The 63,743-nt window shown below is 45.6% G+C and overlaps 1 protein-coding gene across 9 annotated transcripts; it reads left to right on the forward strand.

Annotated features, from left to right (window-relative positions):
• Nucleotides 1–1,010: 1,010 nt before the first annotated feature.
• LPAR2 (lysophosphatidic acid receptor 2) lies at nt 1,011–51,397 on the forward strand. Of its 9 annotated transcripts, XR_014787392.1 has the most exons (7): nt 1,058–1,361; nt 2,177–2,230; nt 4,803–4,931; nt 17,767–18,000; nt 29,086–29,837; nt 47,927–48,051; nt 48,627–50,528. XR_014787392.1 is itself a non-coding variant. In XM_084832252.1 (6 exons), exons 4-6 carry the CDS (start codon nt 17,930–17,932, stop codon nt 48,926–48,928), a joined length of 1,125 nt encoding a protein of 374 aa, XP_084688378.1. In that variant the 5' UTR covers nt 1,027–1,361; nt 2,177–2,230; nt 4,803–4,931; nt 17,797–17,929; the 3' UTR covers nt 48,929–50,528. The 9 variants fall into 9 exon arrangements, 7 of the variants coding, with proteins under 7 accessions (XP_084688381.1, XP_084688382.1, XP_084688378.1 ...); XM_084832252.1 differs by lacking the exon at nt 47,927–48,051 and having other exon boundaries at nt 1,027–1,361; nt 17,797–18,000; XM_084832250.1 differs by lacking the exon at nt 47,927–48,051 and having other exon boundaries at nt 1,032–1,361; nt 48,627–50,999.
• Nucleotides 51,398–63,743: the final 12,346 nt, after the last annotated feature.

Consider the following 63,743-nt stretch of genomic DNA (forward strand, 5'->3'; position numbering starts at 1 on the left):
TAATACATAAAATTCAGCTCCCCTCATCTGCAAGCCCCTTTCCACATGTGAAAAGACTTGCAAACACGCAAATAATAAACTAGTTTAGCCCTATGGTATGGGAGACAGGGCCAGCCCAAGGTGCTTTGGTGGCTGAGGGATCAAATCTCCCCCCCACCCCCGGCACGCACACAGTAATTTACATGTGGCACAATCCAGCGGTGAAGTTCTCCTGTACAAACCTCTATTGAAATGAATGGGAACTGTGCAGGAACTGTGCTCTTGTGCAGCTCCTGTTCATGTTAATGGGGGACTGTTTGGGAGAACCAAACTGTGCCCCCCTCTGGCCAGAACTCTGTACTCCTGTCTTCCTTAATGGCCCTTAAAAACCGCTGGCTGAGGCAGCTGCTGCGAGGAAGAACCCTGCACCAGAGTGATTAACTGGCTCAGTGTGCTCTTTGGACTGGCCCAATGGACAGGAATGCAGCTCAGGCCGCGTATGGCTTTGGCTGTTATTTGAACATACACAGTCCGCAAAATTCAGGCGTGCCATTTAGAACCTGTTCCCATCTAGATCTGGAGATCGAATCCTGTCTGCTCCGCACATACCCTAAGAACACCCATCTTTCCTTAGCCTACCCAATCTTGCCCTCTTTTAAATAAAACCTAAGCTTCTTAATGCTCCACTTCCCCATTTCACCCCTCCCTGGCACCACTCCCTAAACCTTGTTTCTCTCTCAGAGCTGAGGGCAGAACCCAGGAGCCCTCCTGGTTCTCAGCCCCCTCCAGCTTTTACCCATTGAGCCCCATTTCCTCCCAGAACTAATAGGAAGGAACTCAGAAGGACGCACGAACGCACGCACACTTTCTCCTTTGCAAAGCCCAGGCAAAGCTTTTCAGATTCTGGAGGTGCTCAGAGACAAGAGGCTCTCAGCTACAACAAAACCAGATAAAGGCAGTTAAAAAGACTCAGGTTACAATTCCTGGGTGGCTCAGGTCTCCTGCTAGGCAAGGAAGGCGGGCCTAGGGGAGGCCACAAAGAGGGATGGGCTGAGACAGAAGGAGAGAGAGAGACAGCGCTTGCAACATTGCCTTGCACGAGTCAGCATTTATTTCCAAGGGTTTCCACTGTGACAAGAGTTTGAAGCTGGCTGAGCGTGGTGCTTTTTTGGTTTTGGTGGGGGGTGTGTGTGTGTGTGTGTTTGGTTGGTCTTCCAGGGTGTTCTTGGAAAGCAGAGAAAGGAGAAGAAAGGAAAGGCCTAGGCTCCCCAGGAATGACTAGGAGCTCGCCCTCAAGAAACCACCCTGGGTCCCAGTGGTGGGGAGACCAGCGTTAAAAATCAATACATCTCAGGGTGTTCGAGGTGTGCTCGTGTATTCAGGTAAGGGCTTTCTGCTTCAAAGTAAAAAGAGGGAGGGTTGCAAGGCGGAAAGTTTGCACTGGAGGCGCCTGCCTGCAGGCTGGTTGGAAACAATGAAAGTAGGATTTAAAAACTTGAGCTTGTTTCAGCCTCTCCCTGCAGTAAGTTCATCACAGTGCAAGCTGTTAGGGCAACACTGCTCCCACCCATCTCTCTCCCTTGAGAAATTATTTCCAATGAATCCGGGTGATTCAGGATGGATGCTGTCACTGTGTCCATGTGCAGCAGCCTACCTGGACCTGCATATTTCTCTTGGGGGAAGGGCCAGGGGAGGATGGTGGCAGGGAGGAGGAGGAGGGGCAAGGAAGTTCCAGTTAATTACAGATGTTCTGTTTGGAGAATAAGTCTTAACTTGTTTAAAGCAGGAAGATAAAGAGTGTAAAGAATGGTCTCAGTTTGCCCTGCCCATAAACGAGGAAGGAATTCTGATCTGATCAGGCATGTAACTGAGCTGGCCTCTTCCCACTTGGCTGGAATTCTAAGAATCTCAGCATTTCGTTGTAAAATAATTATGTTTCTAGCCCTCATGGTTGGGATAGGTCTGGTAACAGGATTTTCAACTGTCAGGTAGCAGGGGCAGTATGTCCTCAACTTGATAGAAAAACAAACTGGCAGATTCCGAATTAAAATCCTCCTTGAGCTAGGGGTCCCCCTAGGTTCCTACTAACATTCGTTAATCCTTCAGTCATAAAGCCCCAGAGATGGATCTTGGTTATCTTGTTTCTTGATTGTCTTCACAGAGGAATGAAGAGCAATTTGTTTCTCACTTTCCACAGGTAGACTGTGTTGAGAGTTACAGAAATGTGAAGCAGGATGACATGTGAACTGGGGTAGGTGGGTGAGTAGGTGTTAAAGGATATTAATGGAGCTGTAAATGGACCAATAACTGCCTGCTGTGTAGAGCATGTGGCTTATTTTTTAAAAAATATATATATTTAAAGGTGTGTGCCCATTTTATTCCCGGGTAATAATATCTAACCACTCCCGCAACCCTGCCCATGCACTTTCACACAGCTAAACTGGCCTTATATGAGGAAGTCCTTGGATTGATTAATAGTGCAGGGTACTTGAGCAACCCTGCTAGGTCAGTGTAGACAGATAATTCCTGGGTTCTGTGGAAAAACTCCCCGCCACCCCCTGGGGATGGGCATTTGGCTGCCATCCTGAAACATATGCATCCTCCCACAAGGCAAGGTGAGCTGGTAGATTTTGTTGCCTCTGAAAGCTGAGGAGCGAGAAACAGTCAACAGACAGATCTGACCCATGGGCACAATCCACCAGAAAACTCGTCTTGCACAAGCAGAGGTAAACATCAGCTGTGCAAAAGAATGGTACTGCTGCTCTCTGTCATTTCAGTGAGGTTCTCCCAGTGGGTTGTCAATTAGTGAGAGGGGAGTGTCTTTTGGATCTTCTACCTCAAGTACCACCGTATCTTGAGTTAGCCCTGTACTTGATGAACTGCTGCAGGTTATTTCATTAGCATACAGAAGCCTCCTGCTCATTCTTGGTGATATTTTGGGCCAAGGCAAGGCATATGTACCCAATCGGATGATCTCTAGATGTGTTGGATCACAACTCCCATCATTCCCAGCCAACAGTGGCCATGTATATCTGGCGGACACCTGGCTAGGGAAGGCTGGCATATGCCTTGCCTTGGCCCCAAATAACACCTAAACTGAGCAGGAGGCTTCTCTTGAGAGCACAGTGAACAGCTGTCCTCAGTTGAAGGAGGATTCAGCTGCACGCAGTCATCAACAGCAGTTATTAACAGAATCACGGCAAATGCTCCACATGGCATTGGTCCTCCATCACTCCAGTCGCTAACTGAAGACTGCGCCAGTTGGGTCATCTTGTTCTGGTAAGAGGCCCAAGGGCAGTTGATTCTCCCGAGCTTCAGTTTGATTCAAAGATACTCTGACAGAGTACAGTGCAGAAGGGATTCTGAAATAATACGAGAAGGACAGGCCCCACTAAGGACGAAAGAATCAGCTGGCAGCCCACAGATGACATCCACCAACCAGCCTGGTTTTTTACAACCCCACTCCACTACCACCACTCCACATTGTTCCCTTCTCCACCACACCCTATGTTAGAAGGTGGTTGCCCAGCCTACACTGCTCCTCAAGTGACTTTGCTTAGAGCCTAAGGCCACAGTCATATGCATTTTTAGTCAGAGGGCTGGTTCACACCACACAACAGCCCACCATGGGTTATTTAACCAACACTGAGGCTGTGGTGTGTGCAGCTGTGATTTTGCATAACTAACCTCCCTCAGGGGTTGTCATGTGCGAACCCAGTGAGCATGGGTTATGTGAGGGTTAAACAACCCTCACATAACCCTAGTACAGACCATGGGTTATGTAAGGGTTGCCTCAGAGCTGAAACAAATATTCACAAATACTGCAGACTTTCAAATTTGACTTGAATAATGTGATTTTGACTGTGAATTTTTGTGTTTGGATTCACATGACATGACAACTTCCAAGCAGGAGGTGGATATGCAAAACCTCAGCTGCATGCACCACAGCCTCAGTGTGGGTGAAATAACCCATGGTGGGCTGTCATGTCATGTGAACCAGCCTTCTGTCTAAACATGCATAAGTTTGTGCCCACAATGTTGCACCCTCAGGCACAGCAGCTCATCATGGGATAAATAACGCACGACGAGCCACACTGTGTTGTGCGAACTAAACAAGTCCTACAACTCCCAGCATTCCCCAGCCAGCCATGCTGGCTGGGAAATGCTGGGAGTTGTAGGGTCTTTTTCTGTGTAAACATGCAGAGGATAGCGCCCTACGATCACTTGCACTAGGCTTTGAAAGTTGGCAGCTTATGAGACTTCATATTCGACACCTGCCAAAATCAAAAACTGTCAAATGCCACAGCATTCCAACTATAGTGAAATAATATATACTGTTTCATGCCATCTCTCAAATACTAATACCATTCCATGTCAACTGTCAAATGCTGTCAAATATGAACTCTCAAATACTGAAATCACTTAATCAAAGATAACATCAATTCATGTCAATCATCAGTCATTCAGTGAATATTTTATATCAGCATTTGCAGAGGAGAAATTTGGAGAAATTTTTTGGGGAACAAATTTGTCTCAACCCATCAGTATTAACTAGTGATGAGAGGTTCAGCAATATCTCACTAAATGAGTTTTGACCAGATTACACAGTACATGTCAAGTTGAAAGTTTAATAACCAGAGTACCCTTCTAAATTACTGAAGTACAATTCAATAACTCAGTTTCCTGTTATTTGAATAAGGACAAGTTCTGTTTTTTCTTAATCACACTACATATATTAATTGGCTCACTGTTGCAGTGATGTCTGTGTTAACACCCAACAGTTGTTAAGATGATTATCACTGTCTGTACTTTTTGCATTTCAGTTTCCTCTAACACTGTTTACATCTCCTCCCATCCCGCACATGGGTATATAAATTTGCCAATTTGAGGCTAACACTTCATGCATCTTATGAAGCGGACGGTGTCCATGGAAGGTTATGCATTAATTCAAGGTGCCACAAGATTCTTAGTTGTTTTCAAAATATTCATGTTTTGGGTGGGAGGTGCTCTAAGAGAGGCTTAAATAACTGAAAATAACTGCCTACATTCAGGTAACACTTTCTACATCAGCATCTTCTCTGAGGAATCCTAAAACATCTTCTGTGGACTCAGTGCACGCTGCAGGGAACCCTGGTCAAGTTCTAGTGGTACACACTCAATTCACACACAGTGCTAGCAGATCTTCATGCCTCACCACGTGAGCAATGTAGACCCTTTTATGCACTGCAGGGGAAGATTAGTAGCTTGTAGGATAGCTCATCCACCATGATCAAACTTCTTCCTGGAACACATTTTTTTAAAAAATTATCGAAGCATATTCCTTCCCATTTGAGCAGTCAGTGGCTCTCAGCCTCACAGGGTTGTTGTGAGGATAAAATGGAGAGGAGAAGGACCATATAAGCCGCTTTGGTTTCCTTGCCAGAGTTAAAAAGGCAGGATATAAATGTAATAATAAATAAATAAATGATCTTAGTTATTCACAGATGTCACCTTAGCCTAGCTCCTCATTAGTTTTTACTTCATTACCCCTCCCTGATTCTATTAGGATTCAAACCAGATCACTGCAGACCGCAAAATGCTTGCTGTTTTAACCTCTCATTCATCAGGCCAACCCAGAACTGAATGCCCCAGCTTTTGAGTACTAAAAGGAGATCTTTTGTTCCTCATACTAGCTGGGAGGTTTTATTGTTGGGTTTAGTCTTGTTTGTAACCACCTCCACCCTTGGTGCTAAGCTCCAAGGTCAGTTGTTGCCTAATTGCAAAGCAAGGTCAGACAACTCTTAAAAAATCAAGGGAAGGATTTACCTGTCAGCACCCTGGCCCCACCCACGCTTCTGGTCTTTGCTTCCCTGCATTTCACAGGATCCCTCCATTTGTTCTGTCTCCTCTCAGCAGAGCTTTAGGCTTACACTGGCTCAGAGGTCCTGTCAATGAGGCAGACAAGACTAATTTTTAAGCTTTGGATACTAAACAAGAACACTATAGTCCTTTGATTTGGACGGAGGGAGAAAGAGCCCACAATGTACACATATACATCTCCTGCTACTGGCATGTTTAGTTAAAGCCATTTTGCTAGGTTTGAGAAACAATATAACTGCCTCCCCACCCTGCAAAACCTGTTTACCAGAGGCGAAAATGACATGTCTAAACACCATGAGCAGCACAAGGCCTCTTTGAGAACCACTTTCAGTCTTCTCAGGCAAAGTAAAAGAAAACATGAACTCATCTCCAGCCTGAATTGTCCTGCCAAGTTGTGAAGACTGTACCACACAGGTGTGTAGGGAAATGGCCATCTCTATATGGGCTCTAATGTGGGACCCAATATAGCACTGGGGCCTGAGGTGTCGATAGTTCCCAAATCCTCTTCTCTCCCTCCTTTGCTTATCTGCTCACCCTCTCTACGTGGGACAACTTTAACACTGCAGGCGGCATGCTGTCAGTATTATGATGGTGCTACCTCTCTTCCAGTTTAGTATCTAAACTAGTGCCTCAAGAGCTCCCTCCCTGCATCAGTAACATGAAAGGATCACACACATAGAATGTTTATTTAGGGTGCAGTCCTATCAATTGCACCCTCAGTGCTCATAAGCCTCCAAACTCGGAGGCTTATGAGTATCCAGTGCAGAGGTGGTGGCATAGCGGAAGCAATCCTTGCTTCTGCCATGCCCCCTGCTCATTTTAGCTAGACAGGCTTTTTTGCCCATCTAGCTGGGGTGTCTCAGAAGGAGAGGAAAGAGGCTGGAGAGGCTTCCGGGATAACACATAAGCTGCCCTCTCCAGTCCCCTCTCCACCCACCAGAACACCCCCTTTACCCCTTTCCGAGGTTGCTTTTGTGAGCTCAGAGAGGCGGCTGGCACGGTTCTTTCTGTGCCAGCTGGGGGGTGGGGAGCAGGGAGTGTAGATTCCTGGGTCCAAGGTTGAAGTGCTGATTCTGACCTTGGATCCAGGAATCCAAAGTACACTATGGCCCCCCAGATGCTGTTTAGGGGCCACAGGATTGCTTCCCCCACCATTATTTGATACCCCATCTTTCTGCCAAAGAATGGCACTCAAGGCAGCTAACAATATAAACCGAATTGAAACAAAATCATAACCAAAATATAGCATAAAAACAAATTAAAAACACAAAGCACAACAATTAAAGAAACAAGCAGCACCAGCCCACTAAAAAAACCTCCTCGGCAGTAAACCAGCTTATATTCCAAAGGTTTGCTTGAATAAGAACAGCTTTCCCTGCTGGCCGAAGGACAACAAGGAGGGAGCCAACCTACCCCCTCAGCAGGAGGTTCCAGAGCCTGGGAGCAGCCACTGAGAAGGACCTGTCACACATCCCCACCAAATGCACCAGCGATGGTGGCGGTATCTCCTGTGAAGTTCCTAAAATCTAGGCAGGTTCATATGGGAGAAGGTGGTCTTTCAGGTAGCCTGGTCCCAAGCCATATACAGCTTTATAGGCCATAACTGGCACTTCGAATTGGGCCCGGAAATAGACTGGTAGCCAGTGAACTTGTTATAACAAGGGAGTCATGTGCTCCATGTAGCTCAACAGTCTGGCCACAATGTTCTGGACCAGCTGAAAGAAGCGCCCCCAGCTCCACTGATGTGTGGCTCTCCTGGTCCTGCTGTTTACACATTAGTGAATATCTGAGGCTGGGAAGCTTATGTGCATAGATCTCTAATTTATGGACAGCAGTGCTGGGGGGAGCTGTTATTCTCTGGAGTGAGGCCAGAGGCACGGCCCTGCGGCCCTTTTCTACACCATTGCCCCGTCATGGGATCAACCCATGAAAGGATCGAAGGTTGCCTTTACATCAGGTCAACCTGATGTCAGTTGGGCTGTTCCTTCACCTCCTTCCTTAAACCATGTTATTGATACATAAGGGAAGTTGGGCTGACAACCAATTAAAGAATGTTACTTGATTAGTCATGTCTTTCAAGTAATTTATTGATTTGTAAATTTAAATATATTTGCATATTCCCAAACCTCAATATAAGTGGTTTTCTGAGACATTGACAGGAGTGTAAGATAACATGCACTTTAATAAACAAAAGCTAACACTCCTTGTTCAAAAGAAAGGTCGCCTTTAATATTTTCTTTTTTTATTCCCTTTTTTCTTTCAAATGAATAATGACCTCAAGAAAATGAGTGTGTGCTTAACCCATAGGTCCACAAATTAAAATCCTGTGATTAATCAACTAAAGCTTTGCCTGATTAAGCTACTAATTAGACTGATTAAAACCCTAAAGGTAAGCTTTGCAAAATCTCAGGTCCCCTGCAAATTAAATAAGAATAGAGGAAGAAATGGACATACATATACTTTTTGAATACCTTTAAAGATGGCAAATTGTTTTCCTTAAGTGTGACTTGAATCACTGTAAATTGAAAAATATCTGATCTAGTTGTATTGTTTTTACTTTAAGCATGAAGCAGTAGGTGGGAGACAGAACAGGAAGTGGGGATTTCTGAGAAAGACTGTTGTTTACACCAGTAACTGTGCATTTCTCACTTAAGATATTGCAGGGAAGTAAAAAGTATTTTATTTTCTGGCAACCTGGGGGCAAGTGCCTTTTTTTGTTGTGCTGTTGTTAATCAGTAGCTGTAGGAGTTGAAATTCAGAAACTTTCATTGCTAGTAGCGCTTCTGTTCTGTGGAAATTACACATTCTTCACATGGAGCTTTTATCCTGCTATTGAGATTGCTCACTCATGGAAGTTTGCTGGGCCGTTAGATGATGTCGTGAACCTCCAGGGCGTCTCCTGCACTAAATGACCTTTACTCCATTTTTAAATAGATGGGAGATAATGAGGTATCAAATTACCCCACTTGTGTGATCAATGAAACATATGAAAGACTCAGATAAGGGGAGGGGAAGGAAGCACGTATAAAGGGAGTCTGTTGTGATCCTGCATTTAAAATGGAAGCAGAAAGCCCTGTTTTAAATGTGGGATTTTAGGCTAGTGTGGAGATGATTTTAGTGTTCAAAACACAGATGTTGCTATGATATGTAAATGCAACTTCTCACACAGTTAACATTTCCATTGTGAGTGTTGTGGTTACCTCTCCGTATTTTGCAGCCTTTATGACAGCACAGGCCAAATCTGACTCGCCTGTGGTCCCAGTCTGGCACTATGGAGTTACCCAGATGATCACACCCCTTCTGCTGGCCCCTCCCCCTTATCCCAACCACCAATCATTTGGTGGTTTCTCAGCTTTTGCACAATTTTTCCCTTATTCTAAAAGGTTGGAATGCCTTGCCTAAGGCATAGTTACTGGCAGTAAGAACTTTAAAATGGGCTGGTATTTTTGGTGTTCTGGTGCTGTCACTTTTGCCTTCAGCCCTGCCCACCACTATAATGTGGCCACTGAGGGCTTCTCCAAAATCAAATTTGGCCCTCAGGCTGAAAGAGGTTTGAAACCCCTGCTTTATAAGACAAGACATTTGATACGGGCAGGGAAGTTCTCTACCTTGAGTAAACACAGTTCTATGAGGTCCCTCCAACGCTTGCCAAGTTCTTATACCTCCCTTGACAGAATCCAATTCAATGCCATCATGTGGTGTATATCTGAGACATTTTCAGGGTGCTTCCCAAGCTCACCAGCAAATGAAGAAGTGAAAAGTGTTTTATGTTCTGGCAACCTGGTGGTAAGGGGGAGGAAGGGTGCAATCAGTCCTGTATTGGATATTGGAGCTTTGCTTGCTATGCTCATATCGATCATCTTTCCTATAATAATGCACCCCTGTTCTCAAATCATTGTGAAAGCAAAATTGGCATTCAAATCATAGTAATACTTAGCAATAGTATTATAGCTTAGTTACACTACTGGTAATACTAAGCTAGTGGCTAGAGTGCTGGACTGGGATCGGGAGATCCGGGTTCTAGTCCCCACTCGGCCATGGAAGCTCACTGGGTGACTTTGAGCCAGTCACAGACTCTCAGCCCAACCCACCTCACAGGGTTGTTGTTGTGAGGATAAAATGGAGGAAGGAGGAGGATCATGTACGCTGCCTTGAGTTCCTTGGAGGAAAAAAGGCGGGATATAAATGCAATCAATCAATCAATCAATCAATCATATATTTATATAATGCATTTCATGTAATCCAAGTGCTTGCCATACATTATCTCTCTGTAATTTTCATAGCAGCCCTGCAAGCTCAGCAGGTATTATTATCCCCATGTCCCAGAGAGGGTGGATAAAATACTGACTTGCCTAAGGATGTCTAGTGAGTTTATGACTGAGGTGAGATCTGAGCTGGAAACTTCAGGTTTACAACTTAGATATTAGATGATACACTTGACTACACCACCTCCAAATTTTGTATTGGATAAACTGTTGCCTTCCTCAAGTAAAGCATAACATGAATGCAGACATTTCAGAACATTGTTTTACACTTCCCAAAAGTTCACAAGTCATTACAGCACACTCACACACCTTATCCTTAGATTGGTGTGCAGGGTTGCCAACTGACTCTGTACACCTGTTCTTAATGGTTTGATAGGAACCTGGAGGTAAGCATTTATCACCTGATAATAGCTGCGGGTTAAGTAGCTGTTTGAAAAGTTGGCAACCTCTGGGGAAGGGTTAGGCCCACATTTTTTTTCCTGAAATGGGATCCCCCCCCCCCCAGTTTCTGTATTCCAATGGTCTTGAGACTATCAACTCCTTCCTTACTCTAGTAAGGAGGAAAGCAAGGGATTACTCAAGTTTGGCCTTACCAGGAAGAATTTGAAGAGCCGCACTCATTTTAAACAAGACTTTGAACCAATTGTTTTTTTCTGCACTGCATTCCCCATGCTGCTTGTTTGCAGAGGGAGGAGGGTGTAGAGTCTGGTTTGCCTGAAGAGTGCAGGCTGTAGTTAGCAGAACGTCGTATGTTGTTCAGGATGTGCAGGGCGACAGCAGGCAGCATAAAATGAATCTCTTTAGCTTGGGGGGTGGCTTTCTGGCGCATTGCTGGTGGCCAGCTCGAATTACGCTCTTTCCTCATCCTTGTTCATTTGTGTTACCTTAAGCCAAACTGTTAGCCTCATGTTAAGCAACAAGGAATTAATTACAAGGCATTTTGCTTACAAATAAGCATGTGTTGTGGTGAGGGCTGGAGCCAGTAGCTAGAACAGAACAGAAATTGCCCCATTCCGTTAAAGCTCAGGGAATGCCCCTTACATACAAAGATGTTACATGTGCAGGTTATTCTCCAACATGGGTGTGTGTGTGTGTGTGTGTGTGTGTGGAAATCCTTGCTTGCATGGAATATCATATCATGTGCATGTTGGGGCCTTTACATGCACACTGACACTGCTACATGGGTGTGATTGTCTTTGAGGCAGAACAGGTTGAAGACTTTGAAGTTAAGAAATCTTATTGAGCTCCTCCTTCTCTGTATTTGGGGAACAGGAATGCCTGGTCCTCTGCCTTAGGAGAGGCATTTCAAACTTTTAAAGGAGCGGCAGGAGCCAGGAAACCACCAAACAATTGGTAGTTGAGGGAAAGGGGCAGGACCAGGGAAAGGGGGCATGGCCATCTAGGGACACTTGGAGAGTCAGATTGGGACCCCTAGGCCGGAGGGTTTGCACTCCTGCTCTATTCCCTCCTCAAAGTGGCTGGCCAGTAAACCTAGTTACCGACCAGGGAGGGATCCAGGGATGGTTCTGACTAGAAACAGGTTTTTAATCAGGATTTAATAACAGCCTGGGAGCTGATGCTCTAGTAATTATAGAGATTCTAATCTAGTTTTCAAGAGATTCACAAATGCGCCTGTGCATTAAATGCTGTTCTCAGGTCTACCCAGGGGGCAGGACTACAAGAGGTAGTAACAGATGCCATGTACTGAAAACACAACATGAAAACACCCTAACCTCTCCTTTTAAACTTGAGTGATAACACTGAATCATTTAGTAACTATTGTTATCAACTTTGGCAGAAATGCTGTGATATGGTCTCCACCTTCCTATTAAAGAAACCAACCAACCAATTCTAAATCTCTCTGAGACAGTTTCCTTTTAGTAAATATAATAAGGAACCAAATTTAATACTCCTGGGTTCACTTCCTTGTACTTGGTGATGAGTAGGCCTGGAAAGTTAAATGGGATTGTTTCACTGGAACTATTAAACTGACTCCACCTCGTTATCTTAGTGTATGGAGTGTTTCATCCTTTTTACTGGGTGGGGTTATCAAGTCAAACCCCAGGGAGGCTCAGTGACTCGTGTTGTGTGGTGTAGTGGCAAGAGTGTTGGACTAGGAGCTGGGAGATCCGGGTTCTAGTCCCCACTCAGCCATGGAAGCTCACTGGGTGACTTTGGGCCAGCCACAGACTCTCAGCCCAACCCACCTCGCAGGGTTGTTGTTGTGAGGATAAAATGGAGAGGAGGAGGATAATGTAAGCTGCCTTGGGTTCCTTGCAAGAAGAAAAAAGGCAGGGTATAAATGCAATAAATAAATAAATAAATTAATAAACAAAATAAATAAAGATCCTTAGGCAAAACAAGTACTGTCTTCAAGTTCATTCAGGCTCTTCTTTCCTCACTGTCCAGGCTGGCCTTATGGCAGGGAGAGAAACCTTGCTTTAGCTGGAGAGGATATTGTCAAGTTCAAACTGGCTTATGGGCCACCCACCCAGGCCAAGGCTTTCTGTGGCAAACATCCATTGCTGAGTGTACACCAACATTTCCCTGCAGCAAATGTGTAAAATGCAGACAATGTACGCATGTGTATATGAATATAGCAGGGGTGGGGAACCTCAGGTCAGCAATCCCAATTCTGCCCTCCAAAGTTCCCCAGATGGCCATGACCCCTTTCTCTGGTCCAGACCTCTTTTCTCCAGCCACCAATCATTTGGTGGTTCCCTAGCTCTTGTGTAGTTTTTCCCTCATTTTAAAAGGTTGAAATGCCTCTCCTAAGGCTATTTTTTGGCAATAAAAGCAATAAGCTACATTTAAAGCTATAAAAATGCTGGCATTTTTGCCCCCACCCCTTTTGCCTTCAGCCCCACCCCTTTTGACCTGCCCACCGCTGGAATGCAGGTCCTGAGAGCTTCTCTGAAATGGAATCAATGCTCGTGCTGAAAGAGGTTCCTTACTGTTGGCATACAGGAACCTTGATTGGACCAGGACTCCCAGACATGAAAATTTAAAGATGTACATCCACATACGTTGACCATACTTTACACATTCACTGTAGGAACTACTTGTGTGCACTCAGCAAATACATTTACTGCACGAAGTGTTGATCTGCCCAGATTTTGTCATGCTAGCATTTGAACATAGGACCCTATATATAAGATGATCGCTTTTTGCTCTGAATAGATATTTTCCCTCAATTCCTGATAGAGGTTCTTGTGCTTTATTTAGCTGCGTGATGGTGCAAACTCAACAGGTGTGGGTTTTTTTTGTCTTTCCCCACAGCTCAATGACTAGGGGAAAAAACCCATACCTGTTGAATTTCTCAGAGCAGACTAGATATTACCTGCAGATGTATGTACCGTTCTACTTATTTTTTAAAAAATGAAAAGCAGACACAGCTTTTTTGGCCAAGGAATTGTGGTGATAGGGAAAGCTGCACTTGTTTAATTTCTGTCATGGAGAGGAAATGCCCAGGAGCCTGTGTTAGGAAAGAAAGTAGCTGGTGACTACCACCAGCTGGTTCCAGACTTGCATACACTGATGCAGATTGAAATCCCAGCTCTTCTCATAAATAACTATGAAAAATGGACCCTTAAACCAATCCTGCTGCAAAGACAGTACAGAGATATTGACTAATTCTGAGATAACTAATTCATATCAAGTTATCTAGTAGATACCCATAGACATAAGTCCTCCTACCCTATCATTTCATGAACACCAGTTTGGTTGGGACTGATTCACAACAATTTAGGGTGGAAATTGCCAGTGTGAGATGAAGAGAGGAGTTTGTACACACCTTTTTTCTCTCTCAGTAGTTGCCAATTTTTCAACTATCCACTGTAGCTATACCTTTACCAGCAGCATGAAGTACAAACGTTAGCCCTTTTGGCTTTTGAGTTGCTATGTCCTACAACTCCCATCAGCCCTAGCCAATGGTGAGGGATCAGGGGAGTTGTAGGCCAAAACATCTGGAGTACAAGCCCCCCCTCAGTCGACTGCCATGCTGCAAGAAGCTTTACTTGTCAATTTCTGCATATTAAGCTGCTGTTAAAGGCACAAGAACAAGCAAACCAGCCATTCTGGTCAGTTGGCAACACTGTCTCCCCAGCTGGGACTGAAAGCTAGACTAAAAGAATGGTTGGGTCTAATCAACAGAGGCCATGAAATAGATGCCAAGGGACAGATGGAAAGGCTACCTAATTTTTGTCTGGAGGGCCTTCTATTTCTTCACCCCTGCTCTTATGGAAACATAACAGGGAAGGGAAGACAATTCCTAAGAGAAATCTGACTCACTCAGCTGTCCTTCCTTCCACTCGACTCAGTAGCATAGGTCCCCATTAAGAATCATTTGGATTAAGGTCATACATTGCATGGCTTATGGAAACCAAATCCCTGGCTCGTGGGTTGGTCAGAATGCTATGTTAAAAACAAACATTGCCACCTCATCCAACCCAACCCCTCTTTCTACACACCACCACCACCAGCTTCAGTCTCACTCCTCTGACAAGTATGGCTACTATGACATCATTGGGAAGTGAACAAATTGCAACCGCATTTCTCTGTTGCTAAGGGAAATAGTCTCAGGGCCTAGCACCCTGTTGGCCTTCAAAAAATAGAAGTTAACTGTCCTGTGGGAGATGGCTATATCTTAACAACCATTTGGGCCCTTCTAACTGCTTTCCCTTATGACTTACCTAACACACTGACCACATGAAGTGATCTGTTGGTGTGGTGTAGAGGCTGTTCGATTTCTGGACCTGCAAGTCCTGAATCTTTTCCACAAACAAAGCTGGCTCTCCGTTTTTGCGGGCCCTTAGCAACACGTACTGTATCTGTGGGTCCAGAGAGGATGAGGTCTCCATCTCCACTGGGGACAGTCGCTGTCCCTCCTCCGAGGAAGAATGGCAACAGTAGCTGCATCCAGAGCTCTCTGGGCTCACCTGGTGGCAGTTGTTGCTGCTCCTTCTCCACTGGTTGTGGGGAAGTGATATGGCCTTGTGTGCATTTTAGAACGTATACACAAGGCTAAGGAGAATGGCTGAATCCAACCACAACTTCAGGGGGCCCAGTTGATGGTGAGGTTCCCAGGAAATGTTTGGCCGTGCCACCCCTGATGCTGTTATTGATCACAAACTTTCTCAGCAGGTGGCTTTGGACAAGCCACTCTCCCCTCAAGCTTCACCCTCACATCTGCTATACAGGGATAAATGAGAGACGTTTCAGGGCTTGCCCTACCATTTGACAGAGTGAGGCAGCCACCTCAGGCAGCTGATTTTTGGTCTCATGAAAGGGCAGCCAACGGTTAGTTATTTAATTTATTATGTTTGTATTTTTACTCCTAAGGAGAAGTGCATGTGAGATATTCTGCCTTGGGTACTGTGGTCACTTGCCGTTCTGCTTCAGGCAGCAAAATGTCTTGGGTTGGCCCTGCATTTACTAAACTAAACTGAAGGTGCACAAAAAGGAAAGAGGCTCCCTTTTTAAGAGAGAAGACTCACCAAACCTCATTTGCAGTGGAGAAAATTGTAGAGCAAGTTCTCTGACCTGCCATGAACCGCTTTAGGCAGAACCATGAGGGGTAGGGGATAGATGAAGGCAAGAACTTTGGGCTCTTTCACAGTGAGCTTTTGTCCTGCGATTGAGATTGCTCCTTCATGGAAGTTTGCTGGCTCCATGATCATTCAAGGCATCTCCTGCACTAAATGCCCTTTGTTCCGTTTTTAAGTAGATTGCAGATAATGAGCGATCAAATTACCCCATTGTGTTCCGCTTCAGTTTCCTCCATGAAGGAGAGGGATGGGGGTGGGGGGAAAGGAAGCACATGAAAAAGGGAGTCTACTGTGAGCCTGCATATAAAACGGAAGCAGAAAGCCCCGTTTTAAATGCAGGATTTTAGGCTGGTGTAGAGATGCCCTTAGTATCTGAATGGAGTAGTAAAACTTAGAACAGGTGGGCCCTCCAGATCTTGTTGGACTGCAACTCCCAGCATCCCTCACCATTGGCTATGCTGGCTAGAACTGATAAGAGTTGCAGTCCAACAACAGCTGTGGAGAACCACAAGTTGCCCATCCCTGTTTTAGCCCCGCCCCCCAAGCAAGGGGGAGAGGAGCACCATTTCAGCTCTGTCTCGAATGTCTTCAGGGGGCACTGCATAAGCTACTGTTAATATGGAAGTCAGAAGAGAACTGAGGGATAGGCCACCCGGTGCCCTCCAGATGCTTTGGACTACAACTCCTATAATCCTTGATCATCGATCCTGCTGGCTGGGGCTGCAGGGAGTTGTAGTCCAAAAATCATCTGGAGAACAGCAAGCTGCCTATCCCTCCAAGCGTAGGAGTTTTCTCTCAAAGGGTGGGGCAGGTGAATAGTGTGTCTTTGGAGAGAGCTCAACAATGTTCCCAGAGCAGCCTCTGTGCAGGCGTAGAACCCAAATGTGTGAATGCACAGACCACAAAGAAAAGAACCACTGTTTATCTGTTTTTCATTGAGCAAGCCCTTCAGAATTATGTGGCTACACATTATGTGGGTAGAGTTGGATTTTCTGTTTTTGTTTTAACTGACCCTGCTCATGCAAGTTTAACAACTGCTCGATGTGCCAAAATTTAGCCCAGGAAGCTCGACTCACTATGGAGATAAATGTGAAAGGAAAAGCTTCTCCTGTGTATGATGTACTCTTGACTGTTGCCACTAATACAGCAATTTTTTTTTATATTTCTCTCGTAATTCATCCTTGCATGACCCCTGTGACACAGGATATCCTTATTTCTACTGTTATTGTTGTTATATTTATATCCCACCTTTTCCCAATACTGGGACTCAAGGCAGCTTTACAACATGAAAAAATTGTACAATTAAAACATAAATAGAAATATACAAAAGTTAAAAATATAACTAAATCATTAATGTTAAAACTGTATAAAATATCAGAATTTAAAAAGACAACTACAATATAAACAATAGTATCAATCTATCATATATTCACATGTCCAGACTATCTATCTCCAAAGGCCTGCTGGAACAAAAAAGTTTTAGCCTGCCTGCTGAAACATACCAAGGAGGGTGCCACTCTCACCTCCCTGGGAAGGGAGTTCCAGAGCCTTGGGGCAGCCACTGAGAAGGCCCTCTCCCACATTCCCACCAAGTGAGCCTGTGATGGTGGTGGGACTGCGAGAAGGGTCTCCCCTGAAGACCTCAGGGCATGAGCAGGCTCATGGGGGAGAATATGGTCTTTATTAAATGTTGAAACTTGTTCAAGTCCGGCCAGCAAAGCCATGACTGGAGTAAAGTAAAGTTTGAGCCAAAGCCTAACACTGACAATAATCTATGTCAGCCTTCTCCAACCTGGTGCCTCCAGTTGTGTTCGACTACAGCTCCTAGCATCCCTCAGCCAGCCATGCTGGGGGCTGTAGTCCAGCACATCTGAAGGGCATCAGGTTGGGGAAGGCTGATCTACAGATTTTGGGACAGTCCTGGAAAGTCATTTTAAATCCAAACCAGTTAGCAGTGGTATTCCAAGTCACCTTTGCTTTAAAGTAAAAACGATCTGAATACAATTTGTACATGCTCTCTCACTGGGAGCAGGAGAGGGAAAAAAGTGAACTGTTGAGTTTGGCATGTTATTTCTGATCTCCCTCTCATTTGTTTACTGTGTTGTATTATTTCACAGTTACATAATGTACTTTGCCTGCCTAATTAGTTCATCAGGAGTTCATCAGGCAACTCGGTGGGGGCAGCCAGGTGCCAAAGGAGATATTCTGCAACCAAACAAACACTGGCTTTGGGATGGCAAATTCCCTCAAGGGCCTGGCTCCAGTTAGCTGTTGCTCAGCATGAATTCGTCATCTCCCTGGGCAGAGCAGAAGAGAGGGAAGATGCAACTACATCAGGCCTTAAGGAAAAGGTTTATTTATTTATTTTATTACATTTTTATTTTACCGCATACATAGTTCTCCCCCCCCCCCCCGCCTCCATGTTATCATCAAAACAACAACCGCTATGAGTTAGGTTAGGCTTAGACACAGAGAGTGGCCTAAAGTTACTCAGGCTTACTTGGGAATAAGTCCCATTGAACCCAGCGGGTCTTACTTTGAAGTGAACATTCATAGAATTGCACTGTCCATGAGTGAAGCAGCTGAGTGGGGATTTGAACCCATGTATCTCACGTTCTAGTCTGATGCTCCGACCAGTACATCACTCTGACTGTCCCAAGATGTGACACAACTCTTGTTTTCTGTAGTATCCCGCTGTGGAAGATGAGCATCTACAGCTTACAGCAAGCGTGGGCAAGTTGTGGCCCTCAGGATGTGTTTTGGCCTAAAACTTCCATCATCCCTCACAATTGGATATGCTGGCTACAGCTGATGGGAGTGTAGGCCAAAACATCTGGAGAACCACAAGTTGCCCACCCTGGCTTACAGGTTTATTTATTGTTGCCTTCTTATTAGGATAGGATGCAATCATGCTTTTGGCAAGTGAAGAGCACTGGGCTTGTGTGTATGCTGAGAAGCAGGACAGATAAAAGGAGGTACTTCTGCACATAGCACATAGTTAAACTATGGATTTTGCTGCCACAATTTGTAATGATGGCTGCCAACTTGGATGGCTTTAAAAGGGGATTAGACAAATTAATGGAGGATAAGGCTATCAATGACTACTAGTCATGATGCCAGTATATTACCTCCAGTATTGGAGGCAGTATGCCTTGCAATACCAGTTGCTGGGGAACACGGCAGGAGTGTGCTATAACAGCACTCTTGTCCTGCTTGTCGGTTTCCTATAACTATCTGGTTGGCCATTGTGAGAACAGATTAGGGAGGAGGTTGCTCTGATCCAGCACTGCTGTTATGTTCTTAAGCACAGGAAATCCACCGAATAAAGAATATGCACTCTTTTCTCCCTTCCTATTTTTAAAACAAGTTTCTAGTGTTTATGATTATGGAGAAATGCTTATGGTTACCAACACCACTCCACACAGCTTGGCACTGTGTTGTTTTTTTAATGGAGCCCAACATTTAGTAAGCAAAACTTTTCCTGGCATGGAGATAAATGATGAGAAATGCTTCACCTGCTTAACGTCTGTGCATCAGGCTGCTATTAAAGGCACAGTAGCCCCCATACCCACACCCCGTACCTGGAAACTGCAACTGGGGGGATTCTGAGAACTAGTATTGCTGCTGACCACTGACTTCCTGTCTAAGCCCAGTGGAGTGATGCAGCCATCTACTTAATTTGAGAAAGGGCCTGCCTAGGATTATCACCTTTCTTTTTCTGAGATCCTCTATTTAACAGGTGCATGGCAAGCAGAAATTCACCTGGTGTAGTTTTCCCAGCATGGTGCACTGGTAAATGTCTACCTGTCATGCCTCTGTTAAAATCACAGAGGCTCTGTTTGACATTCAGCGTGGCACTCGTGGAAGGGAGTTCCAGGAAGCTAACTTCCCCACTCCTTCCTTCCCCAGCAGTCCCCAGATTCCCCCCCCCCCCCGTGAAGGCACCATCCATGGGCAGAGCTCCTGCTCAGATAAGGTGACCCCTTTCAATTTTGGGGTATTCAAACCTTCCCCCTCAGGTACTGCCCACCCCATTCAGGAGGACCCCTGACCCTCTGTGCAGCATTTTCAGGGGAACACTGGGGGGTTCCTGGGGAAAAGAGGGAGTAGGGAAGTTATTTTCTTGGAACTTCCTTCCACAAATGAAACATGGGTTACGATCTTATGCACACTTGCAGGCAAGTCTAATTGAACCTGGGCTTACACCCAAGTAAGCATGCATAGCATTGGGCTGCTACAGGTACGATCTGGGGATCTAGAAAGTCACATTTTACTTTTTTTTTTTAAAAAAAATGCAGTTGCTGAAACTAGAATACCCTGTATCTGTGAACAAAGCTGGCCCAGAGCATGGTCGATAAATAGGCAAGAAAAGGAAATGTGCCACTTGTTTACTCTGAAGTAAATTTCCACCTGTGTTCAATGGGACATACTCCAACTGAAAGATAGATGGCAGTGATACAGTTCCAGGAATTAGGAGTATCCAAGAGGTAGGCAACTGGCAGCTGGGGGGTTCAGTCTGGCCCCAGGTATAGCCCTGATCCCAAGGGCCTTGCTTATGATGTTCCTTATTCTTCCAGTAAGGGGCTCTCATCCTGTCTTCCCCAATAGAACAGCAGCATGTGCTTTAGAAGAGTCCTCCCCTTCTTATGAACCTCAGTAGCTCAGGCAATCACAAGAGGCTCTTTAATTTCTTTTCCTCTCTTATGTTCAGGAAGAGAGGTTCAATTGGTGTAGCAGATGTACAGGGAGAGAATGCAGGGCCAGCCCTACCATTAGGGAATGAGGCAGTTGCCTCATGTGGCAGATACTGGGTGGCGTGCAGGGGTATAGCCATGCCCCTAAGGAGAGTACAAAAAAATTCAGACAGCTGTCTTGATCCACATTACAAGCCATCTCCAGCAGTTTTCCTTTTGAAAAGCTAATGGGTCTTAACTGCTCATTCAGGACCAAGCCACTTCAAAATACTTTGCATTGTAACAGGGAACATATAGTGTTTGGGGGGAAAATCACTTCCATCTAGCTATTGTGTGGATTACAGCTAAGCTCAGAGGGAATAGAGAATTCTGAGGAGGGTGGCAGATGACCTGGGTGTCCCTGTTAATCAAAAGCTGCCTGTGCTGCATCCCTGTGAGCCCTGGTTCCACTACACCACTGGTGGTGTGGAAGAGGCAGTGGCAGCAGAGCCCTTTGCCTGTGTCGCTGCCCAGGCAGAAGTGAGTCAGTAGGTGCAGCCAATACCACCAGCCCTCTCAACCACTTCTCAGATCACAATATTTCCCCTATTAATTGCTGATCTGGTAGAATAGCTGACTGGCCAGCAAAAACAAGAGTGCCCCCACCCTGGCCTGGCTTACTCTTGTGCCTTTAAGCAGTTTGAGCTGCCAAAAACAGCAGGTGAAGCTCTTCACAGCATGGAGACAAAACATTATCACCTGCTAATGTTTACATATCACAAAGGCACAGGTACCCTAGCTGGTTGAAAAGCTGGCAACCCAGCACTCAGGTGAGTTTGGTGATTAGATGCAATATAGAGGACAAGGTTTCTGTATCTTTGAGGGAATTGCTGCAGGTATAGCTCTTCTTCCTATTATGCCATTTCCCTTCCCTTCAGAACTATTGAATGTACAGAAGAGAAGGGAGGGGCTTTATTTAACTTTTTCCACTGTTGGAGGGAGGCCTCCATTTTTCCATTCTGTTTATGAGCCTTGACTGCATGTGAAAGCAGCCTTCAGAAGCAACCACCTTTCTTTCTCTTTAAAGAGAGAAGTTAGAAGCCTCTCTCTTGCCCTTACTGCATTTGGGACATAGGGTGGAAAGGTCATTTTTATCTGTGGTAGGTGATGAATTGATGACTCTAGTATCAAAGATTAAATTATTCTTCCTGTCCCTATTGTTTGGCCTCCAGATGTTGTTAGCTGTAATGATTTTATCAACCTGGCCTTGGCTGGTCTTACTAATAAGAGCTGCAGGACTCACTCAGTGGAGCTCTTTCTCTCCATGTGTCAGACCTTGTCGGTTAAGTTGTTACTCTTTCATCTGTTTGCCAAGGATAGCCCCTCTATTCTGATTTTTAAAAAACAAATGTTATTGGTACAGTTGGCATTATTGAAGTTTCAGCCCCTCCCCCCCCCCCAATATTTTCATTAAATGCTCCAAGAAGACATACATGAGGCAGTCACCCTTGGAATGCTGGTATCCCATGTGGTTGCAGAGTTTATTTCTATGATTGGGCTGGCCCTGGATGGAATGCTAATGATACAATGACCTGGTTCACACATAACGACAACCCAGACTATGCTGTTGAATTGTGGATTGTTGTTGAACATGGGTTGTCTTTACATGCGGACCCTGCGCTATGGTTTTACTATGGGGGGTTAACCATGAACAATGCAGAGTTCACAACCCAACAACAAACATGGGTTCTCTTCCTGGGTTGTTTGTGGTTAGCAACCCATGGTTACATCATAGAATCAACAACTCACAATTCAACGGCAGTCCATATTCGACTCATACTTTGAGTTCTCGTTATGTGAATTAGAATAGGGTGTTTTGTATCACTAATTGGTAGGACTTGCAATTTTAGCATTAAGCATATGAGTTCTGAGAGGTCCTTCTTACACTCTCAGATCCTGGGGATTAGGTGCCCATCCCCCACCCCTCTTTTTTAAAAAGTGTAAATGTTTGTGGCCTCTCTGTAAATGGTTAAGCATAGAGAAAATTCCCATAAAGCAGATTTGAGGAATCTCTAAGTGGTTTGTTTCCTTAAAATGTTTTGTTTATAGTTAGGCCTGTTTTTTATCTTTGCCTGACTCATGGTGTTCAAACTCAGACACTTGGGGGGGTTTCATGACTGCAGTCCATAGGCAGCTTAGTCAGAATACTTGGATTTAAGCCAGTTGAGTTTACTGGGGGCGGGGGGGATACCATTTTGCAGTGAGCTGGACATTGCAACTTTTAGTATGTTGTTTCTTATGCTAGTCTGATTGTTCTCTCAAAAGCTCATTTCTTTGTAATTATTTTAACATTTCTGTGTATCTTTACTTGGTTACATAAGCTGCTCAGCAAGATTTAGAACTCTTACTGTATAGCAAAAGGATGAGAGAGATGGTTTCATGTCATTCTGAGCATCACTTCAAATGTCTCCTTGTACACATTATCTGATATGTGTGGAGTCAAGACTAAGTAAGGACGTGACAGCCTGGAAAAAAAGAACAGAAAAAATGGGGGCAGTGGAATGGAAACATTCAAACAAAACTGTTTATTCCCAGGGATTTGGGGAACATCAAGGGAGAAACAGGCTTTTTCCTGCATTTTTCCGTGCCCCCTGTCCCCATTTTTTCTGGCGGGGGGTTCCCCCAGGCCTTCACATCTCTAGGACCGAAGGATGTTGTGAAGGACTCAGTGGATAAAGAACAGAAGAATGTAGACTTGTCTGTGCTCCATTTGTAACACAGAAAGTCATAATAATCTTCAAAGACAATTTATGAATTCTCAGAAGTGTGAGTGTGTGTGATGGTGGGCATAAGTCTGTTAGAGAGAAATCATGTGGGCTTGTAATACAGGAACACTGTGGGGACAGTTACACCAATGGTATTTCACTACTAACTCAGAACCTATAACTTGTGAAAGGAACAAGTGTGATTTCTCCAAAGCAAAAACTGGAGTTAAGATAGGTGTTATTGTTGGACACCTATTAGATGTTGCCTGTGATGAACAATGTACATTCCACCTACACTACCCCAATGGAGACATAGGAAGATGCCTTCAACTGAGTCAGATGCATTTGTTATCTACACCAGCCTTCCCCAACCTGGTGCCTTCAGCTGTTTTGGACAACAACTGACCCTAGGCAGGTGGTCGGGGTTGATGGGAGTCGTAGTCCAACAACATCTGTAGGGTGCCACCTTGGGAAAGGCTTCTGTACATCAACTGGTGGCAGTTTGCTAGTGTTCCAGGCAGGAGATCTTTTCCAGCCCTACCTGCAGATGCAAGGGTTGAACTTGAGATCTTTTGCCTAAAAGGCATGTGCTATGGCCCTTCACTCAAATACCCAGTGCAGGTTTTTTTTTTAAGGTTTAGAAGATATTTATTTTATTTTAAAATATTTGTATGTCACCCTCCATACAACTATATTGAAGGGTGGTTCACAATATAAAACTACAAGAAAATACAATTGCATAATTAAAATAGTATTAAAATACAGTGAGAATGAAATGAATAAAGGATGAATGGTTATCCAGTTAAGCAGATAGAGCTTTTATGGCTTTCTGTTTTTTTAAGGGGGAGTGGAAAGTCGAAAGTAGATTCCATAATTCATCTCCTACATCCGTGTGGGGATTGTGGAGGGAAACACTAGCCAAAATCCTGTACCTAGTCTCTGCAATAATAGCTCCCTGTTTGCATTCTCGGAACCCTTTGGGACTCGTACAAGGCGCCTGTCTTGGAATTAGGTACTTTTAACAAGTACCGGAGAAAAGCCAGTGGCTGCAGCTGCATTGACATGGAAGTGCCCTTGGATGGCTGTTTGGCCACTGAGTGATAAACAAACCTCACACCATTACCATTTGATAATTCCTGAGGCAGAACAGCTGTGGTAACAGAAAATCTCTGGCGACAGCATCTGCTGCGCCCACAGCTTGGAGAGGAAATATTCCTGAGGAGGGGTTTCCTATCAGATCTGGGCGATTTTTCCAGGCTTGGCCTTTATCTTGTCCCAAGAGTTCTACATCTTCAGCAAAACTGAGTGGGTGAAATGAAGGCCTCAGCCCTACTTCTTGTCATTCTTCTTTCCCTATCAGCTTCTAATTTCTGCAAGTTGTATCCGTTTGTTTTTCCTCCCCCGTCCCTCACCTAATGATTTCAGCTAAAAGTGGAAAACTCTTGTCCACTTTATTTCCCATTTAGACATTGAGGAAAAAGTCAGATTTGCAGGTTAATATCAATTGCTACCTTTTTCTTTCCCGACAAAGACAGTCTGCCTTTTAAAAAGCTGCACTGTCAGTCAGGAATTAAATAAGCCCAGCTACTTGTTGAATTTCTGCCTGATCTATTTAAGCAACATGGTGCCCTCCAGTTGATTTGGATTTCAGCTCCCTCATCATTGGCCATGCTAATTGGGGTTGATGAGAGTTGTAGTTCAAAACATCTGGAGAGTACCAGGTTTCCTTCCCCTAAAATTCAAGTTAGATGCGGGTGGGAGAGGGAGAAGGGGAAGGAGAAGGAGAAGCAAAAGTAACCCTATATTGGCCTCTGTGCTACAATGACACCCACTAGAGTAGACAGAGGAAATGCAGAGAGGGACAGAAGAATGGAGACGTTCTTGGGGTGGTAAACTGCATAAATGTGCATTAGCGCAAGTGGAACAAAATTCTCATGCATCCCTAAAAAAAAATGTCAATGAGCAGATGACGGAACAAAAGACACCTGACAATTCATGAAACACAGATGGAATGGATTTAACAAAATCTGTACATCCCTAGCTAAAAGGATGCTTGACTGACAGCTACTGAATGGGTGGGGATCTGCAGCACAGTTCCTCAATCGAATTTTGAAAGAGTCTTGGACCAGTTGAAACATTTGAATGGTGCTTCTCCCCCCGTCCATACAATTCCTTCCCATGTATATGATCATGTGGAGAAACATCTGTGAAAACCATGCTGCATGTGGCAACAGCCAGGGTTTTCTGTGTATATCTGTGTTTTCACACATGTTGAAATACATGCCTGGTTGGTTCAAATTCTGCACTAAGAAAGATGAATTCTGTGACCTGTTTCTTTGCATAATTCCCCTTTTGCTATCTTGCGTAATGCTGGCTTTGCTAGTCAGAGAAGGGGCAAGGACCCTGAGACCCCACCTCCACTGCACCATATTTTGTTCAGCCACCCCTCTAGCTTCTGAGATTTCAGCAGGCATTATTTGTGTACTGTCAAGCATACCTGTACAGCCATAAATTGATTTATTTTGGGTGTATATATCCTGCACCATCAGTATAAAAAATACTCGCAGAGTGGGAATTGGTGGCTGTTTTTTAATTATTATTAAATGAAAGCTGAGATTCTCCGGAAGCCAAGTCCTGTGCTCCAACAACCTGCAATAGCCAGCAACCATGATTATGATACACAGAAACAGTTCTTGACCACTGCAGAGGCTGTATACAGCTGGGTTCACACTAACTCATGTCCGCAGGATCCTGTGACTATTAAACAGAGGGTTCCTTTTTGGGCTGGATTGTGCTTTTAGGACCACTGCAGAAAGCCCTCTTCAATTGAGAGAGGTTAGGCCCCTTTGAGAATCTGGCATCAAACTTGGCAGAGGAGGTAATGTTCATAGCTGTCAGTAAGTGCTTGGTGATGTGTAGAAATTGCCAAGTAAGCTCAGAAGCCAAAAGAGGTGTTGGGTAAGGTTTGAACTGTGTCTCTGCGCACAAAAGGCAGTGGCGTCTCCTGCTCTTCTGCTCCCTTGGCTCTTTGCCTTCACTGTGCAATGCATCTCTGCCAAAACATCTGAAATGCTTCAAAATGTCTAATTTCTGAGCTGGACTGATGCAAATTTGCACAAGTTATTCTGAGCACAGATATGGGGCTTTCCTGGCACACTTGAGTATTCTGTGCTTCCCTGTCCAAATATCATTCCCGCTTGTAACTGCTTGAGCTAATACTAAATGGAATGTAATAGACGTGCATGCATGCACCCTGGGGATCAGATGTTCCATTAGGAGTTTGTCCATAAACAGCTAATTAATCCTATTAATACGAGAGATTTATTTCCATTATTAAATATGCCGCATAACAATCTCATTCAAGCATGGCTAGGAACATAGGGACAGAACCTAATGCTAATGCACTACAAGCATACAGGCATGCCAGCTACTAAATTCAGTGGGAACTATTCCCAATCCATGCATAGGTTTGCAGCCTTAAAATAACTAGTCACAGCAGGCATGGAATCCTTTACAATATTGCATTTTTTCCTAATCTCAGTGCTGGCTACAGGTTTTGGCAGGCCCTTGGGCACGACACCCTAATTCAGTCAACCTACTCCCTCACTGCCACTGTTGCCAGCTGCTGCTTCTCCTCTTCCTCATCTTTTCTGCTTGCCTGCCAAGCAGAGAGCCCGTGAGCAAGCAGGCAGTGCCAGCTACCGCTACCCTATCTCACTTCTGTTGTTTGCTTGCTCACTCCCTCTGGGCCAGAGCGAGAGGTGAGTGAACAAGCAGGTTGCAATGCTGAAGAGGAGGAAGAGGTTGAGGGAGCTCTTGCCAGTGGGCCCCCTGATAAGGAGTGGGCCCTTGGCAGGTGTCCAACCATGCCTACCCTTGATACTGTCCCTGCCTAAACCCCTCTCATAGTAAGATTGTTTCTCTCAGGTGACTTTCTTTACACCTGCTGCCCATGTTTTAATTCAATTGGCAGCTAATTTACCACACTGGCTGCTCCAAAGATAAAAATGTTTCTTGAAGTTAAAAAAAAAAAAAGAAGCTTGGGGCAGGTGCAAGATAACTGGGTTATCAGTCCTCACATATTTCTGCGGAGCAGATTTAAAAGGGTAGATAGAAAAGGGGATTGTAGTAAATGCATGTTTTAGATATGATTGTTCCTTTTCTGTGTGCAGTAGAAATGGCCAAGTCTCAAATTGTGAACTGCCTGTGTTTAAGGTATAAAGCTGTACATAGTTTGATTTATTTAGTTAGTTAGTTTGGTCTGAGCCTCATGTGGCACAGAGTGGTAGGTGGCAGTATTCCAACCGAAACTCTCCCCACGACCTGAGTTCGATCCCAGCGGAAGCTGGGTTTCGGGTAGCCGGCTCAGGTCGACTCAGCCCTCCATCCTTCCGAGGTCGGTAAAATGAGGACCCAGCTTGCTGGGGGAAAGGTAGTCACGACTGGGGAAGGCAATGGCAAACCACCCCGCTATAGTGTGCCATGAAAATGCCAGCATAAGCAGGCGTCCCTCTAGGGGTCAGTAATGACCCGGTGCTTGCACAGGAGGAACCTTTCCTTTCCTAGTTTGGTCTGCAGGGTGTTTTCAGAACACAGAACAGGGACAGAGCTTGGGAGAGCATGTAGGCATAATTCTCCAATTTCCCTGTTTCTCATTCACCAGGTTGAGATTTAGAACACTTCTTGTGTCTGAAACAGAAGTTTAGGCTGCTGTCTGTGACAACTCCATCCCTTCCTGTGTGTTAGCAGCTTCAGTGACTAAACAGGTATCCTCAGAAACCAAGAAATAGCAGGTTTGTGTGATTTCTGCCAAAGGAGCTGGGTCAGTTAGTCATTGGTCTTCCATATTTGGGTTGTGCTCTGATTTAAGATGGGTCACACCCAGGGCCAGCCCAAGACATTTTGCTGCCCCCCCGCCCCCATTCTACATACAGAAGTTGATGAGAGTGATAGTTGAATCTTCCTTCAACAGTGGCAACAGGATAGAGTCCTCGAGCATACCTGAGGACTGCTAGCTAGCTTAAGGGGTGCAGGGTAGCCTGTGTAGCACCTGCAGCAGTGTCCTCCAACATCTGCTGCCTGAGGCAGCTGTTTTCACACTGACTAACATTAGGGCCAGCCCTTGTCACAATGATACATGCGCCTTTTTCTTTTTCTTCCTCTCAGAAAACCAAAAGCTTGGAAAGGGGAAGACAAGAAAGATGGACATGTGCATTAAATAATGATAGCAGCTGCTATGTCATAGGCTGGTGTTTTAAAGGTGTATCTCAGGCTTAAGAAGGTTGAAGCCTTTTGCTGGCTTAGTTTATACTGGTAATCAAGTTAGTAGATTCCTGCCCATATGATAGTTCTACCATCACACCAATGAGGATAAATTCTGCTCTGCTCTTTCTCTCACCCTCTACAGTTCAGCTGCTATGTTGTTGCCTGTTTCCTCGTACTCATGAGAAAAAAATCTAGTCTGGTTTGTCGCTATAGTAAGCAAGAACTATCAGTCAGGCAAAGCAGAGGAGCATCTAGATGGTGTGCATATGTGGGAAGATGTATGAGAATTATGAATGGGATGCTGGCTTTCTGTTCACCATGATGTTGTCAAAATGACCCATGATCTTTGGCAAGAGGCTGGCAGCCCTACAGCAGACTTGTTTATTTTTTAATGAGCCAGGCCATGTGGCAACGATTGTATCGGAGGAATAGTTAGCAGCTGGGACTGGTTTGTGTCTTGTGGATGAGACTGGAGAGCAATTTGTGCCTAATATTGACAGGAAAGACTTTGCCAGTGAGCCTTGTCTTCCTATCTTCTCACCAAAGCCAGCCTTCCTCATCTTTGTGCCCTCCATATGTTTTGGACTTCAAATCCCATCAGCCCCAGCTGGCATGGCCAAGGATTGCTGGGAGTTGTGGCCCAAACCAGTTGGGGAAAGCTGCTCCAAAGGTTAAAGGTAAGCTGAACAAAAGACAATACGTTCTTCCTGTTTCTCACCCCCCCCCCCCCCAGGGATCGACCATTTGAAAAGATGACCAGATGCTATTACAATGAGACGGTTGAGTTCTTCTACAACAACAGTGGGAAGAAGCTGTCCCACGAATGGAGGCCTAAGGATATTTTGGTGGTAGCTCTTGGCTTGACAGTCAGCATCATTGTGCTTCTCACCAACTTGCTGGTCATCACTGCCATCGTTATCAACAAGCGTTTCCACTACCCCATCTACTACCTGCTGGGGAATCTGGCAGCTGCAGACCTCTTTGCTGGCATTGCTTACATGTTCCTGATGTTCCACACAGGGCCCCGGACAGCCCAGCTCTCGCTCAAGACTTGGTTTGTCAGGCAGAGCCTCCTGGACACCAGCCTGACTGCCTCGGTGGTCAATCTCTTGGCCATTGCCGTGGAGCGGCACCAGACAATTTTCACCATGCAGCTCCACAGCAAGATGTCTAATCAGCGAGTGATGATCCTTATCTGCTGTATCTGGATCACAGCCCTGCTGCTAGGCCTCATCCCCTCATATGGCTGGCACTGTCTTTGCCAGCTGGATGCTTGTTCCCGGATGGCCCCCCTCTACAGCCGCAGATATTTGACCTTCTGGGCCCTCTCCAATCTCTTCATCTTCCTTGTGATGGTGGTTGTCTACACTCACATCTTCATCTATGTCAAGAGGAAGATGGCACGGATGTCCAAGCACACCACCTTTCACCCACGCTATAAGGACACCATGATCAACCTCATCAAGACCGTCATCATTATCCTCAGTAAGTAGATCTCTCATCAGACCTCCAGTTTCCTTGCAGTCAGAGTTTCTTTTGGGTCACAGGCGGAGGCTCATTCTTTCCTTTTGGAAAATACTGGCATCTTTGCTTGTGTTGGGTTGGTAGAGTTACCTGTTGTAGGCTGTTCAAAATAGCAACTCCCTGGAGGGGAGATGATTAGGCGATGGATGGTTCTCAAGGCCAGGACTAGGTTTGACAAAAACTGTGGTGGACCCCCAGTGCCTTCCTAGTAAGCCTACCCCAAAGCTTAGCAGAGAGCAGATGGAGACTGGTAGCAGAGGGGACAGGGAACAGCACCAGGTACCCCCTTAGCCCAGCGCTGTAAAGAAGGGGTGCAGAACCTCAGGCCCGGGGGCCAAATTTGGCCCTCCTGGGTGTCAAGGTTGGATCTGAGCCTATAGAGTCCCAAAGTAGCTCTGGTTCTGAGGAGGAGATAGAGTCTGTGGGAAAGGAACCCTCTCAGGTTTCAGAGGCGCAGCTAGAGGTGGAGCCCCCCCCCCCCCCCGCTCATATTCCTGGGAGCGATACTGACCCTGGCATGGAAAGGAGGGACAACTTGAGCTTTTAGACGTGAGGCACAGGCACAAGCGAGAGGTTGCAGGAGCGGAGCTGAGGCGCTCAGCCCATTTGGCTTGACATCAGCAGCTGCGCCCCGAGGCCCCACGGGAAAGGGGAGAATTTCCCCTCCTAAAGTTCAGAGTTGCCGCGCTTTTCTCCAAACGGAGACCAGTTGACGTCCTAACCCGTAGAAACCACTGGTAGGCTGTTCCTTTGTATTTCCTCTGAGTCTCAGGCAATTAGCATCTGTAAGCCTCATTAGGTTGAATGGAAATAAAGCTTTGGAAAGCAGCCCTTTTGTCTGACTGTTGATTCTGGCTATTGGAGGGCTCAGAAGACAACAGGGGCATTCCTGACACTGCGGTCTCAGTCTGGCCTTCAGGGATCCCCCCCTTTCCTTTTCCCCCGACTACCATTTGTTTGGTGGTTTCCCAGCTTTTGCGTAGTTTTGCCCCATTCTAAAAAGGTTGAAATACCTCTCCTAAGGCTGAGTTACTGGCAGTAAGAGCTTCAAGTTGAAATATGACGGTATTTTTGGCCCTGCTGCGTTCGTGTTCAGCCCCGCTCACCACTGGAATACAGCCCCTGAGAGCTTCTCTGAAATTGAATTCTGCCCTCAGGCTAAAGGTTCAACACCCCTGCTGTAAAAAGAACCACTGAGCGAAGCACTCTGTATATTGGCATTGAGGCCCCAAAGTGCTTCTCTTTACAATGCTGGGCAATTTAAAAACTTCTTTAAAAATTGTTTTTAAAAAAGAAGGCCAGTGTCAGCCATGGTGGGCCTCAGCATTTGTCTGACCATTCTGGGTGCTGTCACTGGACCAGCTGGGAAGCATACAGGTTGCCCATAAGTTAGGAATTGGGGAAGACCACAGTTCAAATGTAGCCTCTGCTGTAATCTTCCTAGGTGGCTTTAGGCAAACCACTCTCAGCACCCATCCCAATCCTTAATCTGCAAGATGGGGGACATTACTTGAGCTTCCTTGACCTACCGTGAGCTGCAGCATACCTTGGGCTCATGCGGTCCCCCTTCCTACTCCTCCACCTCCATACACAAGGAGGATTGAAAGGTTCACTTTCACACCTAACATAACAGTTTCTTGTTGCATATGAATTTGTGGAACTGTGGTTTATTTTAGTTCAAGTTAATTAAAGCAAGGTAGGATTAAACCGTGGTTTGATACAGGGTGGGTTGATTTAAATCAAGGCTATTTAAATCAGTGATATACAGTCATGTGAAAAAGAAAGTACACCCTCTTTGAGTTCTGTGGTTTTACATATCAGGACATAATAAAAATAATTTGGTCCTTGTTGTTCAGTCGTTCAGTCATGTCCGACTCTTCGTGACCCCATGGACCATAGCACGCCAGGCTTTCCTGTCCTGCGCTCTCTCCCGGAGTGTGCTCAAGTCCATATTCATTGCATCGGTGATGCTATCTAGCCATCTCATCCTCTGCCGTCCCCTTCTCCTTTTGCCTTCAGTCTTTCCCAGCATCAGGGTCTTTTCCAGAGAGTTTTCTCTTCGCATTAGGTGGCCAAAATATTGGAGCTTCAGCTTCAGTATCTGTCCTTCAATTAGGCTTGATTTCCTTTAGGACTGACTGATTTGACCTCCGTGCACTCCAGGGGACTCGTAAGAGTCTTCTCCAGCACCACAGTTCGAAAGCATCAATTCTTCGGCGCTCAGCCTTCCATATAGTCCAGTTCTCACAGCCATACATTACTACTGGGAAAACCATAGCTTTGATTATACGGACCTTTGTCGGCAAGGTGATGTCTCTGCTTTTTACTATGCTGTCTAGGTTTGCCATAGCTTTCCTCCCAAGGAGCAAGCGTCTTTTAATTTCATGGCTGCAGTCACCGTCTGCGGTGATCTTGGAGCCCAAGAAAGTAAAATCTGTCACTGCTTCCATTTCTTCCCCTTCTATATGGCAGGAAGTGATGGGCCAGATGCCATGATCTTAGTTTTCTTAATGTTGAGTTTCAAACCAGCTTTTGCACTCTCCTCTTTCACCCTCAACAAGAGGCTCTTTAGATCCTCTTCGCTTTCTGCCATTAGGGTGGTATCGTCTGCGTATCTGAGGTTGTTGATAATTCTCCAGGCAATCTTAATTCCGACCTGTGATTCATCCAACCCGGCGTTTCTCATGATGTACTCTGCATATAAGTTAAATAAGCAGGGTGACAATATGCAGCCTTGTCGTACTCCTTTCCCAATTTTGAACCAATCGGTTGTTCCATGTCTGGTTCTTACTGTTGCTTCTTGACCCTCATACAGGTTTCTCAGGAGACAGGTAAGGTGGTCTGGTACTCCCATCACTTTAAGAGTTTGCCACAGTTTGTTGTGATCCACACAATCAAAGGCTTTAGCATAGTCAATGAAGCAGAAATAGACGTTTTTCTGGAATTCTCTTGCTTTCTCCATGATGCAGCAAATGTTGGCGATTTGATCTCTAGTTCCTCTGCCTCTTCGAAACCCAGCTTGTACTTCCGGTAGTTCTTGGTTCACATACTGCTGAAGCCAAGCTTGTAGGATTTTGAGCATAACCTTGCTGGCATGTGAAATGAGCGCAGTTGTACGGTAGTTTGAACACTCTTTGGCGTTGCCCTTCTTTGGAATTGGAATGTAAACTGACCTTTTCCAGTCTTGCGGCCATTGTTGAGTGTTCTGAATTTGTTGGCATATTGAATGCAGCACTTTAACAGCATCCTCTTTTAGGATTTTAAATAGCTCAGCTGGAATACTGTCATCTCCGCTAGCTTTGTTGTTACTAATGCTTCCTAAGGCCCACTTGACTTCACTCTCGAGGATGTCCGGCTCAAGTTCAGTGACCGCACTATCATGGCTATCAGGGACATTAAGGTCTTTCTTGTATAGTTCTTCTGTGTATTCTTTCCACCTCTTCTTAATCCCATCTGCTTCTGTTAGGTCCCTGCCTTCTTTGTCCTTTATCGTGCCCGTCTTTGCACAAAACGTTCCCTTGAGATCTCCGATTTTCTTGAAGAGATCTCTAATCTTTCCCATTCTGTTGTTTTCCTCGATTTCTTTGCATTGTTCATTTAAGAAGGCCTTCTTGTCTCTCCTTGCTATTCTCTGGAACTCTGCATTCAGTTGGATATATCTTCCCCTTTCTCCCTTGCTTTTCACTTCCCTTCTTTCCTCAACTACTTGTAAAGCCTCCTCAGACAGCCGCTTTGCTTTCTTGCATTTCTTTTTCTTTGGGATGGATTTCGTTGCTGCCTCCTGAACAATGTTACGGACCTCCGTCCATAGTTCCTCAGGCACTCTGTCTATCAGGTCTAATCCCTGAAATCTATTCCTCACCTCCACTGTGTATTCATAAGGGACATGATTTAGGTCATACCTGAATGGTTTAGTGGTTTTCCCGACGTTCTTCAATTTAAGCCGAAATTTTGCAACAAGAAGCTCATGATCTGAGCCACAGTCAGCTCCAGGTCTTGTTTTTACTGACAGTAGAGAGCTTCTCCATCTTTGGCTGCAAAGGACATAATCAATCTGATTTCGATATTGACCGTCTGGTGATGTCCATGTGTAGAGTCGTCTCTTGTGCTGTTGGAAAAGAGCGTTTGCTATGATCAGCGTGTTCTCTTGGCAAAACTCTATTAGCCTTTGTCCTGCTTCATTTGGTACACCAAGGCCATGCCTGCCTGTTATCCCGGTGATTTCTTGACTTCCTACTTTGGCATTCCAATCCCCTATGATGAAGAGGACATCTTTGTTTGGTGTTAGTTCTAGAAGGTGTTGTAGGTCTTCATAGAACCGATCGACCTCAGCTTCTTCAGCATCAGTGGTTGGGGCACAGACTTGAATTACTGTGATGTTGAATGGTTTGCCTTGGATTCGTACTGAGATCATTCTATCATTTTTAAGATTGTACCCCAGTACTGCTTTTCCCACCCTTTTCTTGACTATGAGTGCTACTCCATTTCTTCTAAGGGATTCTTGCCCACAGTAGTAGATATGATGGTCACCTGAATTAAATTTGCCCATGCCTGTCCATTTGAGTTCGCTGATTCCCAAGATGTCGATGTTCAGTCTTGCCATCTCATGTTTGACCACCTCCAGCTTAGCTTGATTCATTGATCTGACATTCCAGGTTCCTAAACAATATTGTTCTTTACAGCATCGGATTTTCTTTTCACCACCAGACACATCCACAGCTGAGTGTCCTTTCGGCTTTGGCCCAGCCGCTTCACTCTTTCTGGTGCTACTTGGAAATTCCCTCTGCTCTTCCCTAGTAGTATATTGGACACCTTCCGACCTGAGGGGCTCATCTTCCGGCATCATATCTTTTAGCCTTGTGATACGTTCCATGGGGTTTTCTTGGCAAGAATACTGGAGTGGGTTGCCATTTCCTTCTCCAGTGGACCACATTTTGTCAGAACTCTCGGCCATGACCTGTCCGTCTTGGGTGGCCCTGCACGGCATAGCTTATGGCTTCACTGAGTTACGCAAGCCCCTTCGCCACAACAAGGCAGTAATCCATGAAGGGGAATCTGGTCCTTAGCAGGTCTTAAAATTAGGTAAATACAACCTCAGATGAACAACAACACATGACATATTACACCATGTCATTATTTATTTTACAGAAATAAAGCCCAAATGGAGAAGCCGTGTGTGAAAAATTAAGTACACCCTTACTGCTTCCATAGCTTGTAGAACCACCTTTAGCAGCAATAACTTGAAGTAATCATTTTCTGTATGACTTTATCAGTCTCTCACATTGCTGTGGAGGAATTTTGGCCCACTCTTCTTTACAACATTGCTTCAGTTCATTGTGGCATTTGTTTATGCACAGCTCTCTTAAGGTCCCGCCACAGCATTTCAATCGGGTTGAGGTCTGGACTTTGACTGGGCCATTGCAACACCTTGATTCTTTTCTTCAGCCATTCTGTTGTAGATTTGCTGGTGTGCTTGGGATCATTGTCCTGTTGCATGACCCAATTTCGGCCAAGCTTTAGCTGTCAGACAGATGGCCTCATATTTGACTCTAGAATACTTTGGTATACAGAGGAGGTCATGGTCGACTCAATGACTGCAAGGTGCCCAGGTCCTGTGGCTGTAAAACAAGCCCAAATCATCACCCCTCCACCACCGTGCTTGACAGTTGGTATGAGATGTTTGTGCTGATATGCTGTGTTTGGTTTTCGCCAAACGTGGCGCTGTGCATTATAGTCAACCATCTCCACTTTGGTCTCGTCTCTCCAAAGGACATTGTTCCAGAAGTCTTGTGATTCAGATGCAACTTTGCAAACCTAAGCCATGCTGCCATGTTCATTTTAGAGAGAAGAGGCTTTCTCCTGGCAACTCTTCCAAACAAACCATACTTGTTCAGTCTTTTTCTAATTGTACTGTCATGAACTTCAACATTTAACATGCTAACTGAGGCCTGTAGAGTCTGAGATGTAACTCTTGGATGTTTTGCAATTTCTCTGAGCATTGCATGGTCTGCCCTTGGGGTGAATTTGCTGGGACGTCCACTCCTGGGAAGATTGGCAACTGTCTTGAATGTTTTCCACTTGTGAATAATCTTCCTCACTGTAGAATGATGGACTTTAAATTGTTTGGAAATGGCCTTATAACCCTTCCCAGATTGATGGGCAGAAACAATTGCTTCTCTAAGATCATTGCTGCTGTCTTTACTGCTTTGGCATTGTGTTAACACACACCTGAATGCTGGAGACCAGCAAACTCCTGAGACTTCGGCTTTTATAGAGATGGTCACACTTGCCGATGATCAGTTAATCAAGGGCATTTGATTAGCAGCACCTGGCTGCTACTTGGCCTCTTTGTACCTATGGAAGCAGTAAGGGTGTACTTAGTTTTTCACACATGGCTTCTCTATTCTGACTTTATTTATGTAAAATAAATAATGACATGGTGTAATATGTCATACGTTGTTGTTCATCTGAGGTTGTATTTACCTAATTTTAAGGCCTGCTAAGGACCAGATGATTTTTATTATCTCCTGATATGTAAAACCATAGAACTCAAAGAGGGTGTACTTTCTTTTTCACATGACTGTAAATCAGAAAGTAAAAAGGTCAATTAAAATCAAGTTTCCCATTGATACTTTTTCATGTATTTCCTGAACAGTGATAGAAATCTGACCAGTAAGACATATTAATTTAAAACTAAATAGAGTATTATGCTGGCTGGGGAAGATGGGGGTTGCAGTCCAACACATCTGAAGGGAAGCAGTTTGGGGGAAGGCTGATCTAGATTCTTCTTCTCTCTGCTCCGCGTGTCTGTACTTCCCTGTTATCCTCACAGGACAATTGATGTAATTACACAAATTGCCCGTGGAATCCTCAACTAAAATTTAGTTGAGCTTGTCCTCTCCTCCTTCCATGGTTACCTGTTTACTTAACAATTGCAGATTTTTTTTTCTTCAAATGGCACTCCTACATTAACTTCAGCAGAAAAGTAGCTTGTGGCTGTACTGTTCACACACCGCTACTCAAGTGGGAGTGGACTACTGCTATTGTTAACTGCTTATGCCATGGCCGAGAAGAAAAGTGGTACCTATGCCATGTGTTGATGAAGTGTGGATGAGCAATCCTGCTTCTGAAAGGGCTACTTGAACCACCAGCTTATGCCAAGGAGGACATGTATGTTAGCACACACTCTTTCAAGCATCCAGGGTAAGCAATATTGAATTACTGGAAGATCCAGTTAACAGTGGCATTTCTAGAAGTAAGTTAACACCAAATGACTGCTAGTCCAGCTATGAGTTGCGCAATAGCAGGAGTACATCCAGCAGTAATAAATCAGTGTTAAAGTGCCGGTGCAAACACCACCCTGAGGTGGTTTTGTGTCCAAATAGATTTATTTTATTTATTAAATTTATATTCTACTGAACTGGCAGATGCCCTCATGGTGGTTTACAATTAAAAAAACTCCAAACAACAATAAAATAACAATTAAAATAATACAATGGTGAAAATATCAAAATATTAGAATATTAAAACATTAAAGATATTACAAGTATTTAAGGAGCCAGCAGTAAAGTTAACCTCTTGCTCTGATTATTAAATGACTGCTGGAAGAGGACAGTCTTAACCTGGTGTGTGTGTGTGTGTGTCTCTCTCTCTTTAGGTGTGTGTGTTTATATATATCTGTACACACACACACACACACACACACACACACTGTAGCAAATGGACCCAGCTTCGCACGGGTTGGGAAAAACCCTTTGTTTGATACAACAAAGCCATACACACCTGTCAGAGTTGAATACAGCAAAGCCTTCAAGCAAAGTTACGCAGCTGTCAGAGTTGGGCACCTGCCCTGGCCCCTAGGCACAGCCCCTACATGGTGACCCCCGTAGCCCTTTGAGGGAGGGGTCTGTTGTGTTCTTTATCTCCTGGAGACTGTCTTGAGCTTCCGTCTCTGTCAGCCATTACTCCCTTCTTCTCTGCTCTTCCTTCTCCCTCCCATCACATCAACTGCCAACATTCATCTTCCGTTACTTGGGCAACTCGCTCCCTTTCCCTGCACCCTGCTGTATCTATGTAATAATATAGGTTGAGTATCTGATGGTGGACAGTAATTTAACTATGCCTAAAACTATCCCAGATAGAGGTGCAACAGATCCTGAAAGTTTCATTACAATCGGATGTATGGTTTTTGAGTCCACGTAAGGGGCTCCGATGTAGTTCCTACCAGTGTTGGTTGGATTCTCAGTGAAATTCTGTGAATGAGGCAGGGCGATTGCACAATAAAAGCTTCATTTGGACTCTCTCTCTCTCTCTTTCTCTCTCTCTCTCTCTCTCTCTCTCAATCTCAATCTCAATCTGTCTCTCTCAGCCTAACTTACCTCACAGGTTGTTGTACCCTGAACATTGCCCAGAGCTCCTTGGAAGAGCTGTCTAAAAATGTAATAAATAAACTGAGATAAGAAGCGGCACCTTTGATTGTCTCCCTAAAATAGAAACAATCTTCAGATTTTGAGGACAGTAACGCTGGCAAAAAGGGAAAGGAAAATAGCATGTGTTTATTTCAGAGGTAGGGAGAGGGCCTTACCATGGCAAGAAGTAACAGATAAGCTTATATGAACATTTATAGCTGTCTTAAACTGACTTGGCTATTGGCCCATCTAGTCTTGTCTTGTCTCTACTCTAGCAGCAAATCTCCAGAATTTTGAGCATACAGACCTTGATGGCTACTTGATCTCCTTTTAACTGGAGATACTGGGGACTAAACGTGGGAACCTCTGCATCCAAAGCATGTGATCTACCAATGAGCTGTGGTCCTTTCAAAGCAAGTGAAGTTGCTTTGAAGCACATTTGGCATTGGGGGCTTTTGAATAAAGATCCAAAGCCAGGCTGGAAGAAATTGAAAGCGTCAGCTACTATGATTCACCCAAACTGGCATAAGGTTTGTGTGTTTTTCTGGGGAATGTTTTGCTTTGCCCAAGGAAAGCAGCAAGAGACGGCTCTGCTTCAGCTGAGACAGTATGGAATTGAGCCATATCTTAACAGGGTTGCTCCAGATTATGCCTGCCAAAAAATTTCTTCCCTGAGGACTTAAGAGGGAGCCAGGAGAATGCAATCAGACCCCCTCCTGTGTTGATGAGATCTCTTGGCTTTGTGTAGCGGGCGTGTGGATGTGTGATGAAAGTGCTCCTTCAGGACTTGCTGTGGCCAAATGATGATGTGAGGAATGTGTGACTGAACCAGAGGGGAAATTAACTTCATTCCTCAAATGGAATACTGAACAGTCCTTCCCCAGTAGACAGCCACATGCCTTTTCCTTGGCAACATGGGTGCAAGCTAGCAAGCTGATAGCAAAATTAGGCACACGCTGTTCCTTGCAGCCTTCCCCAATCTGGTGCCCTCCAGATGTTTTGGGCTTCAACACCCATCAGCTTCAGCCAGCATGGCCAGTAGTCAAGAATGCTGGGAGCTGTAGTTCAAACACCTGGAGGGTGCTGCGTTGGGGAAGCCTGCTTCAGATCATCATGTTTAGATTGTGCCTGGTTTAGCTGCTTTTCCTTGAACAACAGAAACTGAATGTCCTTGGGGCTAGTGTCAGGCTTTTCTTTTTCGGGGGAGCGAGGGAGCAGCTGCCATCAGTGGCCTCCTCACTAGTAGCACCTCCCTCTACCTGTACTGTTTGGTGGCAGGCTGCAGTGCCCAGCAGAGTTCCTGGCTCGTGCCTGTATACTGGGCAGTACTGTTGCATTAATGATGCCAGTCCCATGTGTGAGGTGCATAGGTCTGGACTGGGCCAGTGTCCTTAACATAGCAGTGCAGACGTGCCACGTGGACCTGCATCTCCACTTAGCACCTCTGCCACCCAGCTGAGCCACATCAGCTGTGGTGGCAGCACTAGCAGTGGGCCCTGCCATTTGCTCCACCGTGCCAGGACTTGGTGCCAGGCCTGAATGTCCTTTACTACTACTGTTCTTCAGTGTCACTGACTGAATATGAAGCTGGCAGCCTCCTGGCTTTTGCTTTATAGTGCAAAAAACCCACAAGTTTTCCCAGGAATATGCAATCAGCATTTTTGACTGTGGGGGAAAAACACAGATAGGAAACTGAGTTAGGCCAAACTTTAAGACTTCTCAGGAAAAGAGGTTGGTAGTGATAGCCACCAGTTTGGGTGGCTTTAAAAGTGGATCTGACAAATTCATGGAAGAGAAGGCTTTCAATGGCTACTAGTCCTGATGGCTATGTGCTACCTCCAGTATCCAGGAGGGTGCTCTTGCACTCATGTCCTACCGGTGGATTTCCTGTGGACAGCTGGTTGGCTACTATGTGAACCGAATGCTGGACGAGATGGACCTTTGGTCTGATCCAGCATGGCTGTTCTTATGTTATGAGGAAGTTTTGAAGAGAGTCATGGCATTATGGGGGCAGTATTCTATTCGACATTAACACTAATGTAAATTACATTGTGCTAGCGTAGGGGTGGGTGATACACAGCCATTCGCAACATCTGCTCCCCCCAACGTGTCCCCCATTTAGAAAAAAGAAACAAAATGGCACTCATTATAGGACACGGAATACCAAAATGGTCAAAGCAGTTTACCACCAGTGCATCCGTGTGTGTGTGTGTGTGTGTGTGTGTGTGTGTGTCTGGGATGGCAAAAACGGTCTTCCAGCCTCCCGCAGTAATCCACCCCTGTCCCAGCATAATCGACCTCTAGCACAACACCAATAGTGTTTACTGTGTGACAGGTTTCCCTGGAAAACCCAGCGCACCAACAAATGCTATTGGCATTATGCTGCAGGTTGCTTACCTCACGCTAGTGTTGAATAGGGTATTGTCCCTGGTGTCCAAGAAGCCCTTCAGCCATAAGAAAACAGCTAAACTTGTTGCCCCTCAAAGTTTTGACGGATTTCGCCATCCCACAAGCCATTTTCAGAAGTGAATTGTTTCTAGGCCTTGTGTATGGAGGGCACAAGGACACACACCTCTTGAACTGATTAGCTTGATAGGCTTGTGTGATAGTACAGTGCAAGTGGGCCACTGCAAAAAATGAATTAAAAGAATAGGTGGCCATCTGCTTATTATAGCAGGCATCTGCTTGTTGCAGCTGAAACTCTTGGCTTGCTCACTTCCCAGTGAGCATTCAACAGAAGTGGATTCTTGTATGAACTTGAATATTAGAAAACAGGGAAGGAAGATTTACATTGGCAGCAAGAGAATGCAAGTGCTATTGTGGCTGCTAGCATTTGCTCACAGTTTTAAGTCAATACAATTACCCTTTGTGGACAAAGGCAAAGCACAGTCAAATGTTCAGGGAGGCTATTTTTGATGTGTAGGTGTTTCTGCACAGGAGGTTATGCATGTAGACTCTGTATCTGCAATGTGTACCCTGTGTTTTGCAGGGGACATGTAACCTTACTGGAGCCTGCCCACGTTAGGGTGTACATGTTTAGGCTCTTGCAAACAGGGCCTTAAAAGTGGAATTTGAGCAGCAGCTCTGATCCTACTTCCCCTTTCACCAACTCCATACATATCTGTACGCAGCAGCCTTCCCCAGCCTGGTGCCCTCCAGGCATTTTGGACTACAACTTCCATACTCATGGGTCATGCTGGGAGTTGTAGTCCAACACATCTGGAGGGCACCAAGTTGGGGAAGGCTGGTACACATTTTGAGTCTCTGCCCTGGACTGCTGCCCACCACTTTGGCTCCTGTCCATTCATTCCTGTGGTACTTCTTCCCAGGCTGCTCCTTATGGCTGGATCAGGGGCAGCTGCATCTTTTCTTCAAGCTGCTCCTTATGGCTGGATCAGCGGTGGTAGTGCTGCTGCATCTGACTCTGTCTCCAAGCTATCTGCAAACCCACTTCTTCTGCATAGCTTTCCTGGGACCACCCATGACTCTCCTTCTTCCGTACTTCGTGCCACTTGCTTAGTTAGATCTTTAATCCTGTCTTTTGATTCCAGGAGCGCAGACTGGCATGTAATCTTCACAGCAGCCCTGTGCGGGAAGTTCAGCTTAGAGTGACTTGCCCCTAAAAACAGCTGTCCGGTCTTTCAATTTTAGGATTCTTTCTCTTTCCCCATTCCCTTCCTGTGACTTTTCTGTGAACTGTACACTGTGTTCCAGACTGCTGCCACTTTCCCCACCTTTTCTGAGAAAAGCTGGAACTGTTGCATTCCTGCTTGTTGTGCCGTTTGTAAGGGCATAGGAGCTCTGTCTGTGGGGGGGAAAATGTGGCAATCCCATCATCAACTGGTTCTCTTCTAGGATAAATAGCAGGGCTGCTGCATTTGGGAATGCCTCTTCCATATGAGTTTCCCTGTACAGTAGAGAGTTCCCTTCTTCCCCTGATGCTAGCTTGGTTGGGACAAGGAGCAGAGCCTTTCTGGTAGTGGTGTCTGGCTCATGAAACTTCCTCCCCAGAAAAATCTGTCAGGCTAGCTCAGGTTTGAGGTGTGTTGTGGGGAGGGGTGGGCGGCCTTAAAAGCATGTTGAAAAGTTGCCTCATTTCAAAGGACATTTGGGAATCTGGCCTGAATGATTTTTTATCTTCTTTTTTTTTTTACAACGGCTGCACCTTGATTTGCGATGTATTGCTGTTTTTTAGGTTATTGCAGCCTTCTCCAGCCTGGTGCCCTCCTGATGTTTTGAAGTACAACTCCCATTATCATTGACCATTGGCCATGCTGCTTGGGGCTGATGGGAGTTGAAGCCCAAAACATCTGAGGGCACCAGGTTGGGGAATGCTGTCAGAGCCTTATCTTGGGCTTTTCTCCACCCTGTTGTATGACGTACTGCCAGTGATTGAGACCTTTTCCTGGAGCTTGTGTAAGTACCTACTGTGTACATGGTGTGAGCCTAGGTACCGGGGGAATGAGTTTCAATAGCTTACGCTCTATGAGTTGTTTGCTCAAGGCTATGGACTGGATACACAGCTGGGAGTTTTGAGGGGAAAGAAGAATTACCCTGACTTTTCTTCTGGAGGGAACATGGAGGAAAGTTTTCAGATAAAACCTTTGCTGGATGATGATGGTGGTTTGTGCACTGCTTTAAGCTGATTCCTAGCAAATGCACCCAGAAACAAGAATGAATAACATTGAAGAGGTCAGTATTCTACTTGAAAAGTTTAAAAGTTCCTGTAGAATTCCAAAAATCTGGTTGGTTGGTTTTTTTGTTTTTGTTTTAAAAAAAGGGCTCTAGCCCTTGTGTCTGACTTCTAGAAATCGGGCAGTTTCTAGAGGCCAGCATCTGAGAACAGGATTTCCACCTGGTACTGCCATCTGCCCATAGCCCATGATTTTTACACCCAGTTCTCTGGGCCAGCTCTGCCTCCTGATCATCCTCAACAGAACTTTTGCTCTTTTGCTGCTCTTCTGCTTCTTTTTGTTTCAGGGCCGCCGCCATGAGCTTCAGCCATGCCCGGCTCTTTTGACATGTCTGGGAGAATGGAGAAGAATAGGCTGCCATTCAGGACACCATTTCAGATTTCAGCACGTGAGGAGTAGGGGTGGGTTCTTGGAAAGGCCTCCTCTTATGTAAGAACATAAGACCACTTCTGCAGATTCAGACCAAGGGTCCATCTAGGCTAGCATCTTGTTTCTAACACTGGACAGATACTTCTGGGAAGCCCACAAACAGGACCCGAAGGCAACAGCCTCCCTTACTGTTTGCCTTCCAGAGGCTGGTCTTCAGTGGTATAAGTGGATCTGCAAAAGATTGTTGCAGTGTGGAATGCCCCTGTTCAGGCTGCCAGCCATGTCCTCTTTCAGGATACTCCATCCCAGTTTTCCACCCCCTACCCCACAAACAGTCAGTCAGCATTCTGTGCCTGTACCCAATGAGCATGCTTAGTCCTTATTGTGCTGTTTGGGATTCCCTCCCATAGTTTTTTGTTTGTGTTTCGGAAGATTTTTTTTAATACTTCTGCAGACCTTGAGATTCTACCAAGCCTGCTGATACTACCCTTTTGCGCATGGATGGTGCTACTTTGGCTATATAAGGATTGGAGCTTGGAGAATGACTTCGCTGTTATAGGATAGGATACCACTGATAGGATAGGATACCACTTCTGAAAATGGAGGCTCTGTTTAACCATTTTGGGATATATTCAAGATTAAATCCCCTCCCTCCAAGTGTTATGAGTGTGTGTGTATGTTTCCCAATATCCCATAGTAACAATAGCAGTATCATCAAAAGCAGGAGAAAGCACGTTTAAGAAAAGGGAGGAATAATTACTAGATAGGCCCACATGTTATTTATAACGAGGTCTGTTGCTAGTTTGTTTATTGATTGATTGATTACATTTCTATACCACCCAATAGCCAAAGCTCTCTGGGCGGTTCACAAAAATTAAAACCTCAAGTACAGCATAAAAACAATATAAAATATAAAAAGTTTAAAACTACAGTATAAAAGTACAACCAGAATAAAACCTAGCAGCAATGCAGAGATTTAAAATACAGTAACAAATTTACAACAGCAGAGCTAAAAGACTAGAATGCTAAAATGCTAACATTCCTGGGAAAATAAAAAGGTCTTCACCTGGCACTGGAAAGTGCACAACATAGGCACCAGGCAAACCTCTCTAGTGAGCTTGTTCCACAACTGGGAACGAGCTCCCTAGTTGAGACTTGTTTGATAAATTGACTAAGATTCTGTTAGTCAATTGATAGAGCAATCTTATACATGTCTATTCAGAAGTAAGCGGCATTGAGTTCAATAAGATTGACTCCCAGGTAAGTATGTATAGATTGCAGCCTAAATCCACACCGCTTTACATATGAATAGACCAATTGTTCAGGATGGGGTGGGGGGAAACATTCTTCATATAGATTATGCATGTGTTTGTGTTGCAGAGGACACCATCTCAGAAGAAGCATTCCTTCTTGTGTGTGAGACAATGGGGGATGCATCTTCAGAAGAAGCATTCCTGCTCAGAAGACGCATTCTGACACCATCTAGTCTACTACTAGTCAATGGCTACTTGTCTTGATGGCTATGTGCTACCTCCAGTACTGGAGGCAGTGAGCTTATGTACACCAGTTGCTGGGGAACATGCGTGGGAGGGTGCTGTTGCGCTCATGCCCTCTTGTGGCATGAGCGCAACTGGTTGGCCACTGTGTGAACAGAATGCTGAACTATATGCTGGACTAGATGGACCCTTGGTCTGATCCAGCATGGCTCTTCTTATGTTACGTTTTCTCAGAAGCATTCTAACACTGTCTCAGAAGAAACGTTCCTTATTCTTTGTGGGAGAATAGGGGAATACCTCGTCTCAGGTGGCATTGTTTTAATGTATTTATTAACATTATTTGTATAGCACCCATTAACTGACATTCTCCGGGTGGTTAATAATAACATTTTAAAACTATAGAAGATTAAAACAAGCAAAAAATCAAAACAAAATAAAATCACCAGCAGCATAACATCAATACAGTAGAATGAAAGGCACTAAAAAGACTTAAGAATAAAACAGCTGGAAGAATTTTTTAAAAGTCTTCATCTAGCACCAAAAAGACCATAACATAGGTGCCAGGCGAGCCTCTCTGGGGGAGGGCATTCCACAACCAGGGCACCACCACCCTGTAGCCATCTGCCATACCTCATTTGGTAGGGGGGCCCTTGAAAAAGGCTGCATGTAGACACATACACATGGCTTTGTAAGTATTTTATGTTAAGAATTGACCATTTTCAAATGATTTCCCTGATTAATCAGGGGCACCTTTTAAATCTTCTGAATCTGATTCATTAATCTAATAATTGACTAAGACATTGCTCTGTAGCAAGGATGTTGAAGCTGTTTTAGTCCAAGTGCTGAATTCCATTTCAGAGAAGCTCTCGGGGTCGCATTTCAGTGGTGGGTGGGGCTGAAGGCAAAATGAGCGGACCCCAAAACACCAGCATATTTTAGCGTAAAGCTCTTACTGCCAGTAACTAAGGGCTTCTCCACATGGGGCTTTTATCCTGCAATTGAGATTGGTAACTCACGGAAGTTTGCCAGTCCTTTACATGATGTCGTCAAGCTCCAAGACCTCTCCTGTGCTTTTTGACCGTTATCCCAGTTTTTGTTTTTTAAGATTGCAGAAAATGAGCTATTTAAATATAGTGAGTTGAATTTCTCTGTGAAAAGAGGAAGTGCCTCTATAACACAGCGCCATTTAGTGGCTTTATAATGAAACATATAGAGCTTGCAGATAAAGGAACTCCTTAGGGGGGAAAGGGGGGGAAGTGCATGAAAAGGGGCAATCTTAATCCCACAACGAATATGGAAGGCCTGATAAAGCCACAGGATAAAAAGCCTCTGTGTAGAGAAGGCCTCCCTGCCTTAGGATAGGCATTTCAGCCTTTTAGAATGGGGGAAAAATTGCACAAAAGCCGGGAAACCACTAACGAACAGTGGTTGGGGGAAAGGAAGGGGGGCCAGTGGAAGGTTGTGTAGCCATCTGGGGAACCCCAGTTGGGCCAAATTTGGCCCCCTTGCCTGGGATTCTGCATGCCTGCCCCATAACAATCTCCACTTGGTGTGTGGAACTCATGATTTGGTGATCCAGAGGGCTAATTTGTGTGTGTGAGTGGTTCAATTAAGGTATCACATTCTTCTTGATTGGTACTGTGCTTGTTAGAGTCCACTTCCTATGCCCTGTGTGTGGGCTGACCTTCCTCTGCTCTCTCAGGGACAAAGAGCATTGGTGCTGCACTCTGGAGCACAGCTTGTCTTAATCCAATACCTTGCTGCTGACGGATGGGGCTGCCATGTCCTTGACTTCAGCACGTGTATACCTGCTCTCCCTACAACAGCTGCATCCTCCTGTCTCCGGCATGACTAGAATTTTGGAAAAGCTCAAGGTCAAATTTCACCAGGCTTAGCCTTCCATGTCCTGGACCATCCTGCATGTTCCGCTAGAAGTTATTTGAGCTACTCAGCATCCTTGGAAACATGACCCATGGATGGGCTTTCCTTGGAAATTAGAGGGGGATGGAGCAGGAGAGAAGGCTTTTCTAGAGGAGTGATTGGATGATGACTTTAGGGGAAAGGAGACCCAATGATTTGGTAATCATCGCCAGCTGAGAACAGGGTGGAGTCAAGTTAAACCTAGATTAGAGCAGAATGAGAGAGAATAGCTGGGCAGGAAGCGAAGGAAGGAAGGAGGGGGCAGGTACAATTTTTATTCGTATTTATGGGAGCAGGGCTGGATGTTTGTGGCTTTTGAGGAGCGATCATGCTCCTCATCGTGCCGTGAAAAGGGGTCACCCACTGATTTCTGCACATTGAGCTGCTGTTGAAGACACAAGAGCAGGTCTGGACCGTTTTCTGGGCAGTTGGCAACCCTGGAAGAAATGCTGCAAGTTGAGCAGGCTTGTTTTGAGCCCCATTTTGGGGATAGGTTCACGATTAAATGGCAAAAAAGTAGTGCTTTTTTTTTAGAACCCGAGTTGATGGCCATGCGAAGGGAAGAGATGGGGAGTCCTAGTCCTTTCCTGTAGCTCAGCCTTTCCCAACCTGGTGCTGTCCAGATGTATTGGACTGCAACTCCAATCTTGCTGGCTGGGGGTAGTGAGAGTTTTAGTCCCAACACATCTGGAAGGTGTTAGGTTGAGGAAGGCTGCTCTAAACTCACCATCTGCCCCTACCTTTCCAAAGCCACTGCCCTTTTCTCCTTCTTTCTTCCCCAAAGCCCAAGCCCTGCCTTGTCAGGTGATGGCAAGCACAGCAAACCTCTTTCCCTACAACCCCAGACAGCTGCCTGAAGGAAGAGGCACTACTACTTCTTCTGCCTGGGACCCTGGTCTGCGATGTCTGGGCTTTTCACATCCAGGGCTTGGGGCAGATTTTTGACCCCACAATGGTGCCCCAGGTGCATTGCTTCAGTTTATATACACACACACATACACACACACACACACTTCATATGAAGGGGTGGCAGACTTTTCTGCCATTAGAAAAGCACGCAGGGCACATCCGTTAGGGTAGAAGCTTAACTTTCCCTCTGTGCCCCTGGTACTCCCAGTGACTCTATGAGAAGCATGCCTTGCCCCCTCTCATCTATGTTCCAGATGGCAGCCTGTTCATAGAAGTCGGGGGGAACCAGGTTCTGTCCTGGTGTGTCCCTCAGGAGAACATTTGACTGGAGAGCACAGGCCAAAGGCTCCATCTTGTCCAGAATCCTGTTCTAACAGCGGTAAGGCAGATTCCTTCCACAAGTACAGCATGGAAGGCAGCAACCATCCCTGGCTGCTTGTCCTCAGTATCTATCATTTGGAGGCATACTGCCTCTGAATATGGAGGTTCTGTTTGACTATCATGGCTAGTAACTCTTGATACATTTCTTCATGAATCTGGCTACCTCTTTCTCACTCTCTTGTTCACTCACACCCATACACATGCGTGCGCCACCTCCACCAGCCCAGCACAGCAATTTGGCTTTTAAAAAGCCTCTGGTTGGCACTAATATGAGGCTTTTTTCAAGCCTAATTGCTGGGTGGTGGGGAGGTGATCTTTGTGAAGTTGCAAAGTATGTGTCTGCTGCAATCTCAACGAAGATTCTTCCCCCTCCCACTCTCATCCTTTACCAGGGGAGTGCCATTTTCAGGAGTCTCCTCCTGCGTTCAGAGCAACTTGGTAGCCACTGGTCTTCTGCGAACCCTTTTCACCTCTTGAAAGTGCAATGCGTATCACAAGGTGCACAGTTACGTAGGGATGGGTGTCTTGTCTCTTCCGAATTCTCCTAATGAATTCCCTTCTTCTTGTTCTTAGGTGCCTTTGTTATCTGCTGGACTCCTGGACAGGTGGTGCTTCTTTTGGATGGCCTGGGCTGCCAAAGCTGCAACGTGTTAGCCGTGGAGAAGTACTTCCTGCTGCTGGCGGAAATCAATTCAGTCATTAACGCCATCGTCTACTCCTACCGGGACAATGAGATGCGTAGCACCTTCCGGAAGATCCTTTGCTTTGCCTGCTACAGGATGCCAAAGTATGCACCAGCTTCAGTGAAGTCCACCACCACAGAGCATAGGATACTGCCTCAGAACGGACATCCAGTTATGGATTCCACGCTCTAATGCTGCCATTTCCGGCTCCTCTGTGCTGGTCATCTGAAGCTGTTGTTAATGATCTATGGGAGGCCTGTCTCTCTGTGGCTGGAGACCGTGGCCTGTTGTGGCTGCAGTGCAGCTGAGAATAGTGCTGTGACCAAGATTATCAACCGGGGTCTGTAGGGGACAATATTGTGCCTGTGCATTGGTCGGTGACTGAGGGCAGCAATCTCAGTTTGTTGCACCAAGTTGTGCGGGTTTGCAGTCTTCTGACAAGAGGCGGTTGTATTGTGACTGTAGATGACCATGTGTCTGGGATACAGTGATTATTTGCAGTCAACGGAGTTGGAGGAATTGGCACATTACAGCTCGAGAGGCACCTTAAACACTCTATTGTGTTAAGAACTGTTTCAAAACTAGTTTGCGCCGCAGCTTCTTAAAGGCATATATTTCCTTCTTCATCTTCCACAGACTAACAAGCAACCATTGCTGTGTTTGCTAACAGACCATGGGTGGCCTTCTTGGGACAAACTTTCTTTGCCTTGTTCTTAAACACAAATGTTTGGACAAACGTTGAAAAGCGGTGGAACAAAAACACTGAGGTACATGCATCCCTGTCCATGTGAGCCGCCCTTTTTAAACTGCTGTGTTGATTCAGTGCAGGGGTGGCATCTCCTTGCCACAGTGAAGCAATCATCTGAATGTTTCTGTGCTGGGTGAATAATTGTTGTCCTAGCCCTTTTCAGTATTACTGCCTTTCTGGGCATGGCCATTCAAGAGCTAAGATACGAAGGCTACGCTCCATCTTCTGCAATGACTCCCTGAGAATCTATTACAACCTGAGCTCTTCTCCTGCTTAAACTGCAGCATCCGTCCATCCCCCCCGCCACCGCCCTGGTGTGTTTAACTCAGGGAGATTGTGGATCATGGTGGCCAAACTGCCAAATGCCCTGCTGGTGAAGTCCACAGTTGACATAAGGTTGGGAAAATAATCCATACTAGTTGAGCACAGATACTGCAGCAGGCATATGCAAGAATTAAACACATAAAGAGCACTCCACCCCCTTATTTGGTTTACCATTGGTGCTTAGAGGTGTAGCACTACAGCTTAGCAGATGACCATGCATAGCTTGGCTTTCCAGATGTTCTCCTCTGCCCAGGATTGATGACTCCCACACCACCTTTGCTGTAGAGCAGGGGTGGGCAATGTGTGGCCCTTCAGATGTTTTGGCCTACATCTCCCATGATCCCTCACCATTGGCTATGGCTGATGGGAGCTGTAGGCCCAAACATCTGGAGGGCCACAAGTTGCCCACCCCTGCTGTAGAAGAAGTGTACCCTTGTATTCTCAGAAGAGAAGCACATTGCCCACATAGGTGATGGCTTCCACTGTGAAGCCTCATTTGGTGCAAAAGTGCTCTTGTTTCACAAGGATTAGCCATGGCAGTCACCTGGTGAGGAGCAGGCTTCCTCCTTTGCCTTGGAACAGCTCCATAGCAGGAAAGTGCTGGTGCTAAAAGAAGGTTCAGCTGCTCTGATTTCTTCCTGTTGCGCACAGGAGCTCTGCTGTTCAAAAGCTGGCAACCCTCCCCATTGCTTGATCTTCTGACTCAGACAATAAATGTGCAAAACAAAACACAACAAAAAATGAATTGGGAAGAAACTGTGCTTCTTTGCAGCTGCACAAATTTCACTATATACAACCAGAGTTGCACCTGTGGCCTCCTCCAGTGCCTTAACTGTGGACTCCCCACCACCACCACCACCACTTCTGCCACTGCTGTTAGCTAGCCTTCTCTCCCTGCCCTCCCCCAGCGATCGTGACACAGATAGCTCTTTCCTCATTGGTAGCAGCGGTGAGAAAAGAGTCATTTGTGCCAGGATTGCTGGAGGAAGGGTTGGAGAGAAGGCTCTCCACTCTTTCCCTGGCTCACCTCCAACAGATCACTCTTTTCCCCACAGTGTCAGGATCACCAGGATGTTTGCCTGTGATATAGAAGTGCTTCCCATCCACCCACCCACCCCGAAAGTTCCTCCAAGTGCTTTCTCTGGGAAACTGTGGAGTTTTTAAATATAAAGTATAAAATAATGTATCTGTATACTGACAAAGTAATTTGAACACTAGGGTTAGCCTGAAGGGTTGCTAACGTTCAGTTCTCCACTGTGCCCATGGAGCAGGCAGCCTCTCTCAGGTCTGCAGCATCGAGTCAGCTCTAGGGGCTGCTGCTCATCTTCCTTGAGAGGTTGATGAGGTAGCAAAGCTTTCCTTGTCCTCTGTGCCTTTTGCAGGCTCTTGGGCGACTCCCAGCTTCTCCGTTGGCTAAGAGTCCTCTGTACATTTCCAGATTCCCCAGCCTACCCCTTCCCCATGCGAATGCTCTCCTATGTGCATGTTGGAACTTGCTCCTCTTTGTACAGTCCTGCTGTGCCTCTCCCTTTGGCACCTGCCCTTCGGTCTGTTTCTTGCCTTATATTACAACGTGGTTCCTGCGTACCAGCCCCAGCTGTCCTCCTCATTGACCGCAGTGTTGACCTCACTCCTGAAACAGCCGAGAAGGATCCCGCTGCTGTGACTCAGCAGTCAAGCCGTGAGCCCACACTCTGGCAGAACAGTGTGGCCCTCTGATTAGTCACCTGACACTGTGTCAGTACAGGCGGAAGCTTGCTTGCTCCTTGGTATAAATATCCTAATAATTCGCGCCCATGAAGTCAGTGAAACTATTTCCTTCGTGCAGTGAAAACTTTAGCACTAAGCCAGCCTTCTGCAACCTGGTGCCCTCCAGATGTGTTGGACTGCAACTCCCAGCAGCACCTGGAGGGCACAAGGTTGGGGAAGCCGTGAGGAGCTCAATGAAATGGATGACTGATGAATAGGATTGCCAACTAACCAGAAAAATAGTACCTGGCCTGCTCATGTGCCCTTAATGGCAGTGTGGTCTGCAGACATCAGCTGGTGAGACTTTTCATGTCATAGAGGTAAGAATTTTCACTTGCTGATATCTGCAGAACAAGTTGCAGTTAAAGGTACAGTAGCAGGGAGTCAGTAAAAAAAGAAAAAGATGGCAACTTTTCTTCACTTGTGCAGGAACACCACGCATGTAGGTATGCATGCACACACATACACAATATCTATGTGAAGGTAGTAGACTAGAATTAAAATGAGGAACTACTAGATTTATTAAAACAAGTTCCTATCATTTGGCCTAAATGTTTAGCTGTAGACATGGGTAGAAGCTTAAGAAGAAAACACTTGTAGGGTTGCTGCCTTTTTTTTGGCCCTGCTCCTGTACATACACACAGCAGAAATGTAGCAAGGAGGTAAAGCTTTACCCCTCGCTTCATTTCTGTGCCATGCCAAGCTCTGCCTGTTGAAGATCTAGATCAGGCTTCTGTAAGAAGCACAGAAGCAGGGCCACAGGAACAAAAAGCTGGAAACCCCATTTCAATACAACACACGCATGCCCTGCATTAACTGAGAGCCGAAGTAGATGCGGTGTGGTTTGCCTTTGTGGGATGGATTTTTTTTTTAACAAATAGCCAGCATGGGGGCAAGATCAGAACCAGGCTGTATAGGATGGGGTTCTTTAGCCATTTCCCCCCTCCCCATCTCCCCCATGCCACAATTCACAATGGAAAGAAGCTCAGCTGGTGTCAATGGGAGCTTTCCACCAATTGCTAGTAGTGCAGTGGGAGAATTCCAGTTGAGACCACAGTAGGGGCAAAAGGGTAAACGCTCCTCTCCCCATGCCTCAGTTCTGGTCCCCCCTCAACATGCTACCTACTTGCTAGGGGATGATGGGAATTGTAGTCCAACACATCTGGTGGGCACCAGGTTGGGAAAAGCTGTGCTAAGGACTGAACTAGACACCTGATAAATACCACTGTGGGAACCTGGGCTGATGTAGCAAAGCAAGGGGTGGAGGGTTGCTTAACCCTTCTCCTACCCACGGCTTTCCCCCAGCATTCCTCACCCTCCCCAGCTGATTTCCCTCACTGTGCAGCATACATTGCTAGATGGGGAGAAACCAGCATGTGATATCAATAGGCGCAAAGAGGTAGCTGGAAGAAGGGTTACTATCCTCCCCCCTTGGCAGGTGAGAAGCAGTGCTCTGGGTTCCCAGATCTGTGTCCTGCCCTGCTCTGACCCTCTTATTTTTCATGAGCAAGAAAATTTCCATGTGAAAGGGAAGCTCTACAGCTGAAGATGGTAGGGAAGAGACTGGGGGTGCTTCCAGACTGATGGCTCCTAGTGCTAGCAAACAAAAGACATGGTGCACTGTTCTCTCATTTCCTGCTTAATGGATATTTTTGTGGAAAGAAAAAAGACAGAAGCAGACTTGCAAGTTACAAGTGGAAGACAATGACAACATCAGCTGGGTCCCCTGTAGAATTCCATGAACAACAAGACAGGGCGATTGTATGATAAAAGCCTCTCCTAGAAGCACCCTGGGAGGTGGGCTAGATTGTGGTAGGGGAGGATATCATTGAGGAGGTAGGTGAACTACAAGGAGAGCCTGTTTTTTTCTGGCCTGTTTTACCTCTGCCGTAAAATAGGAGTCATTCACATACTACCCAACAGCACACCACCACACTCTACTTGCTGTTGCATTAACTTGCATTCGTTCCCTGGGGACACTTAATTACAGTTTCATTGCCTCTTCATGAACATGACTTATGCTTTTTCCCAAGCGATCCCGGGGGGAGGGGGGCTTGCAAAGAGCCCTTTGAGGGATGGGCTCCTGCCAGTTTCTAAAGCCATTGCCCTGTTTCAGTTAATGCATGGAAGCTGGCTTACACCCCAGGATGTCAGAGAAATCCGCAACTGGATCAAATGAGTTCAGATTTCTATGAATCTGACCAGAAGACTGGCTTGGACTTGCAGACCGGGTTTTTTTTTCCTTCCAGAATTTTACACAAATTTAGTCATAGAAAAATATGTAAAATAAAAAAACGCTGTCTGAAAATGTGAATTTCCCCCATAGGCTAAAGCATGAAAATGTGGATTGGGGGGTGGGGTTTGTGCATTTGGGGAGGGATTTGCAAATTTGTGCAAATTCAGGAAATTGGGAAAAAATCCAATTCTACCAATGAGCAGACGACAGAACGAAAGGCACCTGGCAATCGGTGAAACACAAGACAGCAGGCTGCACCAGACTGTTTGTCCATCCGGACCAGTGTTGTCTACTCTACTCTGAATTTCAAGGGTCTTAGGCAGAGGTCTTTCGTATCACCCTGCTACCAGATCCTTTCAATGCAAGATGCCAGGAATTGAACTTGGGGCCCTCTACTTGCCAGCCATATGCCCTGTTTCTGAGCTATGGTCGCTCTTCAAGTGTTACAGCTCACCGTTCAAGCACTGGGCATAACACAGTGGGACATTTTTCTATGCAAGCCCTGCTAACTTGAATGGGAGTGGTACAAGAGCACTACCGGGCTCCCATTCATTTCAATGGGACACGTAAGGCCACTCCCTGCTGCACTGGTGTCTGTTGTGTTTAATGCTAGTTCCTGGGTCTGATGGCTCATATTCAGAGAGGGGTTTTTTAGGTTTGCCATAATCCAGGGGTGGGGAACCACAGGCCCACAGGCCAAATCCGGCCTTCCTGGGGTCTCTAGGATGGCCATGCCCTCTTCCCCTTTCCCCTCACTACAGACTGGTGGTTTCCCAGCTTTTCTGCAGATTTCCCCCCATTCTGAAAAGTTGGAATCCCTCTCCTAAGACAATTCCTGGCAGTAAGAGCATTAAGCTACAACATGCCAGTATTTTTTGTTTTGGGCCCCCCACCCCCTTGCTTTTTGCCCCACCCACCACTGGAATGTGGCCCCCAAGAGCTTCTCAGAAACTGACTTCTGCCCTTGTGGCGAAAGAGGCTTACCACCCCTGCCATAAGCCTTCTTCATGTGTTACTCGTATTGAAAGGGGCTGTGAGGGCCAAACCTCTGGCACAACTCCAATGGCACGCTATTCCTCCTAACTCCACCATTCATACATTGGTGTAGAATCCGGCGTGGGGAGGCCTACAGGCATGGACTTTTCCCGGGTCATGGAATCATGATCACGCAGGGTTCCAGGACCCAGCAAAACCGATGCGTGTTGACTTCCCCCAGCTCCACATCACCGCTGATGGCAGGGCCTGGAAGAGCCTGTCATCAGGGGTAGCGGTGCTGCTCCTTAGCTCGAGTAGCACGTGAAGGAAGCTTCCACCACCCTTTAATGTCAAGAAACCTCTGCAAGGCTCGCTTATAAAAGCAAGGTAAATACTGGCAACGCTCCTGGTTGACTTGCCAGTATTTACTTTGTTTTTGTAAGTGAACTTTGCAAAGGTTTCCTGACTATAGGAAAGGAAAGGTTCCTCCTGTGCAAGCACCGGGTCATTACTGACCCTTAGAGGGACGCCGCTTGCGCTGGCATTTTCATGGCAGACTAGCGGGGTGGTTTGCCATTGGGTGCAAGTACCATCGAACTCTGTGGGACTGACATCTCAGTAAATGTGCACAGAATCAAACTGCAGTCCTGCAAAAGGTAGAATGGCCGGATCTCAGAAGAGGAATGTTGCGTGACAAGGACAGTGCATGTTTGTGCTCTTTGTGGAAAGTTTGCCTATCCTGTTTTCCTCTGGCCACTTCTTATGTAGCACAGCTGCTTACTCCTATACAAAAGAGGCTTGGGCAAAGGTCTCATTAACCTGCTGCTCTCCAGTGCAAACAACAGTGCAGGTTCGGTCGTAAGTCTTCCCTTATGTGCCTTAGATGCTCATTCCCATGCAGGAGCCAAAACACTAGCAAGCAGAAGTGAGCTCCTGAGGATGCAAAAGAGAGGAACTCCACCCAAGCCTCTCTTAAAGCAGCCATGTATTTAAGAGCTAGCCTGGTCACCATGGGCAACCAGGAATTGCACATAGGCGAGTGAGCGGGCTGCTGGAAGAGGAATGGTGCTCTCCCTCCCTCCTCTGCACCCAGTGTGGAACTGCAGCGCTCTGTCCTTCCCCTGCTAAGCTTCTAAACACTTTTGAAGGCTAGTAAACTTGGAGGGCTTATTTGCAAGGCTGGGTTAAAAGAGCTTGGCCTGTGCCTTGGTTTACCTAAGTGTGAGTCCATGTGCAGAGTAACCATTACTGCCACTTCCATCTGTGATCCCTGGTAAAAATTAACGGCTCTCCAAGTTCTGAGATGTTGCAGTGGAGCCCATCATGCAAGTAAGGTTCTCTTTTGTTTGTTTTTTTAAAAAATGGATAAAAGGGTGGTGGTGGTGGTAATGGTAATCCAAATCTAAAAGACCAGTTCAAGCTTGAGTTGGCCCTGCTCCAGTTTAGACTTGTTTCACTGACTTAATTTATTTCAAATGATAAACTGAGCAGTAAAGATTTCATTTGCCTGTTAAATCCTGTTAAGTTTCCAGATCAAAGAGCAATCTATCACTTTGCTAGCTTACTCATTTTTTTGAAGGATTTGCTATCGTCTCAGCGAACTCCCCCATAAAGGACTTCCTTAGCCTACTCGGCGTGCACACACAAAATGGAGCTCAGAGTGCTTCCAGATGAGGCCCTTAGAGTGCAATCCTATATGGAGTTTAGACAGAAAAAAGGCCTACAACTCCCAGCGTGGCTGGCTGGGGAATGCTCGGAGCTGTAGGACCTTTTTCTCTCTAAACATGCATAGGATTGCACCCTCATTGTGCAATCACCCTGCCTCATTCATGGCATTTTATGGAGGATCCACATGACAACATCTTCCACTCGTAACCCTCCCATGTTTTCCCACAGCTGCTTCCATAGTTTTTCTTACCACAAAACATCTCACCCTTACTCTGAGTAAATTCTACTCGGCTACTGCTGTTAAGCCCTGATCCAGAGAGATGAATACACATGTTACAAGTGGAGACCCACGTACATTGATGGATATGCGCAGGGCCGCCCCTACCATTAGGCAGAATGAGGCAGTCACCTCAGGCAGCAGGTGCTGGGGGGACGCAGCAAGGTATTAGAGGAGAGGGCTGCAGGCCACGTGGCCTGCCCTACACCCTCTAAGCTAGCCTGCTGCCTTCAGGTGTGGTGGAGGATGCTGTCTCATAGCTGGTGTTGAGGAAAGATTTAACTGCCAGTCCAGCTGGCTGTTGTACATGGAAGCAGAGGAGGTGCCATTTTGTTCTTCACGTCAGGGAGCAAAATGACTTGGACCAGCCCTGGATATGTGTATTTGTACATTTTCCACTACAGTCATTCCCTCTTCTTCTCAATACCCCACTTCACACACACACACACACACACACACCCCTACTCACTCGCACCACTCATATACTACTCTAAAATATACATGCACACCATTCCCACATGCAATCTAACAGCTGGCTACTATTTTCTGCTGCAACCCTTCTCTCAAATTGTGCCCCTCCCCACCCGTCCTTAGGCCTTGTGGGTTGACAGTTTCTGAAACTTCTGACAGCAATTGCAACATAAATAAACATTCCTTAATATCTCAGCAGCTGGGTCAGTGCCAAGAGAGGGCTCACGCTCTGTCATTTCAGCCAACTGATTTCATTTATTATATTTCTGTACCGCCCCATAGCCAAAGCTCTCTGGGCGGTTTACAAAAATTAAAAAGCCATTAAAATACATTAGATAAAATATAAAACCATTCACGTAATGACATAGAACAAATATCACACACAAAACATCATATATCTAAAACAATCAGCCAGAGACAATCAAAGGGACTCCTTATATGCTGCCAAATGCCTGCGAGAAAATGCCAGGACTCATGCCACCAGTAGCTTGAGAGGTTTCTAAAATAGTAGTCTGCATTTACCTCACATTCTTCCTTTCGTCAAGCATATTGGATGTGGGAATAAAATGGCTGCAATGTGGTTATTATTGTTTTTTTCCTGATAATCAGTGCGTTCTTAGGCCTCATTTTTCTCTGCATGACCAAGTGCCATAAAAGATTATCCATAGGTGGGTCCAACTTTTAAAATGCAGATATATAGATTATGTGGGTGGTGAAGTATCTCTTACCTGGGGTTGGATCCAGACTTAGTCATGCTTAGAGCAGACCCACTGAAATCAAGGGGACAAGTAAATCATGACAAACTTAAGTCCTACTGATTTCAATAGGTCTACTCTAAGCATGACTTATGTTTGGATCCAACCCATAGGTGATCCTTACCCCTGTACTGCTGCTTGCTGCTAGTCCAGCCAAACTAGAAGGATCGACACAACAGCTACCATTGTGCTGATCCCCTTTAAGACGCACCTCTTAAACAGTAAATCCCCTGCCACCACTCCATCCTTGCTTCTGCTTTGCTGCCTTGGTCACTAGCACTTAACAAAATGCTGCTGTGGCCCCAGTCCATGCCCGCTGATCAGGAAGACCTTCCCTCTTCTTCCTGCTACATGAGGACCCTCTTGTAGTCACTCAGTACTGAGGGAAATGCACTCTGCCCTTGCTCAGGGGCATAGTTATACCTTCTTGCTTTGTATGTTCCCAGGGTTCAGCAGCGGCTCGGAAAATAGTTGGTGGGTTTGAGCCTTGGCACAAATTAACTGTTGTTGCCTGATGGGGACGTGCTCTGAGAAGAGCGAGGATGTGCTCTAAGGCATTGTTATATTACAGACTTGGAAGAAACTGACAATAATATCTTTCAACATTCCCAGTCCCACGGCTGATTTTTAATCCTATTCTACAACAGAAGACTCACTTCCCATTTTGAATTATGGCTATTAGTTGTACCAGTAAAACTCCCAGGATTCCTGACCATTAGCTGGGCAGGCTGGGGCTGATGGGAGTTAAAGTCCAAAACATCTGGAGGGCACCAGCTTGGGGAAAGGTGATCTGTAGCTTTTCCTCCTCTCCTTTCCTCCTCGTTCGTATCCAAAAGGGCACTGCTGGTGCAGACATGACCCAGCAGCTGGCGACCAGTGATCTAAAACAGATCACTAATCTGAGGAATTCTGCTAGAGTAGTAGGAAAACATTTTCTCCAATGCCTGGATACCTTTATGGGATCCATCTTTAGGATGGCAAATTGACTGTCCATCTATAAGTCTCTCAGGGGCAGAGTCAACTACCTGTTGCGCCCCATGAGTCACTCACTGAGAGAACCTGCATATAAACGTGCAAATCAACATTTGAGTTACTACAGATCAGGGACTCCAACGCAAAACCCGAAAATGAGCTGGCAGAGCTACATAAAGACTTGCTCAAAGGCAACCAATTAATACTCATATTTTACAAGCGAGGAACACTGAGGCTGAGAAATGAGTGATTAGCACAAGGGCAGTCAAGGAAACTAATCTTTTTTTTCCCTTGCAATTTGACTCGCTATTGCTCAAACCCTTGCAGACCTGCCCTGATCTAGAAGACCAGCCACTGAACGCTAAGGAAGCAGATCCCAAAGCCTCCTGAGGCAGCTTGATCCGTTGCCAAACTACTGATACAGTTAGGACATTTCCCCTAATATGTAATCTGAAATGAGCTTGTAGTCTCTGAGAGGGTAGTTAACAACTGTTAGCACAGCCTATGGGTTTTGTTCACAGCATCACATTTGCTGACTCATGTTCAGTTTGTTATCGCTGTGATCCCTAATGGGAGTTGGTTAGCTAGGCAGCACTGTTTCCATTTCTTAGAAATGCGACTGCAAATGAGCTTTCATCTTATACTTGCTTGCTTGGGTTCTTTTTTCCTATATGTAAAACACATAACATTTGTCCTCACTGAATTTCATTTGATTACCATCTGCACAGCCACCTCATAAGTGGAAAGTTATGCTGAACTTTCAAACGATCCTCTAACATGCTTGCATTCCTACCCACTTTTGTTTCACCCTCAGATCTTATAAGCAGATGGTCTTCTTAATCCAATCATTCATGAAAATATTGAATGCCACCAGACCCAGCAATGTCACCTGTCAAACGCTTGATATCTTTTAAAAAATCTGATACTGATTCGCTCACAATGACTGTTTAATTTTCAGTTATTTCTATCCCCCTTCTAAAGTAGTTCTTTCTAACTGGACTTGCTACATGTTTGACTGGCTCTGTTCCTGCATGTTTAACAGCAGCCTAATACACAAACATTGACCTGGTTCACATGACATGATAAGCCATGGTGGGTTGTGAGCCTTGTTTGTGGCTTATTGTGACATCCGAACCTAGTATGGAGGCTTCAGTGTGGTTTGTGAACCACGCACAAGACACCGTGAGAACCCATGATTTGTTGTTGGGGCTTTGAAGGTGGCTTGTTTTCAGGGTGGCTTGTCGTGATGTGCAGGCCCAGCAGCATGGCTTGTGAGTGGCTTGTTGGCATGGGCTATGGAGCCGGCTGGCAGGAGCAGTGGAAAACTTGGCCACCTCTCGTTAGTGTGGCTTCCTCCTCCCGTCTCAATGCTGTCCACCCCTCCACTGATACAGAAATGACACTTGGGAATGTCCTTAATGCATTTGCAATCTTTTTCCCCCTTTTTTGCTGCTTCACAAGTGCACATATAGGTTTGTAATCAGATTTAAAAAAAAAAATATTTCCAAAAAATACGTAAAACAAAAGGCTGGGTAGTAGGTAATTTTCAAACCAACTTACACATCATCATCATCATCATCATCCATGAACCTATGACGTGCAAACTTGCCCATTTAGTCGGTGAATCTTTCCACATCATTTATTCCTGTGATGGGACAGACCTCATAGCACGCTCCTGCTCATGTTCCTTCTGAACACCAGCTCCATTTTTTTGGCCACTGTGAGAACAGAATGCTGGATTAGATGGACCCTTGGTCTGATCCAGCCTGGTGCTTCTTAGGCCTTGTTAGGCTGCTGTTAAGTCACAAAAGCAAGGCCACTAAAAAAGCTGGCATACCTATTTGAAAAAAAAATTCCATCAGGAAGCACCTGTGTCTTTCAAAGGTAACTTGTTCTGTGTGTTGCCAGGCTGCTGATAAAGATACAGGAGCAAAGCTAGGGTAGAAGTCTCCCTTAGAAAGACGTAAAATGTAAGTGCTTATTTAATAACTGACTGCAGTCCTGTGGACTCTGTATTCTACAACACATTTATTTATAGCTATCTTAAAGTGACATCCCTGTAATAAATATTAGTTATGGAGTATTGCATGTTCTGTTTGTTTGGAATTTGCCTGATGAATGTTACTTGCCTCTCCCACTACGAGTTTACTACTTCAGCTGTAATTATGGTCTGTTAAGGTTTGTTCTAATACACAAAACCATTTTTTTTAAATAACAACAACAGGTCTGTGATTTGTTTTTTATTCTGTCAAAGGGAATGTTTCCACCAGCACAAATAGGAAATTAAGAAAAACCGACACAGATAAAACAATCTGCAGAGGGAAGTCACAGATTGACAGCTGCCACTCACTCTAACTGGGAAAAGTTTTACAGGGTGGTTTGAATTTTTAATAAGTTTCTCTTCCTGTATGGAATATACAAATCTTGCTAATAAAGGAGGGGGAAGCTAAAGGCAGGGAGTTTTGACTTTGAACAGTTGATGTCATTACTACAAAACTATTACCTAATTTTCACAGTTTGTGTATTTGGCTCCCACCTTCATTTATTTTTATTACATCTCTCTGTTAAAGAAGAAAAAAGAGGGACATAGCAGATGTTTTCCACCCTTTACTCTCTCTTTCCATTTATTCCCCCACCACACACACGCTTCCGTGCTTGATCCCACTAAAGAGATGGGGTGCAGGAGCAGCGTTCCTTCCACGCATCTATCACTTGCTAGATCAGGGATCACAAAGGACCTAAATCGGATGCACATCCAAATGCCATATTAGAATGCAGATGCTGTCTATCGGTACTGCACTGCTTTAAGTGGAAGGCACATGTGGAGATACATTCTGGTATGGATGCATTTGCATAAGAACCCAAGAAGAGCCCTGCTCTTTCAGACCAAAGGCCTATCCAGTCCAGCAATCTTTTTTCCACAGTGGCCAACCAGTTGCTACTGGGAAGCCCATAAGCGGGACATGAGAGAAATAGCTCTCCCCTCTTGTTGTTCCCCAGCAACTTATATTGAGAGCAGGGATGATGAACCTCAGGCCTGTGGGCCACATCCAGGGGCCCAATTTGTCTCCCTGGAGTCCCCAGATGCCACGCCCCTTTCCCCTGACCACTGATCATTTGGTGGCTTCCCAGCTTTTGTACGTTTTTCCCCCATTCTAAAACATTGAAATGCTGCTCCTAAAACTTAGTTACTGGCAATGAGCTCTAAGTTAAAATATGCTGGTCTTTTTGGCCCCATCCCATTCCTGGAATGCTGCCCCCAAGACCTTCTCCAAAATGGCATTCAGCCCTCAGGCTGAAAGAGGCTCAACACCCCTGATTTGGAGGCATACTGTCTCTGAACCTGGAGGCAGTATAGCCATCATGACTGATAGCCATTAATACCACTGTCCTCCAGATATTCGTCTAATCTCCTTTTAAAGCCATCCTAATTGGGTGGCCATCACCACACCTCATGGTAGCAAATTCCATAGTTTAATTATGCACTGTGTGAAGGACTAGTATGCAACTATGTACATTCACCTGAAAACAATGCAGTGCAGATAAATAGTTGGCGGGGTTTGCACGACATGACAACCCAACACAGGTAATCAGCCATGGTGGGTTGTCATGTTGTGTGAACCCAGTGCAGTTTTTCCAGGGAGGCTTATTTTTCACAAACAAGCCAGCCTGAGAAGCCATGTCTTGTTTTAGGGTTGTTGATACTCACGGTGGCTTCTTGTGTTGCTGGAACCTGGCAGGGTGACTTTATCATGGGCTGTTGGGAACAGCTAAAGAGCTGGCTGGCCAGAGTGGCAAAAACTGAGGTAGGGACCAAGGAAACGAGAAGTTCTGCTGCAAAGGTGCTTGGGATACTTGCTGGAGCCAGCAGGAGGACTGAGGGGGAATGAGGGGAGAAACAAGCCATGGGAAGCCCAATTGTCTGTTGGGTTAGCTAGCGAACAACCAACCCATGGTGGCTTATTCGCAGGGTGGCTTAGTGTGCTGTGTGAACCCTCCCAGTATGTGCATCCAATTGACCCTGCCATCCTGTGAGGGGACATTCCCCTTTGGACTTTAAAGGATCACTGAGGCAAGATTTGAATACTGGATATTCCTAGACACAGTCCTACTCCTAACTGCTCTGCTACAACAGTTCTCTGGGTACTTCTAGACAACGATTTTACAGCACCATCACCCTGCCACATTCACAGGATTTTACAGGAGGTCCAGATGACACAGTCTTCCACTTGCAACCATCCCATGTTTTCTCACCATGTCTTCTACCTTTTGTCTAAATGCAGAAAATCTGTTAAGGGGAAAAAGATGGAATTGCTGCACAAGGTCTAAATAGTGCTAGGAGCCCTCTGTCTGGAACCTCTGTCTGTAATAATTTCACCAACAGCCAGTAGAACAGGGGTAACTTCATTGGAGCCAAAGCAAAGTGTCTTCCAGTTCCTGGGCATACCTAACAACTACTAACAAACAGAAAGTAAACCAAGGCAAGGGCTTTGCCCCAATGGGCCATGTCAGAATTATTAAACTGTATAATTAAGGACTATCACCAAATTCCCAAATACCAACAACAAATATTCCTCATGATATTCAGGGGTGGAGAACCTATGGACCTCCAGATGTTGTTGGTCTCGCACTCATATCAAGACCCAGCCAGTAGTCAAGGATGGTGGGTAATGGAGTCCAACAACATCCCTGCAATATAATATTCTCAGAGCCCCAGAGGAAGTGTGTGTGTGTGTGTGTGTGTGTGAGAGAGAGAGAGAGAGAGAGAGAGAGAGAGAGAGAACCCAAGGTCATATGCCAGGGAGAAAATCCAAAAAATCCAGTGGAGCAGT

The sequence above is a fragment of the Heloderma suspectum genome, chromosome 2 (assembly GCF_057233095.1).
Source record: "Heloderma suspectum isolate Gila_16-S chromosome 2, 16-S_ref, whole genome shotgun sequence".
Classification (NCBI taxonomy): Eukaryota; Metazoa; Chordata; class Lepidosauria; order Squamata; family Helodermatidae; genus Heloderma; species Heloderma suspectum.

Bases quoted from the DNA above. Each gene is read 5' to 3' on its own strand.
- LPAR2 (XM_084832252.1), top strand. From the start codon at position 17,930: ATGAATTCGTCATCTCCCTGGGCAGAGCAGAAGAGAGGGAAGATGCAA. The intron at 18,001-29,085 runs GTTTATTTATTT...CCCCCCCCCCAG, and splicing joins CATCAGGCCTTAAGGAAAAG to GGATCGACCATTTGAAAAGA. The intron at 29,838-48,626 runs GTAAGTAGATCT...TCTTGTTCTTAG, and splicing joins GACCGTCATCATTATCCTCA to GTGCCTTTGTTATCTGCTGG.